The sequence below is a fragment of the Mytilus galloprovincialis genome, chromosome 14 (assembly GCF_965363235.1).
Source record: "Mytilus galloprovincialis chromosome 14, xbMytGall1.hap1.1, whole genome shotgun sequence".
NCBI classification, from domain to species: Eukaryota; Metazoa; Mollusca; class Bivalvia; order Mytilida; family Mytilidae; genus Mytilus; species Mytilus galloprovincialis.
Window position 1 is genome coordinate 70069773 of NC_134851.1, and position 72089 is coordinate 70141861.

The following is a 72089-nucleotide window of genomic DNA, read 5'->3' on the forward strand; positions in this document are numbered from 1 at the left end:
GTTCCATCTTATTCCTCTTGGAGCATCTTCTGTTGTTTTTCTCATCACCCAGTCAATGACAACATTGAAAAGACATCACACAGTTGTATGTGAGAAAGGAATATCACCATGGAGTATTCAGTCATTGTCAGTTGTGTGTGCACCCGAGATATCACCATAATTAGTTGATGAATTGATATCATCAATTTAGGGGGATGAATGAAAAGAGTAATCATCAGTGGTCAAATAATTAGTAATATTATCATTACTGGTGGATGAATTGAAGGAGTCATCAGTAGTTGTATTTCATTAGTGATATCACCATGATTGGGAAAAAAATTGAATGAGTTATAATAATTTGTATGGGAATAAGGGATATCACCATATGTTGGTGAACGAATTGGGGAGTCATAATCAGTGGTGGGTGAATTAAAATTATCACCATTATGGTTGATGATTTGCAGGCATCATCATCAGTGGTTTTTGAATTGAGGGTGTCATCATAGAGGTATGTATAGCAGGTTTTTTTTACCATATTTGGCTAATGAATTAAAGGTGTTATTTTCAGTTGGATGTCAATAAGGCATATCATTATTGTTCGTGGATCAATTGAATGTGTCATTATCAGTTGTTGTGTAAATTATAAAAGTAAAAAATAGTGTTGTGTCCATTTCATGAGCTTCACTTTCAACGTTTGTGCTTTAAAAGTGTTTCACTATCAGTGATGTATGCAGTGAGGGAGTCAACATTACTGATGTGTAATTTTTTTTAAATCAAAAATTTTAAACACATTTTATTAATAATCACCTGTTACATCAGGGAAGCAACTAATGGATCACCCAGTTTACGGGCTCATAGTCGGGGGGAAAAGTCAAATGATGTTTGATATTAATATGAATGTCATCATTAGATTAAATGTAAGTTATATTATCATCAAATTGTATGAATGTAAGTTATCAACATTAGGTGATGCTAGAATTTAAGATGTCAACATCAGTGATGTGCAAACTTTTGTTTTAGTCATCAGTGGTTAATTGAATTGATGGTGTCGCAATCAGTGGTATTCGATTTGAGAGTGTCATCGTGGGTGCTGTTATATATTTAGGGTGTTCACATCAGTGTTGCCTACATTTTGGTTGTTGTCGTCAGTGGTATGTCAATTCAGCATGTTACCTTTAGTGTCGATTGGATTTAGTGTGATTCTATCAGTCGTGTGATATATCACGGTTTCACCCTTCAGAAGTGTTTGTACATGTTGTATGAGGGATACCAACATCAGTGGTGTGAACATTTAAGGCGTTATCATCAGGTGAGTTTTATTTTAATTTGTCATCATCAATGATGTTAGAAATTTAGATGTGTATAAATTAAGGTTGTCACAACATTCGTTGATATAGGCTGTTTGTATCAGTGTTTTTTTTAATTTTTGATTAAATCATCGATGATGTCTAATGTTTAGGTGTCACCATTATTGGTTTTCAATTCATAATGTCACCATAAATGGGGTGTTTATTTACCATGTCACAAACAATGATGTGTCTATCAGTGGTTTGCAAATTTACTATGTCATCATCAATGGTGTGACAACCAGTGGTTGACAGATTACCATGTCATCATAATAATGTGTCCATTAGTGGTTTGCAAATTTATAATGTCATCATCAATGATGTGACCATCAGTGTTTTGTCAATTAACCGTGCCCTTATCAATGATGTGACCATCGGTGGTTTGCAAATTTTTCTTTCCTCATCGATGGTGTTGCCATCAGTGGTTTTCGAATTTACCATGTCATCATCAATATTATGACAATCAGTGTTTTATCATTTAACCATGTCATCATCAATGGTGTGACCATCAGTGGTCTGCGGATTTACCATGTCATCATTAATGGTGTGACCATCAGTGGTTTGCAAATTTACCATATCATCATCACATGTATTTGATTTTAGGGCATCATGATTATGATCTAATAAAATTGAGAATGGAAATGGGGAATGTGTCAAAGAGACAACAACCCGATCATAGAGCAGACAACAGCAGGAGGTCACCAACAGGTCTTTAATGCAGCGAGAAATTCCCGCACCCAGAGACGTCCTTCAGCTGGCCCCTAAACAAATATATATACTAGTTCAGTGATAATAAACGCCATACTAAACTCGAAATTGAACACAGAAAACTAGAATTAAAAATAATACAAAAATAATAAAGGCCAGAGGCTCCTGACTTGGGACAGGCGCAAAATTGCTACAATGTTTAAAGTTGTCTCCATTAGAAGTGCACGAATTTAGGACATCATCATACTCACTTTGCTAGTTTAAGGTGTCACCCTTAATCACGTTAATATGACTGTTTTGTGAATTAATTGATCATGATCATCTGAAGTGTCTGAAGATATGGTCTTACCATCAGTGATGTTTTAATTTAAGATGTCACCATAATTTGAGTGTGATTCTGAACGGTTTCATTAACAGTGGTGTGTGAATTGTATTGGTTCTTGTCGCCATCAGTGGTGTGTGAAGTCAGGATGCTTCAATTGGTGGTGGGTGAATTTAAAAGGTGTCACCGTCAACATGGTCAATAGTGTGTTAATTAAAGGGACTTCATCATCAGTGGTCAACGAATTCAGGGAGTCACCGTCAGTGGTGAGTGAATTAAAGGAATTTCATCATCAGTGGTTAATGAATTCTGGGAGTCACCGTCAGAGGTATAGGGGTTAAGGGTGTCAGCATCAATGGTGTGTGAATTCAGGCTTTCAACATCACTAGTTGTTTGATTGCGGTTGTGATCATTATTGGTGTGAGAATGAAAAGTGTCTCCATCAGTGTTGGGTGAGTTTAGGGTGTCACGATTAGTTTTGTTTGAATATATGATAAAATCATCACAATTTAGGATGTCCTCAGGTAGACATTTGTTTAATTCTAACAGTATTTGTTTTCCGATCAGACTGAGGAGATAATATCTATAATCACCTTGTCACGTGGTTCCTTGTCACAGCCGACTGTTACCAGATAAAGGACTATATCTAGGTGTCCATTTAAAGCAGCTAAAAATAATGGTGTGGATCCATTCTGTAATAAAACAGACATAGAAACTTGTGTCAAACATTGGACAATTTTGTGTATTAATATTAATGATAAATACAGATGGGTGCGGTCCTAACCTTGACAAAGGTTAACTTAGAGTTAACTTGTTGACTGCTTTCTAAGTTAACTTGAGAATTTTTAAGCAGTCAAGCAAGTTAACTTCGTCGTTGGTGGACCAGACCTACGGTCTGCTTTTTTAGGATTGCTGCAGACCTATCAACAAGTCTGCTCCAGACCAGACCTGTGGACAAGTCTGCTTTTGGCCAGTCCTGAGGACAGGTCTGCCCCAGACCAGACCTGTGGACAAGTCTGCTTTTGACCAGTCCTGAGGACAGGTCTGCCTCAGACCAGACCTGTGGACAGGTCTGCTCCTGACCAGACCTGAGGACAGGTCTGCTTCTGACCAGACCTGTGGACAAGTCTGCTATTGACCAGACCTGAGGACAGGTCTGCTTATGACAGATTATCGTTATAAGAGTTTTCATATCAGCCTTGAGCTTTCCGCATGATTAAAATATGTAAACAACATTTCGCATTGTTTTTCCACAGATATTATTTATTATTTACTCGCTAGACTCTACTAGATATTATACAAATGCTCTCTTATATTTGATATACTTGTATTCTTATATAAATAAAAAATGGCTATACGATCACCATGATCACACAGAGTTTGTTTTATTAGAAGGCGGATAGAAAGGTTATCCAACGCATTGGAACAATATTCTTATATCACGGGATATCGGCAACATTGTCTACGTTACTTCGTTCCCCGTTGTTTACCTGTCCCTTCCTAAATTTTACTTTATGCATAAATTTATACTTGCATGGATATTTCATTGATATTCAACTTGTTTGCATTGGATTTACTATTCTATTTCCCGCAAAATATTCTAACAGAAATTGTACAGTGTCCGTAAGCATACGGTGTGGTAAAACTATCAACAATCTCGTCAAATTTGTCAGATTTATCGAGAGATTTGTCATTGCCGATATTTATATGGGACATCCTAAAATTATACTCAATGCGCACTCTAATGAAATAGTTGCCACTTGACGTTTAACTATAAACAAAATCAATCAACCGACATAATAGATTCCAAGAAGAGAACCTCGTATACTTTTTTTTATTAAATCATTGTAAATAGTAAAAATGAATTCAGACATGTCAGTGTTGGTACTTTGATGATGTGGCATAATAGTTTTGTTTTACACGTACACCATCATGAACTCCTATATATGATCTGACTGTTATAATGAATAAATAGATGAAATTCTGACATTCTCAATTGAATCAGAATATTTTTTGCATTAATAGTTTTCCAATATTATTGATTACGTGTACATTTACGGTCCTACTAAAATGTGAACAGGAGCGCCAGGAGAAGACACGAAGGCGCTCGGTACAATGGTATGCACATATGATCAGTTTTGGTCAACTAGTTTTGTTTTCCAAGTCAGCATGAGGTATTAAAACTACTGAAATTTTGTTACGTATCAATATTTTGAATAAAAGGAGGACACGCTGGTATCCTAAATTTATGCGAACAAAAATTTGTTGTTATTAAATTGCAATATTGCTGTCCATTGTCATGATTATATTATACATTGATTCTTGACATAAAAAAATATGGCTGATTAACTATGTGGGTATATAGATTTACAAATTAAAGTGCATATATGGTCAGTTTTGGTGGATGCGGTCAAATAATTTTGTTGTACAAGTCAACTGGAGGTATCAAAACTACTGAAATTTTGTTATGTATCAATATTTTGAATAAAATGAGGACATGCTGGTGTCCTAAATTGATGTGAACAAAAATTTGTTGTTATTATATTGCAATATTGCTGTCCATTGTCATGATTGTATTATACATTGAATCCTGACATAAAAAATATGGCTGATTTACTATGCGGGTATATAGATTTACAAATTAAAGTGCATATATGGTCAGTTTTGGTAATGCGGTCAAATAATTTTGTTGTACAAGTCAGCTGGAGGTATCAAATCTACTGAAATTTTGTTACGTATCAATATTTTGAATAAAATGAGGACATGCTGGTATCCTAAATTGATGTGAACAAAAATTTGTTGTTATTATATTGCAATATTGCTGTCCATTGTCATGATTGTATTATACATTGAATCCTGACATAAAAAATATGGCTGATTTACTATGCGGGTATATAGATTTACAAATTAAAGTGCATATATGGTCAGTTTTGGTAATGCGGTCAAATAATTTTGTTGTACAAGTCAGCTGGAGGTATCAAAACTACTGAAATTTTGTTACGTATCAATATTTTGAATAAAATGAGGACATGCTGGTATCCTAAATTGATGTGAACAAAAATTTGTTGTTATTATATTGCAATTTTGCTGTTCATTGTCATGATTGTATTATACATTGAATCCTGACATAAAAAATATGGCTGATTTACTATGCGGGTATATAGATTTACAAATTAGAGTGCATATATGGTCAGTTTTGGTAATGCGGTCAAATAATTTTGTTGTACAAGTCAGCTGGAGGTATCAAAACTACTGAAATTTTGTTACGTATCAATATTTTGAATAAAATGAGGACATGCTGGTATCTTAAATTTATGCGAACCAAAATTTTTTGTTATTATATTGCAATTTTGCTGTCCATTGTCATGATTGTATTATACATTGAATCCTGACATAAAAAATATGGCTGATTTACTATGCGGGTATATAGATTTACAAATTAAAGTGCATATATGGTCAGTTTTGGTAATGCGGTCAAATAATTTTTTGTACAAGTCAGCTGGAGGTATCAAAACTACTGAAATTTTGTTACGTATCAATATTTTGAATAAAATGAGGACATGCTGGTATCTTAAATTTATGCGAACCAAAATTTTTTGTTATTATATTGCAATTTTGCTGTCCATTGTCATGATTGTATTATACATTGAATCCTGACATAAAAAATATGGCTGATTTACTATGCGGGTATATAGATTTACAAATTAAAGTGCATATATGGTCAGTTTTGGTGGATGCGGTCAAATAATTTTGTTATACAAGTCAACTGGAGGCATCAAAACTACTGAAATTTTGTAACCTATCAGTATTTTGAGTAAAAAGAAGACATGCTTGCACCCTTAATTTAGGCGAACAAAAATTTGTAGTCATTATTTAAATGAATTAAACTATTGCTGATTGTGGCTGCATAGTTCAAGGATGTATAACTAACAAGGACGTATACACCTAACATCAAATATACTTCTTTTCAAAAATATACATAATATGATTGAATTTGATCTCGGAATATATAATATATTCAGTGCCTGTTATCATTGTAACCGAGATCGTTTTTATAATAGATAGATTGTCAGATCACAGATAAATTTGTGTTACGTTCTGTGCGTACTTATTTTAAAAAAATTGTATTTAATCCTGTTCATAAAACGGAAGTATTAATTTTCAAATTACTTTATTTTCGATGTTTATACTACGAAACAAAGATATTAAAAATATTTTTTGTTAAATGAACGAAGAGCGGTCCTGGTTACAAGTTAACTTAGTGTTGAGCAGACCAGTCAAAAGTTAACTTGGGAACAGGTCTGGTTTTGATCGGATTTGTCCAAGCAGAAGTTAACTTTGTGGCAGGACCGGTTTACAAGTTAACTTATGTTAACTTTATGACAGGACTGGTTCCGAAGTTAACTTATGTTAACTTTATGACAGGACTGGTTCGAAGTTAACTTATATCAATAGCGGACCTGTTTCCAAGTTAACTTTTTGGCAGACAAAAAAACAGTCCTAGGACCAAGTCCGCTTTTCAAGTTAACTAGATTTTGGTCCTAGGACTGGTCAGAGCAGTCCTATATTCGGTCACAGGTTAACTTTGACCAGTCCAAATGACTGGTTATCAAGTTAACTTGCTGTACAGGTTAGGAGTGCACCCATCTGTACGTTGTGTACAAATTTTAATGTTGTCCAAGTTGTAAATTGTACTGATATTTTATAAAAGATACTATCTGTATTTTATTAACCACTTAACACAAATGGACGATGCAAGCACACAGTTCTTTGTTTCGCACATTTCTATCATATTTAATAATCTACATGACACAATCTGATATTGAGCATTGACCTGATTGATCCAAAAAAAAAAAACATCACTTGACTATATTTATCCTATTGGAGTTTTGATTTAAGGTGTCACCATCAGTGTTATAATCAGTGTATCAAAAATAGGATGTCATCAATGGTTTTGCATTGTAAGGCAACATCGTTAGAGGTGTTTGAATTCAGGGTGTCATTATCAGTAATGTGTGAATAAGGCATGATATCATCTTTTTTGGTTGATAAATAAAGGAGTCATCATATGTTGTTTGAGAATTACGGAAATCAACATTGTTCTTGTCTGATTTGAGAGTCCACATCAACTACATGTTGAAAATATATATCAGCATTATTTGTGGATGGATGAAAGGAGTCATCATCAGTGTTGTGTGACATAGGGACATAGGGATTTCGTCATTTTTAGTGGATGAATTGAGAGAGTTATCATCAATCCACCATTAACTACATTTGAAAATACCTGTACCTAGTCAGGAGTATGACAGTTATTGTCCATTCGTTTGATATGTTTTGTTATTTGATTTTGCCATGTGTTTATGGACTTTCCGATTGAATTTTCATCAATGTTCAGTTATTTTGTGTGATTTTCCTTTCTCTTGTGTATATATTAAGGGCAAAACATTAGTGTTGTGTGAATTTATTTGTCTTCATTGTCAATGGTTTGTAAAATAAGAAGCGTCAAAATCAGTGGTGTTGTAATTCAAGATGTGATAATCAGTGGTGTGTTTATTCAATGTATTATCATTGGTATTTATTCAAAAACTATGAAAAGTCATTTTATACACATTTTTTTTTTATATAAGAGGTGTTTTAAGAGCCAATCTGCCAGAAAACCATGCAAAACCGTCCGAATGCCACTTTTGCCAAATGAGTTCATATTTGGCACATTGGTGCACCTTAGTAATGTAATTAACCACACAAATTTTTTTTGGAAAATTTTGAACCGATCTTGATTTTTTGGGGGCGCCATTTTTTAACAGCTGAAAATGCTCAAAAACAGCAAAAATAAGCCTTTTTTGGCATATTTCGATGGTTTAAATAAAAAAATATGGCAACATTTATAATTTTTTGATAGTTGTTCCTAGTAATAAATCACTTCAAGTGTAAGAATGCATAGAAATAACAATGCTGTCTATAAAGTGTATGTATAATCTAACTGTTTCAATATGTCTTATTTAGCCTCATGTCCAAAATGGCTGATTTTGGTCATCTTTCAGAGCCAAAATACTCCAAGACCCGTTTATTATTGTAAAACAACATATCTACTTGCAAAGTATAACTATATATACCCAATCAAAAAAAATATTAAGCTCGGCAAATAATGTTGGTGTCTAGTATATGCCACAACAAAATGGGGTAGCCTGCATATTCAAATTTTCTCAAGTTTGCCGTCTAATTTTTAACATCTGACATATGATAGGATCTGGACTTATAGATAAGTATAACAACAAATGGAAAAGAATAAATTATGTTGCATTTAATACATTAAGAAAATAATCATACATAAATACAATTTATTCATTACAAATCTAGAGGCTCCCAGGAGCCGAAATAGCTTGAATTGACAAATTGTGCACCTCAAAACGATAAAAAAAACACATATTTCAAAAGCGATAAATTTAAAATAAGAGGTTAAACAATTCAGAATAAGTTCAGACTGTAAAAATAAGTTTTTCTGACAAAATTTGAAAATCTGCAATTTCAATACATGTGGACACAAACATGATGGTTGTCTCACATATAAAAAAAAATCAGCTCTAAATCTGGAGCCATATGGAAAAATGTCCATATATTATAACTGTGATTTTCAACAATTTTCAAAGTTGTAAACCCTTAATTCTGCCAAAAATTTCACAGCAGAACGAAACTTAAACTTGATCTGTAACTCGTCATGGTTAACTCACATACCAAAAATCAGCCCAATATTCGAAAGCATTTAGAAAAAAGGTTCATATAACTGTGATTTTCAAAAATTTATCAAAGTCCAAAGCCAGAAATTACAGCAAAAATTAGCGTAGCAGGACGAACCTAAGACTTGATCTTTAACTCATCATGAGTAACCCACATACCAAAAATCAGCCAAATATCTGAAAGCGTTTAGACAAAAAGTGTGTATAACTGTGATTTTCAACAATTTATCAAAGTCCATAGCCCGTAATTTCAACCAAAATTAGCGGAGCGGAACAAAACTTAATCTTGATCTGTAACTCATCATGGTCAACTTACATACCAAAAATCAGGCCAATATCTGAAGGCATTAAGAAAAAAACTCTGTATAATGGTTTGTTTCGGAATGACGGAATGATGGAATTATGGAATTACGGAATTTCGGACAAGGGTAAAACTATAGAGCACGCCATAAAAATCCAATAACTAGACGAAAAACAAATCACTTAGTCTATATATACATGTACTAGTGCAAAATTTATAAAGAATTTTGAATGAAATTGGATAGCTGTTAAGATTACTGTCAGGACTGTACCTATGAGGCTCTTAGTAACATCACATCCTGAGAAAAAACAAAATTAATATATATCATATTAAACTTCAAATTTCAATAAAGTTAAATGTGTTTTTTATACTTGAACAGCAAGAACAATAAAATCAAGTGTACATTAACTTTCTTGTAAAAGAAAATCCATAACATTAAAATATTCATAAATGATGAACTATTATTTTTTGAGATATCATCCCATGGAAGATTTAAGTGTTGTTTTAAAGATGCAAAATGTCTGTTGCTTGTTTGGTTGGTTGAAATTGTTTCTGTCAGAAGCATTATCAGTCTTCCAATCTGATGTTGACTGCTGTAAAAGTTCAGTTAGCTGTGAGTCTAGATCTGAAAACCACAAAACATACATATATAGATCAGACTGTTAGCTTTCATATTTTTTCTTTTTTTAAATTTTTGGCCTTTTATGGCTGCATAGATATGCAGTTTTGGTCTTGTGCATTGCTGAAGGAGATATGGCATATGAAGACCTATAGCTTTACTTGTATGTCATTTGTTCTCATTGGCAATCATATCACATTTTATTTCATATTTCTAATGTTCATATACATGTATACCACTGACAGGAAATAAAGATGACAACTTTTTTTTTGGCCATCCTTGGTGGCCATCTTGAAAATGTTTGACATCAGATAGTCATCCATATATTGTACTAATCTTTTCATTAAAGTTTCATTTAAAAAGATAACACCAGTTATGTCAGTAAAGGACAAATTTTGTGGAAGATGAAATAAAAATGCAAGTTTGAACAAAACATTCAAGCATGAAACAGCTCTGAATTTGTAATGGGATTAAATATTTGAAAAAGAATATGGTTTCTAACACAGAATAAATATGGTACATGTATAAAGATATAGTTTAATAGATTCAGCATAAAATCAAATTAAGGTGGCTTGTGGGTACAAAAATTTCAGCAAAAAAATAAACCTTTATTTTTTCATTACAAAATTTATTCATTACACTATTAGTTATTACTTTGATATGGTACAAAAATAAACCTAAAAAGTTGATTCGGTTTGGCCCCAGATGATTTTTAAAATGTTTATATCATTGAAAAGCTCCACATTATCTCCCTTTGGTGCAAAAATGCCATTTTTTGGCATTAAATTTGAAATATTTTTTGTAACTCATCGGTGACCTATATTTTTTATTATTGTTTTCAAGTAAGCTGTACATAAACTAAATAATTGTAAAATTTAAGCGATTTCTGTAATTAGGTTATTTTTTTAATTCGATATTACCTTTATTTCTCCTGTTAGTTCAACAGAAAAAAAGGACATTAACAAAAATGTATGCTTCTTCCAGAGGCAGATTTTGAGCTTAAATGAACGGTGACCCCATTTTTTTATTTCATTTTTCTTTTAAGTATATGATAAAGTTGATTTATAAAAAAATATAGCGAAATTCTATATTAGAAAAAAAAATTGATTTAAACCCAGGAGCCCCCTTAAGATTTCAAATTAAGTTAAATTTTGGACCCTTTGAACTTCAAGACAATGTAAATAAATTTCAAAACATTGCCAAACAAGAATGTGTCCATAGTACACGGATACCCCACTCGCACTATTATTTTCTGTGTTTAGTGGACCGTGAAATTGGGGTAAAAACTCTTATTTGTCATTTGAATTAGAAAGATCATATCATAGGGCACATGTGTACTGAGTGTCAAGTTTATTGGACTTCAACTTCATCAAAAACTACCTTGACTAAAAACTTTAACCTGAAGCGGGACAAACAGACGGAAGGACAGACCGACGACAGACGGAAGGACGAACAGACGCACAGACCAGAAAACATAATGCCCCTCTACTATCGTAGGTGAGGCATTAAAACTAAATACAGGTTGGATTCAGCATCTGTATAAATTCATTGTTAAAATCAAACACAGTTAACATGGTTAAATTGTGGACCCTGACCTGTTTTAACCAACCTGAAAACTAGGACCGAAATCATAAATCTAAGTTAAAGTACATATTTACAAATGCATATTCAGGATATTTGATTATTTCTGTATATCAAAAAAACCCTAAATATAATAGAGTTCAATTTCTGTTAAAATTAAACTAAGTTAAAATTTGGATCCTTTGGACCTTAAATGTAGATAAATTCAAAACCAGACCAAAATTAAAAATCTAAATATTTAACTTTGGCATTTTGTTTACGAAAGAACCTCTAAAATTCAATTTTGGTAGAGATTTTTTTTTTTGGGAACCATTTTTGAAATCATCGTGAAACAATTTAAAATGGGGTCATTGCAACATCTTAAATTTAAATTCATTGTTCAATTTAGCATATTAAAGAACCCAAATAATGTATTTATTTTAATTTGTTCTTGTCCTAAACCATTTGTGTAAACATGCATGAACTATTTGCCACTGGACATAAGAAACCAACAACCAATCAATTAATCTAACAGGTGAATTATCTTCAAAAGTATCAATAAAAATCTCCCCCTTTTTTAAATTTAAAATGGAATGTTCATTAGTCATTGTTAGTTATTGAATGGAAAATATAGGAGCCGCCCTACATAGTACTATTGTTCAATGGGAAAACCAAGTAAACAAAGTCATGTTCAATAAAACTAATGTTTAACATGTATAATTATTATATAGGTGATTACATATACTTTGTATGATTGCCATATTCTACAAACAGTTAAATTAATATATAAGTTAATAATATCTTACCAGTATCTTGTTCTATACATGTATTTATTTTGACCTGGCTATTGTCACTTTCACAAAAAAATCATCAGCATTGCTTGCATCAGTTATAGCCCTACAAACATGACAAATGAAAAGTGTTAAACTATAAAATAATTCTTCAATTTTGTATCACAGGAAATGTAGGGTAGTGTAGCATCACTGTGCATGTATTCTTTTTATTTCTTTTAAAAAGGGCTCTATAAATAATCTACATACATTACATGTACATACATATACATCAATGTACATGTAAGGTCCTAAAATAGAACTTTACAAAAGTTTGCAATGCTTTTGATTTTTTAGTCTCCATGGCCTACATTGTATAATAGATCATTAAATCTTGTTTAATTTTATCTATGAAATGTGTGCATTTCATAAATAAAATTAAACAAGATTATTCTCTAGATAAAGTTGTCTAGTGTTTCATGTACAGTATGTTGTATGTAAAACATGTTTTAGAATGAAGCTTTACCACGAGATAAAAGCTTTCTTAGTAAACAAAGAGCTGAACATGTACAACTTCCATTAAAAACTTAAAATATAAATTAGGGTAAGGTAATAAAAACATATTGTCCTGCTTAATGTTGAACATGTTGAAATAAATTTTGATTATTATCATGCTTATGGTCTATAGTTTTTTTTTTTAAATTAATATACATGTATATTGTACCCTGGTTAATAGCTTAACAATTTAAATTCTGTCCTTAGCTGACAAGGACATAAATATTTTGACCATTCTAACCCTCCCCCTTTCTTTTTTATAATCAAATGGTCCCAAGACTCATGCCATGTACATTTATATATTAAAGGGATATACTGTAAATTCAAAAAAAAAATTGCGTGGATTTATTATTGCGATTTTATAATTTAAGACTTAAATGTGATTTTAACATTTGCGATATTCAGAAATATCCTGTTTGATTCATATAAAAATACTCAAAATGTTAGTTTTAATTATTGCAATTATAATAACCCTTTCGCATTTTACACAATAATAAAAACATTGCGATAATATCTGAATTTACAGTATATTATTTGTTTGCACTTGGCTATAGGAAATAAATAAGATGTCCTAGAAACAGGTCAGGTGTACAAGAATATTCACATGCCCTTTCAACCCCCTCCCCCTTTTTTTAATCTGGCTAATGTATCAAATGTTGGTCCCCTAATTTCAGATTGACTATATAAGGAACTAATGAAAATTGATTGTTAGAAATGTACCTGTTTCTAGTGGAATAACTCGTCCTGTATCTGTGTATACAGCCTGTCACGAAATGGTGAAGATCCTTTGTCAGCTTTGGCTTTGCTGGAAGACGATTGGACGGGATGTTGACATCTTGCTTGACTATAATGTCAATGAATTCAATAAAAGTCCCTGTACTTCAAGCTAATCTAACATGTCTAAGACGAGATGATATAACAACCATAGGAAAATAAACCACTCTTCCTCTTATATAAAATAAGGAGTCCTGTTGGAAATTCTACACCCTAGTTTTCAGTATTTTTCAGACTTCAATACAACGGTAGAGAGAGAGTGTCTTATTTATTTATAATGCGTCAGACAGTTAATTATGGTCATGATTGGCAGATTCCTGCATTGCCATTGGCAGTAATTATTCTTTTTGGGAATGCTATTTTGGTCTTTAGTGCATTCAGATATCTTAAATAGTTTGTAATATGTAGATTCATAATGCTGGGATAGCCCAAATACTCCTCATAGATATTAAAGTCGCAAACTTCGCTGTAATTTTAGTCTGCAAATCCATCACTGGGAGCTGACATGTTTGAGATTTTACCCAAGGGAGATAAGTCAATTAAAAAGCATAAAAGATGGACTCCCTAGTTTCAGACAATTTATTGATTTTTGCACTTGCAGTACAAATACGTCTTATTAAATTTTTTAGACACATTTATTTTACTTTATTAAATGATTTTATGAACCATTTTATTACAATTGTATTTAGAATTTAATTAAAATCAAAATCAAAATGTGTCAATTCGGGACTAAAATCATCATTCTTCCAAGGCATAAATTAACATGTAATAGTCATTTGCCAAGCTTAATATTTTGTTTTAATATAAAAAATACACCATAATTAAAACCAATATAAGTTGCAAACATATTCGGAATGGGTCTTGAAAGTTAGAAGCAAGTAAAAATCTTGTAAACTCATGTATGAAAAATCCATCCTTTGTGTCCGTGCTCCTGGCAATGTGCCAAATTGTTTAAATTTTCATTTGTATTGACCATAACATAGTAAAATGGATGGGTTCCAGCTGACATTACTCTAATATGCTTCTGGGTAATTCTTAAAAGGCATAAACAGTTGTATTTTTCCTTGGTTTTATTATGAATTTACAGAATTATGCAAAAGAGGCTGTTACTAAAAATAGATACGATTCTGGGGGAAATTAAGTGGCCAAATTCTTTTATTTTATGTCAAGGATTAAGATGATGTATAAAAATTTCTAAAGTTGTGATTGTCGATTTGGACGATTTTCTGATTATTGCATGGTTTTCTGGCGGATTGTCTCTTAATTCATTGGTCTTGATTATCTAGGTCGTTTTAGTATCAGGTGTCACTATTAAGGTATTTGAAGTAGTGATATAACGGTCTGGTGTGTGTTATATTAGGTTGTCTTTATCATTGATGTTTGTATTTAAGATATCACCATCATTGTAGTGTGAATTGAAAGTGGCCTGCCATCAGTGCAGTGTGTGAATTTAAAGGGTGTCACCATCAGTCTATTAAATAATGGTGTCACCATCAACGATAGGTGAATTAAGGTAGTCACCATCAGTGGTGTATGAATTCATGATGAAATCATTACTGGTGAAAGAATTTAGGGTATCGCCATCACTGATTTAGGACGAAATAAGATTGTCAGGATTTATAATGTGTGAACCTATGTATGCTTTCATTATTTATATGTTCTAGATAAACAATAAATAAATGCTATTCATTGAGCAAAATCATTATATAAAAAACAATGCTGTTTTAATGTAAAAAAAATATATGTAAGAAGGATGCAGAAGGACAAAAACAAAACCCATTATATGTATTATGATCAAGAATTTTATAATGATATTTGTTTTTAATATTACATCTGAGTTATTGATAATATCAATTTCAAGAAAAATCAGAGGTTTACAAAATATCTTTTTGTTAGAAAAAAAATTAAATCTTTCTCATGTTTATTATCTGATTCAGTTTGACGATTGACATGTTAAAACTATTTATTTTAATTCTAATATTATCTGTTGTCCATTAAACCTGTCTGATTAACAACATGATTTTGTACTGATTCAAAACAAACACATAATATGATTAGACTTAGGTGATAATATCTATAATCACATTGTCACTTGCTTCCATTTCACAGCCGATGGTTACCAGATAACGAATTGAAGGTGATATCTTCAGTGGGGTGTGAAAAGTAAAATCACAAAAATACTGAACTTAGAGGAAGATCAATTGGGAACGTCCATAATCACATGGCAAAATCAAATAACAAAACGCATCAAAAACGAATGGACAAGAACTGTCATATTCCTGACTTAGTACAGGCATTTTCAAATGGTGATACCATTTTTGAATAAGTGGTATCACCATTACAAATGAACATATTGAGTATGACATTATCAGTTGTGTAAATATTTCAATGGTTTGTGAACTTAGAAGTGTTTCATTATCAGTGGTGTGAGTATTAAGGGTGTCATCATTAATTGTATGTGAAATTATTGTATGTCATTATTAGATATGTTAAACATAGGAAGACATCAGTATTGTGTAAATGAAAGTTATCAACATTAGTGGTGCTTGAAGTCTTGATGGCAACATCACTGGTGTGTAATATTTGATTGAATCATCAGGAGTTAAATGTGTATGGTGTCATATTCAGTGGGTATGTTGATGTAGGATGTTACGTACTTTTAGTGTTGATTTGATTTAGCGTGTTGCTATCAGTAGTGTGATATTTCAAAGTTTCACCCTCGAATGATTTAAGGATACCAACATCAGTGGTGTGTAAATTTAAGGCGTCATCTTCAGGTGAGTTTTATTTTAATTTGTCATCATCAATGGTGTTAAAAATTAATTTGTCATCATCAATGGTGTTACAAATTAATTTGACATCATCAATGGTGTTAAAAATTAATTAAATGATATTTATTTGTCATCATCAATGGTGTTAAAAATTAATTTGTCATCATCAATGCTGTTAAAAATTTATTTGTCATCATCAATGGTGTTAAAAATTAATTTGTCATCATCAATGCTGTTAAAAATTAATTTGTCATCATCAATGGTGTTAAAAATTAATTTGTCATCATCAATGTTGTTAAAAATTATTTGTCATCATCAATGGTGTTAACAATTAATTAAAAATTAATTTGTCATCATCAATGGTGTGAAAAATTAATTTGTCATCATCAATGGTGTTAACAATTAATTTGTCATCATCAATGGTGTTAAAAATTAATTTGACATCATCAATGGTGTAAAAAAATAATTTGACATCATCAATGGTGTTAAAAATTAATTTGATGATATTTATTTGTCATCATCAATGGTGTTAAAATTTAATTTGTCATCATCAATGGTGTTAAAAATTAATTTGTCATCATCAATGCTGTTAAAAATTTATTTGTCATCATCAATGGTGTTAAAAATTAATTTGTCATCATCAATGCTGTTAAAAATTAATTTGTCATCATCAATGGTGTTAAAAATTAATTTGTCATCATCAATGTTGTTAAAAATTATTTGTCATCATCAATGGTGTTAACAATTAATTAAAAATTAATTTGTCATCATCAATGGTGTGAAAAATTAATTTGTCATCATCTATGGTGTTAACAATTAATTTGTCATCATCAATGGTGTTAAAAATTAATTTGACATCATCAATGGTGTAAAAAAATAATTTGACATCATCAATGGTGTTAAAAATTAATTTGATGATATTTATTTGTCATCATCAATGGTGTTAAAATTTAATTTGTCATCATCAATGGTGTTAAACATTAATTTGTCATCATCAATGGTGTTAAAAATTAATTTGTCATCATCAATGGTGTTAAAAATTAATTTGACATCATCAATGGTGTAAAAAAATAATTTGACATCATCAATGGTGTTAAAAATTAATTTGATGATATTTATTTGTCATCATCAATGGTGTTAAAATTTAATTTGTCATCATCAATGGTGTTAAACATTAATTTGTCATCATCAATGGTGTTAACAATCAATTTGACATCATCAATGGTGTTAAAAATTAATTTGTCATCATCAATGGTGTTAAAAATTAATTTGTCATCATCAATGGTGTTAAAAATTAATTTGTCATCATCAATGGTGTTAAACATTAATTTGACATCATCAATGGTGTTAACAATTAATTTGTCATCATCAATGGTGTTAAAAATTAATTTGTCATCATCAATGGTGTTAAAAATTAATTTGTCATCATCAATGGTGTTAAAAATTAATTTGTCATCATCAATGGTGTTAAAAATTAATTTGACATCATCAATGGTGTTAACAATCAATTTGTCATCATCAATGGTGTTAAAAATTAATTTGTCATCATCAATGGTGTTGAGTATCTTGAGTATCTAAGGTCTTTGCCTTTGCGATGTCTTTTAGTTTTAGTTTAGTTGAAACATATTTATTTATAGTGGATTGGGAAACAAGTTTTGCAACTTATATTAATCCCTTTCCACTTTGCAGGTGCGAGTGCTGCCTTGTAGCGGCATTAGCCTATTCTTTTTAGAAATCTACAAGGGTTTCTTTAACGTGCAAGAGATATGGCTCTGTCTTAACACGGGTCAGCCATTTATCGTCCCCTTCCGACGGACTATCATCTTTGCGATGTCAAGGCCAGTGGTGTGTTAAATCTGGTTGTCTTTATCATAGATGCTTTCATTTAGGATGTCACCGTTTTGGAGTGTATATTAAAAGGTTGTCACCATCAGTGCAGTGTGAATTTAACACGATTTATTTAAATTCTAACAGTATTTATTGTCCATTAAATCTGTCTGATTAACAACATAATTTTGTATTGATTCAATATTAAAAGAAATATAAGACTGAGGAGCTAATGTCTTTAATCACCTTGGTGTCTCTGACTTCTTTATCACAGCCGACTGTTACCAGATAACGGACGATCTCAAGGTGTCCTTCATGTGCTGCCCACAGTAATGGTGTCAATCCCCACTGTAATATTAACATATAACACACATTAAAAACTTGTGTCATAAACTGGACAATGTAGTGTAATAAATATAAATAAATACATATCACATGAATCAGTGGTTAAATATGATTCAAAGGACCAAAGCCACTTATAATTATACTCTACATGAACAACAAACAAATGCCATTCTATGATCAAAGCGATTTTGAATTGTATAAATTTGTTATAGCATTTGTAATAATGGATCCCTAAAATTGAGTTAATTTAATCAGCTTTTCAATCTATGGTTTTTAAATTGTGAACTTTTCCATCAATAATTCTTTAAATTTATGATGTTTTCCTTAGATGTTTTTTTTATATATTTTTATAGCTTTGCCATCAGTGATATAATATTTCATCTACAATTTTCAAGAGTTAAATAATAACGCTTCGCCATCAGTTGTGTGTGTATTCATACAGCTTCTCCACACGTTGTGTGTTACTTCATAGGCTCTCCCCATCAGTGGTGTGTTAGTTTATATAGGTTTAGTATCAATGATGTGTGAACTAATATACCCTTAATATCACTGATGAATTCGTTAACATTTTGTAAGAATGTCATTTATGTCCAGAAATAAGTAAGCAAAAATTTTTAAATAGCAATAGATCAACACTGTATTAAAAAAATATCAATGTGTGTCCTACTTTAGCTACCTTAATTAAAGTTTGTTACTCATTCTTGAGGAGTCAAAGATGGTAACTTTAATGTTTCTGTCATAAACAATATAACTTATGGGCAATGTCCCTTACAAAGTCTTGATGTTTTTAAGCATCAATGATACAGTAATAATAACAACTTACAGTGACTTTTTTATGTACGTTTCGTCCCCGAGGGTATGACCAGCCCAGTAGTCAACATCTCGGTGTTGAAATGAATATCAATAATGTGGTCATTTTTATAAATTTCCTACAAAATTGTAAATTTTTCGAAAAACTAAGGATTTTCTTATCCAAGGCATACATTACCTTAGCAGTATTTGGCACAACTTTTTGGAATTATGGATCCTCAATGCTCTTCAACGTTGTACTTTGGCTTTATAAATATTTTGATTTGAGCGTCACTGATATGTCCTAGGTAGACGAAACGCGCGTCTGGCGTACTAAATTGTAATTCTGGTACCTTTGATAACTACTATTGATATATTCTAGAGATTCATAATATATTTATTCAAAACAATGTTGTTTTTTTTAAATAACGTTTTAGGATACTATTGTTATCGCAAGTCAACACAATAGAATTGCACAACAAAACTGGGAACAAACGTTCTACTAAAATACACATCTTTTTTGTGATTATTCTTTGCTGATTTCTAAATTCGTGGTTTGATGTTTAAAATATTTGACTATATTTTTTACATTCAAATATAAAATGGTATTCATCTGCAAAAGGGGTAGTATAACAACTTGTACATAGTCTATTATTTCTATCAACATTATAATATCTGCCTGTTCCTATGCTTAATACATGAGCTGTTTATAAATCATTTTTTGTATATTTAAATTACAAGTTTATCTAAAAAAAATTGCAATGCGTGTGTATTATACATGTATCTATACAAATTTGCTTTTGCAAAAATACAAAGTACCATGACTTTTCGAATTGTTTTAACTTTGTTGTAATTGAAGCCAATTGATCAATTTTCTAAAAGTCCGAAATATTTCAATTTATTTCATTTGAAAGCGTTAAAAAAATTAAGAACAAATTTATCACAAAATGTGGCGTCCTTAGGGATCAAAATCGCGTTCTAACAGTGACCACCTTTGCATATTGACGAACATTCTAAAAAAATATTGAACTCGTACTCAACATCACCAGCGTGCGGAAGTACATAAAATATAAATAAAATGATCTTTCTAATTATTGAGCCATCTACCAATTTCAACAGAATTTTTTGTTTTCAAAGTTCTTAATTCTTTAATTCCCCTACTAATCATTGCTAATAGAGACAGCGTAAGTACATGTATGTAAATCGTATTTAACAAAACAAAAATCTCCATATAAACTCATTCTTGTCCAGTAATAAAATTCAGAATGGAAATGTAGAATGTGACAGAGAGACAACAACCCGACCATGAAGCCTATATCATCCACCATATTCCATCAAAACTGCACACGCCATTTTTGATTCTTTTCTGACAAAGTTAAAAAAATCGATAAGTATTGATTTAGATATATTTCAGACAAAAGAAACAAAGTACGCAGTTGTAGTTTCATTTTTCGTCTTTGCAAATCTTTTTTTGTTTCTTTCTGAACATTGCTGATGAAGTTATTGATTTTTTTTATCTTTTTTAAAGGACTCGGACAATTGCCAACCTTAATAAACTCATGATGATGTTTTCCATGCGTATGTACACAAGGACGTAAACTCTGATATGTTTTGCGAAAATTGCAAGGTTGCATCTTAACCTATTATATTTCTTTTATTTGTTAGATATTTTTTCTTTTCATGTTGTATATAAATTAAGCCGTTTTTTGTATTGTTTGGTTTGAATTGTTGTGTCTTTGACCCAACTTCGTAAGGATTTTTTTACCACATGGTAGATTGTGGTTTGCCCTTACGTCGTATCTTTTAATTACCGGACATGACTTATTCCCGATTGTGACTGTTTTTCTGAGTGTGAATTCGCATTACTATAAGACGTGTTACGGCACTTTTCTATCCCAAAGTCATGTATTTAGTTTTGATGTTATATTTGAAAAGCTCATTGGATTTTGTCAAATGTCTTGCCGTCTTTTCTATTATATTCATGGGTTATGGTAAAGAAAATTAATCACCGCCTTCGTTTATTAGATTTGATTTGGTTTAACGTAATATATACGATGTTTTACGTTTGCAGCTAGGTTAAAAACAAACCGGACATAGCTATATAATATAGTTAATTGCTACCTCAGTTTGCTATTAATACGTATTGCAATTTTCATTGTTATTAAATGTAATATCAGTATTTAGTTCAAATATAATCTTAAATCAATCCTAATTCTAATATTTTTGAGAAATAGTTTTAGTCATTCAAATGTGACGCCATTTTTTGTGCATTTTTACCACTTCGTATGGGACGTATTGTAGTCATGTAATGTTATGTTGTCATTTTAATGTTATATTTGACATTGTCATTAAAGCGGGAGGTTCGGCATACTACAAAACCAGGTTCAACCCACAAATTTCTTTATAAAGAATTTCCTGTGCCAAGTCAGGAACATGGCCATTGTTATATTATAGTTCGTTTCTGTGTGTGTTACATTGTAACGTTGTGTTTCCTTTGTGTCGTTTGTCTCTTATATTTGAGTGTGAATTTACATTACTATAAGACGTGTCACGGTACTTTTCTATCCTAAATTCATGTATTTGATTTTGAACTTATATTTGTTTTATTTGTTATTCTTATTGGAATGCTTAGTCCGTTTCTGTGTGTGTTAAATTTTCAGGTTGTGTCGTTGTTCTCCTTTAATATTTAATGCGTTTCCCTCAGTTTTAGTTTGTTACCCCGATTTTGTGTTTTTATTTTCCATCGATTGACGCGTTTTGAACAGCGGTATACTACTGTTGTCTTTGTTTAACACTAGTAATTTTTATAGCTTACTTTTCAAAGTTGCAATTATAATTGCTTACTTCAACAGATTGTTTCTTGGGTGGGTAGATACCGCATTTGACTTTCGTACATGTACCCCATCTTTTTTTCAAAAATATATCTTTTATACAAAATTGAAAACAGTCTTTCAGAACAAGTTTTGATTTGCATATTTGTAAAATGTCATGTCGTTGGTTGACACAGTGGCGGATTTGGGGAGGCATCCGGGGTTTGAACCCCCGTTTGTTTATAAGGACATACCATTGGATGCCATCCCTTTATAATTTGATGAGAACCCCAGCATTGTTTTCCGGGCAGTACACATACATTTGTGTGGTCATATATTTCCTAAATTTGTTTTCTGAATCAATGTAGCCTATGGCATGACCTAATTATGGTAAATCGTGGAAATCAAAGAAAGCTTATTTGTTTTAATATTAGATTTTTAAATTTTCGATATATGACAATAGAGTGCAAAAAGTATTAATTTAATTTTGGATGTAACGCGTCTTCTGATTGACTGACGTTATTTTGTTATCAGCCCATAGACATAATTTAGTCATGTGACCGTGACGTCATCAACCCCTTTGCATGGTTTTCTACGGTTTAAATGGAATTTAGAATTAAATTATAAGAAATGACTGTAATATTTTTTTCTGTCTATTCGAAATAACATAAAAAAATGTGGTGCACACTGTTAAATAACCCGCTACGCGGGTTATTCAGTGTGCACCATATTTTTTATGTTATTTTTTCATAGACAAAAAAAATATTACAGTCATTCCTTAAATAAATTTGTTTTTAAGAAAAAAAAATACTGTAGCAGCTGTAATAATAATCTGATTAAAATACAGATCTCTGATCTCGTTAAACTACATATAAACCTGCATTTTCGTCCTTCATTCTTATTCATATTTATATATTAGGTTTTGATAATTACGTCTAGAATATTAGGAGTTGTTGGTTTTATTTACGTCAAAAATACAGCAAACAACCCCCCCCCCAAAAAAAAAACCCGAAAACCAAACGACATCCAAAGAGCAAAGTAGTTTTTTTTCGCCTTGCAGCTCAAACTAAAAGTCTAATGAACCGTTATATTACAATTATACCACGCACAAAGTTCTATAGTTCCATGCCATAGTAGAGTGAAAATGGCTCACTTTAATTTGCAGGATTAGTTTACGCAGATTTTGAAACTTAGGATAAACAAACTAACATATTCATAAAAATTGAAATCAAATAGGAATCACAGCTTATTAGTGTGGGTGTAAGGGTAACGAATGTTACAACCTACCTGGGAAGTTATATAACATACAAAAGTATGTATTGTATACAGAGTGCGTCTTTCTTACACCACGATAACGCAGAACGAAAAATTGCATAATTTAGGACAGGGGCTTTCAATACTAACGGATTCCCTGTTTAGTACATGTAGGAGATCTTTCAGCAATTTGATAATATGCTTTTAAAATGCAATTTATTTATCGACAACTTTGAAGAACAAAAAGGTATTTAATTTTTATAGAAAACACAGCACTTTTCCTTGTATAACTTTTTCTTATTTAGATAATTATTATAAATTATTGTTTTTTAACATGATACATATAGCCAAATTTTGTATGTTTGCATTTCATATACTTGCAATGTTAGGATTAACATAACAATTAGAAGATATAGGTTAGAAATCACAAAAAAGAATTAAAGGACAAAACGTCATTATATGGATTGTTTTTTTCGGAAAATGTTTTTTTTTTTTGGCAAATATTCAAAACAAAAATCGAAACTTGTACATATTCAATACATTTAAGATTAACATCCAGAGTTACAAATATACCAGCATACATTTTTGATAAAAAATATGCTATGTCAATATCGTATATCTTTTTAACTATACTTAATTTGCGGTTTTGTGATAAGTGTGTGTAGTTTTAACAAATTCGTCAATAGTGTTTAGAAATAAGTTATCAAAAACTACACATACGGAGCTTAGAAAGAAGCTATCATAAAATGGGTTAGAACCTTAAACTACACATACGCAGCTACATTTATAATACCATGACAGGTGTACGTCTGATGTGAAATAGTCATTGAAATAGCCACGTTTATTTAATATTTCAAGGATCATTAATTTTGTTACCTATCGATTATTGGCACGTGCCATCGAAATCAATCTTTATCGACAGAAAATATTAACGCATATACAATAGTTACTGTTAGAGGAAGAAGAAGACGAAGAAGAATTATGTATTATAGTGCAACATGCATAAACAAATACATACATATTTTATATTATATAAGATGTTATTCAAATGAAAGAAAGGATTATCGCGTTTACAAACAGGATATGTATTCGATACTGAACTTAAAATTAGTGATATTGTTTTAACGAAAAGTTCTATGAGGATCTGGAGGGGGTCCTCCGTTTCTGTATTCTGAAATGTTTAACCGGTTTTTCTTTCTATTCGTAATACTGTTTGTGTAATATAATTATTTATTTATTTATCTTCATTAACCTATGTTTCTCTATTCTGTAATTTTTGTTCCATTTTCTCTAGTGTTCATATATATATTTTCATATTTATAGCCAATTATTCTCTTATGTAAAACCCCATCGATATCCTTCTCTTTTCAATGGTATGTTAGTTATAGTTTTAACACTCCACTTCACGGTTTAAGAGCAATTTCAGAAGATAAATGCACACGGAGACATGGTTCCCTGACGCGGCCTTTAAGAGGATAAACGATATAAATTATCTGACATAACAAATATTTATATTTTGCGTTGATCGTTTCTGAAGAAGTTAAATCCAGAAACATGATAATATTGGTGAATAATCAACAAAACCAATTAACAAAAGCTCATCAATATATAACAATTCCCCAATCTCTTCAAAATTGACCAACGGAAATAGAACGTCAACCAATGATTTAATGTTTAATTAATAATAATTTATTCAAAATTAAAGATGTTTTTATTTTATTTGATGTCTAGCATTTAAACTGTACAGTTTTTTTGTAATTAGAATGTTTCATTCACATGAAGAGGCGTTACTCCTAATATTATTCTGACATACTTGTCCCCGAAAAAAAGATGACGTTTCCTATTCTCAAATAATACTGTTTAATTTACTTTTTCGGATTTGACTAAATTTTTTACATTCAAATAGAAAATGGTATTCATCTGCAAAAGGGGTAGTATAACAACTTGTACATAGTCTATTATTTTTCTATCAACATTATCATATCTGCCTGTGGATATCCACGTGCATTTTTGTTAAATAATCTTGCTGTAGTGGCATTACAAATACGTTTATTTATGCACGTAGATAACATAGAAGTTGTGTTGTTAAAAATTTTCATTCCATTCCGTAAAATCATGATTATAAATAGGGTATAGGAACAAGAAAAAAGACCGGAAGTTGTAACATTGAAAGAGTATCATAATTACGGAATAGAAAATAATAGAGAATGCAGTTAAGGATGTACATAGGTGAGATTTGGAAAATTGGTGTCAAATGTTCGGACTCCTTGGTATTTAACCATCAATACCGGGTAACACCTATTTTTCTTTGTATAAAAGACATCAATAGCTCATAAAAGGCCATTTTCCAAAATTTAAGCATTTTTTTAATTTTTGTTCTTTCTATTTGAACCCAAAATAATACCAATGCAAATGTAAGGTAAAAGTTCGAGTCAGCCTTTTCCCGAAATTTTAAAAACTCAAATATTTCGAAAAGGAGGTCCATGACCTAACAATATTTTTAGCTGATTTTGTTCCTGAACTGGTGCTCTGTCAAAATGAAGTTTAAATTTTAATTTCTTGATTTAAAATTTTACCTAAGTACATCCTTAAAGGACTCTTACAAAACTCTTTTATAAGGCCTGACGTAAAGACTTAAATATAACAAAACTGACATATATAACAAACACAGGGCAAAAACAGAGGTTTTGTAAGAAATCTTAGTAAAACCATAGCAGGGAGCAATAATAAAAAGTAGCAGGCCTGGATGAGTATTAATACATCCAAACGCCGTAATATTGAATAAGCTATAAAGATTTAATACTAAGATAAAATAAACATGCGAAGGCTCTCTCACAGGCAAACTAAAAATTGAGTGTTTGAAGTGCGGATGTAATCTTCAATGGTGTTTGAAACGGGTTTGTAACCATTTTTGACTAATGAATTGAAGATGTCATTATTAGTGCGTAGTGAATAAGGAATATCATCATTATCAGTGAATACATTGAATGTGTTATCATCAGTGTTGTGTGAATGTATTGGGCTTGACTCTCAATGGTTTAGGAATTAAAAGTGTTTCACTATCAGTGGTGTATGCATTGAGAGTAACATATTTACTGTGTGTGAAAATATTGGATGTCATCATCATATGTGTTAAATCTTGGATGTCTTACCATCAAAAATGTATGAATTTAAAGTGTCACAATCAGTGGTGATTGATTTTAGAAGGCCACCATCAATGGTGTTATATATTAATTGTGTCAATTTCAGCATTTCTCATATTTCGGTTGTTGTCGATAGTGGTATGTGAAACAGGGTGTCTTATTTAGTGTTGATTGGATTTAGCGTGTTGCTACCAGTGGTGTGATATTTCAAAGTTTAACCCTCAAAAGATTTATGACTTTTAAGGATACCAACATCAGTGGTGTGTACATTTAAGGCGTCATGTTCAGGTGAGTTTATTTTAATTTGTCATCATCAATGGTGTTAGAAATTAAGGTGGTATGGGTGTCTTCCTCCATCTTGGATTGTAAAAAACAGAGAATCAAAGGTCCAGATTTTCTATTAAGTTAGCAAAATGTGATGCAGGAATGCAGATGTTTAATGTACATTTTCATTTAAAAGTACCAATTTATAAGAATATAACTTCTAAATATTGATATTGTTGCAAATGTTAATTATTTTTGGTTGTTTTTATCTTTTTAAAAAATTGGCATTTTAAGGGGAGGTAACTCTACAAAAGTGCATTTTCTGAAGGATTCTGTATGGAATTTTCCTATTTTGTATTTTAGCCGGAAAAAACGTACGGTGACCCTATCTTTTCTTTTGATATTCTCAAAGCAGTGTCTGAAAGCTATCTTTTCCTGAAGTATTTAACAATTCTATCATTTTGTTTAGTTTCTAATCACAAAATGGTGTTTTTTCCTGTATAATCCATACAAAATGTGTCATTTTGTCCCGTCCTGTAGCTTGAGAAAATGCGCGGTGACCTATCATTTTTATTATATTTTTCAACATGTATCAATAGATACAACGTTTTGGCAAAGTATGAACAAATTCTATCATTTTTATTTTAGACTCCCATACCACCTTAAGTTGTCATCAGCGATAGTGTTAGAATTTAATTTGAAATCAGCAATGGGGTAAACGTTAAAGATTTCATCACTGTGATTCGCCATCAGTAGAGTGTTAATTTATAGAACCTCACCATCAGTGATGTTGGATAATACGATGTCTTCATTAGTATTCTTTTAATTCATATAGCTACAATATCAGTGTGTTGATAATCTAAAGAGCTTCACTATCAATAATGTGCTTAAATATAGAGCTTCCTTATCAGTGTTGTGTTAATTTATAGTGTTTCAGTACTTATATACCTTCGGATTTCAAATGTTTGACTATGAGCGTTCCTGATGAAGGTAAATTCAAAAACGCGCTTCGTACGCAAGAAACTATAAAACGTGTCTTTCGATTTTTTTTACATCACTGGGTCGATAACCTCTGCTGGTGGAATTTAAGTACCCGAGGGTATTATCAGCTCACTAGTCAGTTCTTCGATACTGACATGATATAACACACTGTACTATAATTTTCCGTTTATAAATTTTGAAATTATTAAAAAACTAAGGTTTCAACTCCTTCAGGCAAAGTTGCCTTTAAATTAATTCGGCTATTTATTTTAGGTATTTTTGACATATAACTCTTCAACGGTTTCGTTTCTTATTCGTCTTCGGATTTCAAATGTTTCCCAAAGCGTTCCTGATGAAGGTAAATCCGGAAAAGCGCTTAGGACGCAAGAAATTATTAAACGTGTTGTTTTCAATTTTTTATAGAGCTTTCCTACTAATGATGAATGGATTTATAGTTTCATTATCAGTTATGTGTTAATTCTTAGAGCATTGTCAATAGGGGTATTTTTATTTAAAGTGGGGATTTAGTGGTGTGTTTATTTTTAGAGCTTTGTCATCAGTAGTGAGTTAGTTTATCGAGCTTTACTATATATTGGACTTTAAGATGATAATGTTTTTATTGAGGTACTTGTAATTCATTTATTTTCATGGGTATCAGTTTTAATTATAGAGAAAAAAGACATGTCATGGGATATGAAAATTGGTCGTTTGCTGTTTTCTATAAATTAAAAAAAATAAATAAAAGATTCATATACTTATTTCAAAGATTCGCAGTTTGAATAAAACTTTGGTCATTCTAGGTTAAAATGTTCACTTAAAACTTAGATTCAATTGTTTAAGACAATCATTTGTTTGTTGTGCTGTTTATAATGACTTGTTAGAATTCAATAAAGTATTCAAAGTTAATGTACCACTGTTTATACGTGATTTTTTTTCCTAGTGAAGACATATTCGGCAATTAAGTAAGCACTTAATATAAAATGATCAAAAATGAGAAACATTTAAATGATGTTTGCAGCCCAAGCCCGATAGCATAAGCCCATATAGCAATGACAATATGAACCTATCTCGCGGTTTTGTAAGATAATATATTGGAAATAAATAAACGCATCATGTATAGATACCAGGATTAAATTTTTTAATTTACGCCAGACGCGCGTTTCATCTACAAAAGACTCATCTGTGACGCTCGAATAAAAAAAGGGAAAAAAGCCAAACTTGTAAGAAGCTAGTATGGGTTCTTTCTTAAGTTGTATGTCAAAGGAGATGACCCCATTTAACTAAATCGAATGATTTTGCATTAAAAATGCATTAGAAAGTTGAATGATTTATACAGAAAATGTATAAAAGGATTATAAACAAGCACTCGGAGAGAATTTGTTTGCAATACAGTTGGGTGCAGACCAAGCATTACATGTAGACGAGCCGAAAAAGTTAACGCAGCGTTTAGCCGTGTGCACTTTATGTTAACGCCGCCTTAACTATTCGTTAACTTCGAAATTTCAGTAAATATAAAAAGTAAAGTGGGGTTTACTTTCGCATTAACCTCCGCGTTAACGCAAAAAACAGCGCATCTTCTTATTTTGTAAAGAGTAAACGGGCGTTTACTTTCGCTTTTACTTCCGCGTTCAATGAAAAAATGTCTTCTATTTAATTCAAAAGTAAACGCATTAAAATGTCCAATGATAAGGTACATTAAAATTAAAGGACCAACTACTCATTTTCGATTGATATGTTGACAGTTACAGTTATTTAATAATGTTACAACACTTCTTTAATAAATCTAATCAAAATTTCTCACATTCAATTTCGTTTTCTTTTTTAGTTCAATTATGTTCTTGTATTAAATTAATTAAATCATCACAAAAATCAAAGTTTTCACATCTCAGACAGGCTGACTCAGTATGAGTTCTGTTATCTCATTAACCAAAACTGACCATACTTATCAAAAATTAATATATAGCAGCGTAGTAATTCAGTTATATTTTTTATGTCATTATGGATCCTATAATACAATTGGCATGTCCGTCCTATTTTTATTCAAAATATTTCATCGTAAACAAATTTCAGTAGTTTGAACATGTTGAATACTTCAGGCTGACGCTTAGAACAAAATTATTTGTCCGCATCAACCAAAACTGACCATATAAAAACTTTATTATGTAAATCTTTATAGCCGCATAGTAAATGAGCTATATTTTCATGTAAAGATGGATTGTCTAATACAGATGATAGCAATATTGTCACATAATGACTGAAAAATTTTGTTCGCATCAGTTAAGAGTACCAGCATCTCCTCTTTGTATTCAAAATATGTAATCGGTAAACAAATTTTAGTAGTTTTCATACCTTAAACTGACTCGTACATTTGAAAAGAAAAACAGAAGCGTAAATCATGTAAATCCATTTGAATTACGATTAGAAATAATGTATTAAATGCATCGAGCTAGGAATTCGAAGAGACAGTTAAAAATGGGGAACGAAGCAACGTAAACAATGATTTTTATATCCCATCTTATCCAAATATTTTCCCCATGTGTTCGATTACCTTTCTACCCGCCTCGATATTTGTACATGCAATTTTTGAAAAGAAAATATAGGAAATCTGCTAATCAGTAAAGTTATAGGAACTATTTTTTTTTCGAATTAAAATTAAGTGTTTTTGAATTGTTCTGGTTTGAAACACATATACGTAAAATATCGTCGTTTTAATAAAAATAAAAGTTCAAATGAACAAATGAATTTACATAATCAGTTAACTCGAAAAGTAAACGTGCGTTAACTTTCAAGTGCACATAGAAATACATTTATGAAATCTGTAGTAAATGCCCGTTTACTACTGACTAAACGGACACATAGTGAACGCCCGTTTACTCGGGTAGACATTAGAAATTTCCATTTTGACCGCGTTAACGTAATTATAGAAATTGAATAGTATAGAAAATTGAAGTTAACTAACGAAATATGTGCACGCGGCGTTAACTTGCGTTTACTTTATGTAATGATTGGTCTGTATCGAACTGTAAATAGTCTCCTACTGGTGTGAAATTCATTGCCTTTCAAATCTCAGACAGGCTGACTCAGTATGACTCGTAAAAGAAAATTCTGTGATCTCATGAAATGCTAATAGACTGATATTGCATGTATTTTTTTTAAGCCGAATAATCATTATTTTGCAAAAAAAAAAGCACCTTAAGGAGGCTCGCGGGTACAAAAATTTTGTAAAAAATTAAACATTTGTTTTTTCGTTACAAATTTTATTATTACACTATCAGTTATTACTTTATGATATGGTACAAAAATCAACCAATAAAATCAATTCGGTTTTGCCCCAAATGACTTTTACAATGTTTTTATCATTGAAAACGCCCCAAATTATCTCCCTTTGATGCAAAAAACAATTTTTTGGCATTCAAATTGAAATATCTTTTAAACTCATCGGTGACCTATATCTTTTATTATTGTTTTCAAATAAGCTTTACATAAACTAAATAATTGTAAAATTTTAGCGATTTCTGTAATTTAGTTCATTTTCTATTTTGATATTACCTTTATTTCTCCTATTAGTTCAATAGAAAATAGGACATTAACAGAAATGTATGCTTCTTTCGGAGGCAGATTGTGAGCTTAAATGAACGGTGACTCCATTTTTTTATTTCATTTTTCTATTAAGTATATAAAGTTCATTTATGAAAAAATATAGAGAAATCCTATATTAGGGGAAAAAATGATTTAAACCCGCGAGCCCCCTTAACAGAAACAAAATATAAAACTTGTCATGCCTTAACAATAAAGCAAATCGTCGCTGCGCTTCCAAAATGTTGTAAATTACAAATTTTTCAAAAAAGAAAAATCTCACAAATAGGCTTTTGAAATTTGATTCAAATTCATGCTTCTAAAAATGTTGTATATAAACTTGCATTACCCTTAAACTTAATTCATTTTCACAAAAATGTAGAAATGTACTAGTATTTGATTCTCAACGCCATTATACAAGAAATTTAAAGTTTACATGTATACAACATTTTGGAAGCAAACTTTTAATCATACGTTTTTTGATTGAGTTAAGTCTGCCAATTGATATTTTATCTTATGTTTTTTCTTTGTTGTGATGTTATGCTATTGTTTCAGAAAAAGGGAGAAGGTTTGGATCCATTAAAACGTTTAATCCCGCTGCAAATGTTTGCACCTGTCCTAAGTCAGGAATCTGATGTACAGTAGTTGTCGTTTGTTTATGTAATATATACGTGTTTCTCGTTTCTCGTTTTGTTTATATAGATTAGACCGTTGGTTTTCCCGTTTGAATGGTTTTACACTAGTAATTTTGGGGCCCTTTATAGCTTGTTGTTCGGTGTGAGCCAAGGCTCCATGTTGAAGGCCGTACTTTAACCTATAATGGTTTACTTTTTAAATTGTTATTTGTATGGAGAGTTGTCTCATTGGCACTCACACCACATCTTCCTATATCTATTTACAAACAACTGAAATTGGCCATTTTGTAACATGTCTTATTTCAAATGTTTTAATTGGTGTAACTATACATGTATGCTGTTTTGGAATATCAAAGATTTCCTGCCGCCAAGTCTTTTTGTGTCAAAAAGGAAAATTTTAGCCAAAAAAGTCATATACGACATTTTGAAAGCCCAGCGACGAAACATCAAATCAAAATATTTTAGTATGGCGAAAACAATTCTGAAAATCATTTACTTGTGTGAATTTAAGAATTCAAGTACCATAACTCTGTACACACCATTATAATAGAGCAAAATTCGAAGATAATAAAATTGAAAATGGAAATGGAGAATGTGTCAGAGAGACAACCACCCGACCATAGAAAAAAACAACAGCAGAGGGTCACCAATAGGTCTTCAATGTAGCGAGAAATACTATATATCAAATATCACATCAATATCTTCCAAGCGCAAAAAATATAAGTGCAGTTAAATGATCTTACATATATGCAGACCTTCTAAAATTCAAACAGACCATTATTCCGTGCGTTCATCGTGTATCGTGCGTGTACCTATCGTGCGCTCATCATTCATCGTTCCTTGTATTTTCATTCTTAAGCGTGTATCGTGCGTTCGTCAATCGTATATATATAACTGTGTACATCATATAACGTGCATTTGTCAAACGTACATCTCTAATAGTGTAATGTTCATTCATTGTGATTTTTATGTGATAGTCGGTTATAGAGCTCATCAAAGCTTATATTTTATGATCTTTTATTTGTTAGAGTGTATATATGTTCCGACTTTTTACAATTTACATTCATACATATTTACTTGTGAACTCTGACTTATTAACTTCGTCGTGTATAACGTTCATACAGATTTATGCCTTTTTGTGTAAAATTTATTAGCGACACATACATGTAACGATCCTTGCTACATTCTGTCGTTGATGTCGTCGTCGACGGAATTCACAAATAATCACTCTAAAGGTTAACGTTTTTGAAATTATAATAACTTTCTTAAACTATCCTGGATTTGTCCCAAACCTGGACAAAAGCTAGTTTTCTCATTTTATTTGAATTTTTATTCCGAGCTTACTTATTAAACGGTCGACTACACAGTATGGCTTCTTCATTATTAAGGTTCGTATCAATGCCTATAATTGCTTACATCCACTTTATTTTAACTTTTGTGAATATGGAATCCCCTCCCTTTTTTTTCATAATATGATATTTCATATATAAATTAAACATAATGTAACTGATGAATTATAAACTTTATAAATTAGGCATAAATTTTTCCATTTTAATTGTTAAGTAAAAACTATTTCGCTCTCACCCATTATGGAATTTACTGGCCCAATATATGCCGTACATTACTAGGTCACTAGCACACTATGTAACTAATAATACAAAATATCACATCAATATCGTCCAGGCGCAAAGAAATTAAGAACGGTGAACTGATCTTGCATACTGTTTTCGTGTGCAGGTAAATTTTTGTAATTTTACTCACTATATCTCTATATTCCAAGACTGCCCCTTTTTGTATGCATTCTTTCAAATCTTTTAATCTGCCAAAGAAAGCAGCAATACGTAGTTTCTGTAAATAAATCAAAGTCTTGTCATTAACGTCTTGAACACATAGCCATGAGTTGTAATAATGTAAATATAGACAATGCAAATTCCCATAGGAATTACTGTTCGACATAATAGAGGGACGAAACATACGAGAGGGACAGTCAAACAAATAGATTAAAAATAAACTGACAATGAAATGGTTAAAAAATAAAATAACAAACATACAAAGAATAGTTCGGAAGACACAACACAGAACACTGAAGACCAAGCAACACGATTCCCACCAAACACTGGGGCTGGTGCTAGGTGCTCTGGAAGGGTAAACAGATCCAGCTCCACTTGTTGCACCCGTCGTGTTTCTTATGTTATGAGACATCCGTTAAATCGTCTTTACACAGACTGAAAAAAATTATTATTGCTTGCAAGCGATTTGATTAATTACAGCATTATTAATACTAGAGAGTATAAGCCTATTAATTGAACCAAAGACTAATAAACACAGAAATATGGCTTGCTTTTTTAATATTTTGACATTAAAAATGCTGAAATTAAAATAGCAATACTTTAACATGTAAATTATACACAGTGACATACGGTACACATGGTACAGGGCTGAACACATTTCATGGAAATGAGATGTGTTATTACTAATACAACTGCAAAACAAATATCATTTACTTATCTTAAGTAGTTCGATTTAAACAAACTTAAACCTAAATTCAAGTTATTGTGAAACTGCCTATTCTAGAGGTGGCGTGAATCAGATGTGGATACTTAAAAATTCCAAAGATCTTTTAGAGTACATACAATCTAACTCTCTTTCATCTTGTAACAGTATTAAAACATTTGACTTTTCTACTCTTTACACAAGTATTCCACATTCTAAACTAAAAGACAAATTGAAAGAGTTGGTATAACTTTGCTTCATAAAAAAGAATGGCCAACGTAGATACAAGTATCTTGTCTTAGGGAGGGATAAATCATACTTTGTAAAGAATCACTCTGATTCAAACAGAAAATTCTCTGAAACCGATATTATCAAGATGCCTGATTTCTTGATTGACAACATATTTGTATCGTTCGGAGGACGTGTTTTTCAACAGACTGTCGGCATCCCAATGGGAACAAACTTTGCCCCTCTACTTGCCGACTTGTTTCTTTATTATTATGAGGCTGACTTCATGCAAGAACTTCTTAGGAAGAAAGATAAGAAGTTAGCAATATCCTTTAACTCTACTTTCCGCTATATAGATGACGTTCTTTCACTAAACAATTCAAAATTTGGTGACTATGTGGAACGCATCTATCCCATCGAATTGGAGATAAAGGATACTACAGATACAGTTAAGTCGGCTTCATATCTTGACTTACATCTAGAAATTGACAATGAGGGTCGGTTGAAAACAAAACTTTACGACAAAAGAGATGATTTCAGCTTTCCAATTGTGAACTTTCCATTTCTAAGTAGCAACATTCCAGCAGCACCTGCATACGGAGTATATATCTCCCAATTGATACGATATTCCCGTGCTTGCATTTCCTATCATGATTTTCTTGATAGAGGGTTACTGCTCACAAGGAAGCTATTAAACCAATAGTTCCAAATGGTGAAGTTGAAATCATCCCTTCTTAAATTTTACGGACGCCATCACGAGTTGGTTGACCGTTATGGAATAACCGTTTCACAAATGATATCGGATATGTTCTTTACGTCGTATCTACAATCCCCTTCCCTTTCATGAATGTGACCTACCGAATTAGACTATTTACCGGATTTGTAATCACATAAGCAACACGACGGGTGCCACATGTGGAGCAAGATCTGCTTACCCTTCCGGAGCACATAGATCACACCTAGTTTTTTGTGGGGTTCGTGTTGTTTATTCTTTAGTTTTCTATGTTGTGTCAAGTGTACTATTGTTTTTCTGTTTATCTTTTTCATTTTTAGCCATGGCGTTTTCAGTTTGTTTTAGATTTATGAGTTTGACTGTCCCTTTCGTATCTTTCGTCCCTCTTTCAAACTTTAACTTGTAAACTATATAAACGTTTCTCAGGTCTAATGAACCATGATGAGGAGTTGGAGTTATGAAATCTCCATTAAAGTGAGCCTTGTCAATGCCTATATGTTTGCATATTAAATATATCTATTAATCGGTTATATAAATTCTGCCACTTCTTATAGGTTAGACAATACCTGGTCATCTTTATAAAACATTACCAAGTATTGTCTGGCCAATTTATAACATATTCACACTTTCGAGTGACCTTACAAAATGATCTTTTCCCATTGTAATATTCAAACCTAAATAAGAGTTCACTTTTTATAATGAACTAAATGTTAAACATATGTAATCATCCTTTCAGTAAATGGAATGAAAAAGATCGGACGGACATAGTTTGTGAGGACCGAATGGATAAATTGTTTTTCTTCTGCTTTTAAGGTAAAATTTAATACTAATATATCTTGAGATTTTTTTATTTTAAAAAACAATCCCCTTTTTGAAACTTCACTTTTTCTGATAAATATAAAACTCTCTGTATAAATATTTAAATTCAGACCATTCAACATTAAATGCTTACTTTATATTGATAAAATTACAAGTATTTGTGTTTACCCGAATAAAAATCTTTGCTGTATATATCAGTATTCTGGCATTGTTTTCTTGAAAAAAAAACCCTCATATGTCTGGTATATAAATTAAATAAGTATTATTTTTCCTACATCGTTACCCAAATTGTTTTTGTTTATTCTATATATATATATGTTTACCGTCAGAAAATGCATGAAAATTTGCAAAATTCAAAATGTTTTGTTTTAATCTTTGCTCTTTCATCTTTAATCGGTAGGCTCTTTTCCCCAATGTAAAATGCCTCAGGGGATTGTACACTTCGTTAGTGCAGTTATTAAGAGTTCACTTTCATAATTAACTGACAATGAAAAGTCATTCAGCATTTCATAGTGCATGGAGGACCATGTACTATGAAAATTAGAGGGAAAAAAACTGACTTTTCATTGGACGAGAAGGGGTGAGTATGTTCTAATTCTAATTCTAGAATGACGTCCATTAAACGCTTTGAGTACACACCCGTGGTAAAATATGAATATATTTCCTGTGCTGTTCCGATCGTACTCCCTCATATTATGTTTTTTTTTTATAAATGAGCTTCCCGACGTCATAGAACGATAACGTAAGAATATAAGCATTTTACGGGAAAATACACGCTTCTGAAACCGAAAATCATCACAACAAGGAAACGTAAACAAACAGTACTAAAATGTGGAATAAGTCATTTATTTTTAAACATATAAGACATATAAGTAAATCATCATTTAAATGCATCCAAAACGATCTAAATATGTTATTGTAAATAGTTAAAGCATGCCACTAATTCAGTTAGCGCCGTTCTTTTACATCAGTTTTATAGTGCGTTTATCTATTGAAACGGCAAATATTTGCCTCCACCTAGAGCACTTCGATCCAAAATAATTGTCGTATTTGTCCTATTAGAATCGAAATAATTCATGGGGGCTTGAATATATCTAGATTTTACCACCGATTGTCCCTTCATGCCGATATTTTACCCCTCGCAATCGCTCAGGGTAAAATATTTGTCATAAAGGGCCAACCCGTGGTAAAATCACGATATATTCAAGCCCCCATGAATTATTTCTTAAGTATTCTGGTTCATAGCACTGAACACTATTTATATTATTGACATAAAATTAATTGTTCATCTTAGACTGAGCCAATAACTATTTTCATATTATCGACTTATGACTATGAAGATTTAATTTCTGTGGTAGATCATTCTAGTACTTATTCAAGCTGAAGATTGTTGAAGTTAGCTTACGATTGTTGAAGTGGGGTAGAAAATTAAGTGTTGAAAGTTTTCTATTCACGACAAAGTCTTAGGAAAACAGTTAACTTTCCAAAACAAACGCAAAGATTATATGGTTAACTCTACTTTTTTTTGTTTGATATGCATGACCAGGTACCAAAATGTTTGACCAATGAGTACGTTACCTGTTGGAAAATTATTAAATCTGAAGTTAAAATTGGTATTATGTAAATATTTCATTATCATTGATCTATCAAAAACGGTTCTATTTAAACTGATCCATCACAATCTAATACATGAAAACTAAGCAAACGTTTCAAAGTCAATAGACCATGACTGACGGGAAAAAGCCAAAAGATTTCCATTCAAATGAGATGTGTTAATATTTATATAACTTCAGACCAACTATCATTGACCTACAACTAATTCTTCACCATAAACCATATATAATCATGAACTAATACATGGTTAAGCACCGCCATCGACGGTGTATATCAAAAACAACGACTACCCAGACAGAGTGAAATTGCTGTCTGTAACCAAATATTTTCCTGTAAAAAATCAGTACAGACAACAAAAAAATATACATTAATTTGCTTGTATTTTTGACAAAGTATTTCACAAATTGAAATTTAATTCATTAATAAATCATACCTATATTCCTTTAGTTTTTATGCCAAAATAAAACATACATATTTTTTTTTCGTGCAGAAAAGACAACAGTAAGTCAAATGCAAATCGTACTTCTCACGAGAAAATTCTTACCTCATTCAAACTTTCCATGATGTCCTGCAAATAAAAAAAATACATTCAGGAGTCATGAGATAATGGTTGGGTGAATAGAGGCATTGTGGTTTTGGGTGTTCCTGAATCACCTGAACCCAATTCAACTTTATATGAACCACTGACCTCGTTCAGTATTTATGTTCTATTCACCATAAAAATAATTAGGCCACACTGAGTTTATTTATTGTAAAATTTTTTCGTAAATGCAATGCTGGATTGGAACACACAAAATAGAAAATGTAAGCCCATGACAACTGTTCTTATTAGGTCCCAAGATAGAGTTCGGTATTTCTATATGTTCGTTTTTAACAACCAGTTCTGATTTGGTCCTTTGTTTTCTCTGTGTGTAACAATATTGAGTAAAATGTTTAAACCGATGCACTTGTCAGGAGCCTGTTGTTCAGATGTTGTCGTTTGTTGGGTTGGCTCATAAGCATTTCTCGTTTCCCGTTTTTAATATAGATGAAATTAGTTATCAAAGGTATCAAGATTATAATTTAGTACGCCAGACGCGCGTTTCGTCTTCATAAGACTCATCAGTGACGCCCATATCAAAACATTTATAAAGCATAACAAGTACAAAGTTGAAGAGCATTGAGGATACAAAATTCAGAAACCGTTGGTTTCCATGTTTATGTCGTTACACCAGTCATTTGGGGTACTTACTATATAGCTTATTGATCTGTGTAAGCCAACACTCTGCTTTGAAGGCAACACTTTGGCCTATAATGGTTCACTTTTGTACATTGCAAATATTCAGACGTAGATAGACAGTTGTCTCATTGGCACTCATACTATATCTTATTTTAGATTAAAATTTTATAGGCTATATTAGGCTGATATTTCTTTGTTTTATCTATAGTTACTGCGACGAGGTTAAATAGGCCCACTGTTACCTTTTCTATTCATAATTAAACCCCATCAGGCTTGTAAAACCGCGTATTTCTATTCACAAATAGACAAAAAAAAAAGAAATCAGAAAAAATATTTAAAAATATTTCAACAAAGAATCAACATAGCAAGTTCAACAGATATAACCAACATATACCTATTTATTGAAAGCTATTACGGAAGTGATATAGACAAAGCAAGACTTTAAATGAATGATGATTATCGGTAATTCGTATATTTTCCCTTTGATTTTACTGCCTAATATTTTCGAGTATCAACAAAATATCACTGAAAGTATAAGGCAATACAGTGTGTGACGTCATAATTACCGATAAACAAAATAATAGGTAGTTTCGTTTTTGATACAGACTATATCATGTGGAATACCTCAACTCGCCCTAACGGGCTCGTCTAGATATTCCACATGATATAGTCAGTATCAAAAACGAAACTACCTATTATTCTATCTTTATGTATCGATTCTTGTAGCCACAATCTGTCCTAAGTCTGCGATTATGTCATCACTAATTTTACTTGACTTGAAAATCACGACAGGGTGTGTGTATGCTTCCATAGCACGATTTTAAGCTGAATATTTGAGTTTGCATAATAACTGCATCAATTGACCTTGCATGCTAGCTGTTTAACCATGAAGGCAGTATTACCTTGTAGGAAAAAGTTTCACTCAATCGCCTGCATATTATTAGTTTATGTGTTTCCTAAAAGCAGTATCTTGGTAACAGGAATGTACACTTTTATAGTTCCAACAACTTTTACTTTCCAGTGAAACATGTGAAATCTTCGGCAATCTGAAAAATAAGTTGATTATATAAAAAAAACAATTGTAGACATAAACAAACCTTTTAAATGTATGTAAGGCATAAAATTCAATCCAATCAAGTCTCTAATGTAAATCTTGTCTTGCTGAATATTTTTTGCAGTTTCGAATTTTTAATTATTACTATTTTCGAAATAAATTGGCAACAAAAAACTGTCAGATTGACAGCAAACCTGATTTTTCTGCCTGAAAATGATATTTGCAAATCTGGATCTCAAAAAGTAAAATAAATAAATATTGACATATGCAAAGGCCTAGATAAATCTAAGTATAACAATTCGCTTTTTCAAGATTAACAACTCAACAATGATAAAAGTTAAATTCGTGAAATCGAACTTGACTTTCATTCAGTCACAGGAAACAACATATGTAATTTGAAAAGATTTCCACAAATCGTTTTCAATCAATGCATGAACACTGATAAGAAGCTGCAACCACATCCGACCGTACCCCCCCCCCCCCCCCGGCTGCCTGCCCCTCCCCTCCAGCATCCGTACATCACCACGTTATTAACTAGTATTATCATTCAGAAATCCACTCGAGGATGAAAAATAAAATGAAAAATTCGTTGTTAATAACCAATATAAAACATGTTAAACTCATATAAAAAGCCGAAAGACAGTTTTTATTTAAAAGATTTTATGTAGATCTAATAATTTCTACAATTTTTGTCTCTGTCAGAAATGCCCGATCTGTAGTGGTTTTCTTGAAATAGTAAATATTGTATTTTACCCTAATGTTCTATACTAAACACTGTTTTGCATGTTTGTTAGCAAACGGGGTCATCATTTTAAAACGCGATATACCATTGTCGATGTTTGGTTAAACTTTTCCTGGTAGTTTTAGAGGAAACGATATTGGTAAAAGAAGGGAGACTAATGATATACAGCAAACACGCAGACCTACCTTAATGGCCAAGTGAGCTAAACTTGTAAGAAGGAAAATTTCGAATCCTATGTCTTGCCTGTGAGTAAAATAAGTAATCTTGATGTAACAAATCAGTGTATTCAAACCTTTATCGGGACATATTGAGATTGCATAATTGTCATTAGTTGCTTCTCGAAAAAGTACAAGCTATTTCATGTTGTGCTCAGGTGAAACATACTCCTTAGTTAAATGAAAACCCTGAGCCGCCATCAATTAACTCTTGTCAAACTTATTTACTGAGGTTTATAGCATTTTATTACACACTAACATGAATCTCTGAAGGAATTATTTTAATGACAGTGTGAAACAATTTTACAGAATAGTGATTGTTTTTCAAATTGCATCAACAGGATCAAATCAATTAAAAGAAAATACCAGTCAGCTCTGAGCAGAGAGTGCAGCAATCTATCAGTTCTTATTTAACTTTATTCATTGAAGTATATATAACATATTATTCCAGCACTTACCTATTCCAAGGAAGCACTTCAAACGTACACGATAGTAGGGGGTCTTTTCCAATGGCACTTACAGGGCTGAATTATTTTAATCTGAAACAAACATTTGATTGAATGAAAAAAGTTGAAGGGCACACTCATTCCCTTCTTTGACTTCACACACATAATTCATATAATAAGCATTTATCATCAAGTCGATATTTTTTTCATTTTGATTTATTCTTTTTTTTTGTTCTCAAAGCTCTTCAACTTCGTACTTTATGTGGCCTTTTTAACTTTTTTGGATTCGAGCGTCACTGATGAGTCATTCGTTTTAATTCATTTGTTGAGTTTGATCTTAAAAGGAGGAAGTGTGCTTGATCATTTCAATCAGTTTAATTGAGGTCTGGAGCTGGCATGTCATTAACTGGTAGTAGTCCTTTGAAAATGTATTGATCATTTAACAGATACCTGTATTGTATTTGAAGCTTGACCTTCGTGAAATATAGATTTTACTGTCGAAACTTGAATTTAACTAATAACACTTCATTATCTGGCTGCGATTATATGGTAGAAATTGTTATAAAAACTGAAACACAATAAATAACAGAAGATATATCCTTATCAGTACGAGTATTCTAGACTCGATCGATGCATTAGGATCGAGTCGGATACTATACGTTACATAGTGTGTTAGTGACCTAATACGATAAATACGGGGTCAGTAAATTCGAGTTTGAACCCCATATAGAATTTACTGACCCCGTATTTATCGTATTAGGTCACTAAGACACTATATCACGAACAATTAATGTCAACAATAACAAAATTAAAAACTTTCAATACTTAAGGAATGACTGTAATATTTGTTCTGTCTATGTCTACGTAGCGGGTTATTTAACAGTGTGAACCACATTTTGTATGTATTTCGAATAGACAGAAAAAAATATTACAGTCATTTTTTATAATTTAATTCTAAATTCCATCTAAACCGTAGAAAACCATGAAAAACCGTTGATGACGTCACGGTCAAATGACTTAATTATGTCTATGGGCTGATAACAAAATAACGTCAGCCAATCAGAAGACGCGTTACATCCAAAATTTAATTATATTTAAATAATAAAACAGTGCCAAAGTCGTATTTCCAAACTACTTACTGTTTATTAAAATAAGCCCCGCCTCCTTACTAACCTAATATGGAATATACAGGTCTCCACGAGGACGCTATTAACCATATTCCTAGAAATGCATAGGTGGTAAGATAAATACTGCTGGATGAGCTCTTACTGTAGAACCTGAATTATTAGAAAATGTCTGTACCAAGTCAGGAATATGACAGTTGTTATACAACCCTTTGACGTGTTTAATCTTTTGAAGGCTTTTCAAATGGCTTCAACAGAATAAAATTGATATAACTTGAAACAAATATTTGATTGAGTATTAACACAGTTTGAACTACATATTCTGCCTCATACTTGTTTGATTGCAGACATATTATAATGCGCATTAAATTTCTTGTGTAACCTCACCAAAATCGAAGCACCAGAGCGGAACATATAAAAAGGGAAATGTTACAGAGTCCATTATTTTGTTATGATGCTAGTTTATATATTTTTATAATAGGATTACACCATATAAAGAAGACAGGGAATTGAAATTTATAAATTCAGAAAGGCTATTGATTTTACATTACTTTACCAAGATAGGAATATGACAGTCTTTTTCCATTCGTTTGAAGGGTTTGAAGGGTTTTAAGGGTTTGAGCTTTTGAAATTATATTTGCTGCTTCTACACATATCAGGAATCATGTAGAAGAGTAAGAGCACATATATAGATTCAACAGATAGTGCATAGATCTGTAGATTCTCTTAAAGTTTATGCATTGAAATATTTAACCTATTATTACAACATGTACAACATTTACCTAAATCAATCAAAAACATCTTGACGTTACAGTGTGAAACAATGATACAGGATGGTAGGAGGACCTTAGCAATGGCATCAACAGGAATACATTAATTTTACCTGGTATAAATAATATATGATTGAATTATATATAATTTAGATTAGGTTACAATTTGACTATAACATTTGTAAGTGCTTGAATAACTTACGGCTGGTTACATATGCTATCAAACAGTACACCAGATACACTTTACCCTGAATTTTAGAAATATAATATCAAAGATAAATAGGTTTCTGAAATAGATACATTTTGTCATTACTTTTCAAGCCAGAGTTATGCAATTTAAATATTGGACACTTTCTACTGTATCTGCATTTACTAAATCACATAGTTCTTGTTTTACCTATAAAACAGTCCATGTGGAAAGCCATACATCGATAGCCCATGGCTCGACAGAAATACATCAGATTGCATTATGTGTTTGGTTTAAATTTGTTGTGTTGCCAATTTACCTAACTTGTATTCTTTTTATCTTTCAGAGTGACAAAAACACATAAGAGCAGATTGATGGAAAAAGACATTTAAATGCATTCTGAAGATAATGTTTATGACTACAATGATCAACTTCAATTTTCGTGTGAAAGCAATTTATATGTATTTGGATAAGCTGATATGATGCACTTTTTTTTGTAAAGGTATTACTTAGTCTCGTTATGTGCTGATAGTGATTTTATTTTACAGTTGAAATGTTAAATGCAACCAAGAAAGTTATATATTATATTATATAGTTCTGGTTAATAAACACGTCAGGTATAAACTTTGAATTATAACGGTTCGCAAGATACGTAGCAGACATAATCTGTACTATAGGAAATGAGGTTGTCAACTGAAACCAAAGTTTTTTTACTTTGATCTTTGACCTAGGAAATTGTACTTACATTACGACACACCCGCTGGAGTTTATTATTATTCATGCCAAGTCTTAAGTTTGAAATTATAATTATTCTCTAGATATAGAGGTGACAGAGTTTGTTATGGATGGACTCTACAAAAGTCTAAAAGTCTGAAAAGACCAATTTTTGTCTTAATTTACATGAATTTTTACTCGACATTCTCCAAAAATATGACTTTTTTCTTAATTTGTCTTGACAAATTTTCATTTATATTAAATGTGTATGAAATTTACTTGACATATTCTCAACATTCTGAGTATTGTCTTAAAATTTCTTGACATTTGAATACTGTCTTGAAATTTCTCGACACATTCTCAAAATTCTTATTTTTTCTCAGTGTGGCTTGACATATTCTGAACATTTTGAATTGTTTCTTAAATTTTCTTGACTTGAGTTTTAAAAATCATGACAAATATTCATGAGATAACTTTAATCTTTATTTCTTTTCATATGATATATTGTTCCAACAAAAATAAAAGTTAGGTATGTAAAATAATTGAAAATTTGGGTATATAAATATTTTAACAAAAATTAATATAATGGCTTTTGCAATATTAACAATGCAAATGTGGGTATGTTGATAAATACAATTTAAATGTGTATTTTAAAAAAAAAATATTTACAAATATTGATTCTAAAATCTTATAAATAATTACTAAATGATTAAAACCAATGATACTGTAGACGTATTTCATTCTACATTTATAATACTCAATGTTTATATGGTAAATAATTATAGTACCAACATATGGTATTTATAAATAATATACTTCTAAGGATTTGTATAGTCGTACTATACAGATGGGTGCACTCCTAATCTGTACAGCAAGTTAACTTGATAACCAGTCATTTGGACTGGTCAAAGTTAACCTGTGACCGAATATAGGACTGCTCTGACCAGTCCTAGGACCAAAATCTAGTTAACTTGAAAAGCGGACTTGGTCCTAGGACTGTTTTTTTGTCTGCCAAAAAGTTAACTTGGAAACAGGTCCGCTATTGATATAAGTTAACTTCGAACCAGTCCTGTCATAAAGTTAACATAAGTTAACTTCGGAACCAGTCCTGTCATAAAGTTAACATAAGTTAACTTGTAAACCGGTCCTGCCACAAAGTTAACTTCTGCTTGGACAAATCCGATCAAAACCAGACCTGTTCCCAAGTTAACTTTTGACTGGTCTGCTCAACACTAAGTTAACTTGTAACCAGGACCGCTCTTCGTTGATTTAACAAAAAATATTTTTAATATCTTTGTTTCGTAGTATAAACATCGAAAATAAAGTAATTTGAAAATTAATACTTCCGTTTTATGAACAGGATTAAATACAATTTTTTGAAAATAAGTACGCACAGATCGTAACACAAATTTATCTGTGATCTGACAATCTATCTATTATAAAAACGATCTCGGTTACAATTATTTTATTCAAAATATTGATATGTAACAAAATTTCAGTAGTTTTGATACCTCCAGCTGACTTGTACAACAAAACTATTTGACCGCATTACCAAAACTGACCATATATGCACTTTAATTTGTAAATCTATATACCCGCATAGTAAATCAGCCATATTTTTTATGTCAGGATTCAATGTATAATACAATCATGACAATGGACAGCAAAATTGCAATATAATAACAAAAAATTTTGGTTCGCATAAATTTAAGATACCAGCGATGTCCTCATTTTATTCAAAATATTGATACGTAACAAAATTTCAGTAGTTTTGATACCTCCAGCTGACTTGTACAACAAAATTATTTGACCGCATTACCAAAACTGACCATATATGCACTTTAATTTGTAAATCTATATACCCGCATAGTAAATCAGCCCTATTTTTTATGTCAGGATTCAATGTATAATACAATCATGACAATGGACAGCAATATTGCAATATAATAACAACAAATTTTTGTTCACATCAATTTAGGATACCAGCATGTCCTCATTTTATTCAAAATATTGATACGTAACAAAATTTCAGTAGATTTGATACCTCCAGTTGACTTGTACAACAAAATTATTTGACCGCATCCACCAAAACTGACCATATGTGCACTTTAATTTGTAAATCTATATACTCGCATAGTTAATCAGCCATATTTTTTATGCCAGAATTAATGTATAATACAATCATGACAATGGACAGCAATATTGCAATATAATAACAACAAATTTTTGTTCACATCAATTTAGGATACCAGCATGTCCTCATTTTATTCAAAATATTGATACGTAACAAAATTTCAGTAGATTTGATACCTCCAGCTGACTTGTACAACAAAATTATTTGACCGCATTACCAAAACTGACCATATGTGCACTTTAATTTGTAAATCTATATACCCGCATTGTAAATCAGCCATATTTTTTATGTCAGGATTCAATGTATAATAGAATAATGACAATGGACAGCAAAATTGCAATATAATAACAAAAAATTTTGGTTCGCATAAATTTAAGATACCAGCATGTCCTCACTTTATTCAAAATATTGATACGTAACAAAATTTCAGTAGTTTTGATACCTCCAGCTGACTTGTACAACAAAATTATTTGACCGCATTACCAAAACTGACCATATATGCACTTTAATTTGTAAATCTATATACCCGCATAGTAAATCAGCCATATTTTTTATGTCAGGATTCAATGTATAATACAATCATGACAATGGACAGCAATATTGCAATATAATAACAACAAATTTTTGTTCACATCAATTTAGGATACCAGCATGTCCTCATTTTATTCAAAATATTGATACGTAACAAAATTTCAGTAGATTTGATACCTCCAGTTGACTTGTACAACAAAATTATTTGACCGCATCCACCAAAACTGACCATATGTGCACTTTAATTTGTAAATCTATATACTCGCATAGTTAATCAGCCATATTTTTTATGCCAGAATCAATGTATAATACAATCATGACAATGGACAGCAATATTGCAATATAATAACAACAAATTTTTGTTCACATCAATTTAGGATACCAGCATGTCCTCATTTTATTCAAAATATTGATACGTAACAAAATATCAGTAGATTTGATACCTCCAGCTGACTTTACAACAAAATTATTTGACCGCATTACCAAAACTGACCATATGTGCACTTTAATTTGTAAATCTATATACCCGCATTGTAAATCAGCCCTATTTTTTATGTCAGGATTCAATGTATAATACAATCATGACAATGGACAGCAAAATTGCAATATAATAACAAAAAATTTTGGTTCGCATAAATTTAAGATACCAGCATGTCCTCATTTTATTCAAAATATTGATACGTAACAAAATTTCAGTAGTTTTGATACCTCCAGTTGACTTGTACAACAAAATTATTTGACCGCATCCACCAAAACTGACCATATATGCACTTTAATTTGTAAATCTATATACCCACATAGTTAATCAGCCATATTTTTTTTATGCCAGAATCAATGTATAATACAATCATGACAATGGACAGCAATATTGCAATATAATAACAACAAATTTTTGTTAACATAAATTTAGGATACCAGCATGTCCTCATTTTATTCAAAATATTGATAAGTAACAAAATTTCAGTAGTTTTGATACCTCCAGCTGACTTGTACAACAAAATTGTTTGACCACATCCACCAAAACTGACCATATGTGAACTTTTATTGGAAATCTATATACCCGCATAGTAAATCAGCCATATTTTTTATGTCGGGATTCAATGTATAATACAATCATGACAATGGACAGCAATATTGCAATATAATAACAACAAATTTTTGTTCACATAAATTTAGAATTCCAGCATGTCCTCATTTTATTCAAAATATTGATACGTAACAAAATTTCAGAAGTTTTGATACCTCCTGCTGACTTGTACAACATAATTATTTGACTGCATCCACCAAAAATGACCATATGTTCACTTTAATTTGAAAATCTATATACCTGCATAGTAAATCAGCCATTTTTTTATGTCAGGATTTAATGTATAATACAATCATGACAAGGGACAGCAATATTGCAATATAATAACAAAAAATTTTGGTTCGCATCAATTTAGAATACCAGCATGTCCTCATTTTATTCAAAATATTGATATGTAACAAAATTTCAGTAGTTTTGATACCTCCAGCTGACTTGCACAACAAAATTATTTGACCGCATTACCAAAACTGACCATATGTGCACTTTAATTTGTAAATCTATATACCCGCATTGTAAATCAGCCATATTTTTTATGTCAGGATTCAATGTATAATACAATAATGACAATGGACAGCAAAATTGCAATATAATAACAAAAAATTTTGGTTCGCATAAATTTAAGATACCAGCATGTCCTCACTTTATTCAAAATATTGATACGTAACAAAATTTCAGTAGTTTTGATACCTCCAGCTGACTTGTACAACAAAATTATTTGACCGCATTACCAAAACTGACCATATATGCACTTTAATTTGTAAATCTATATACCCGCATAGTAAATCAGCCTTATTTTTTATGTCAGGATTCAATGTATAATACAATCATGACAATGGACAGCAATATTGCAATATAATAACAACAAATTTTTGTTTGCATAAATTTAGGATACCAGCATGTCCTCATTTTATTCAAAATATTGATACGTAACAAAATTTCAGTAGTTTTGATACCTCCAGCTGACTTGTACAACAAAATTATTTGACCGCATTACCAAAACTGACCATATGTGTATTTAATTTGTAAATCTATATACACCATGACGTACGCCCATAGTATTAATCAGCCATATTTTTTATGTCAGGAATCAATGTATAATATAATCATGACAATGGACAGCAATATTGCAATTTAATAACAACAAATTTTTGTTCGCATAAATTTAGGATACAGCGTGTCCTCCTTTTATTCAAAATATTGATACGTAACAAAATTTCAGTAGTTTTAATACCTCATGCTGACTTGGAAAACAAAACTAGTTGACCAAAACTGATCATATGTGCACTTTTATTTACAAATCTATATACCCGCATACCATTGTACCGAGCGCCTTCATGTCTTCTCCTGGCGCTCCTGTTCACATTTTAGTAGGACCGTAAATGTACACGTAATCAATAATATTGGAAAACTATTATTGCAAAAAAAATTCTGATTAAATTGAGAATGTCAGAATTGCATCTATTTATTCATTATAACAGTCAGATCATATATAGGAGTTCATGATGGTGTACGTGTAAAACAAAACTATTATGCCACATCATCAAAGTACCAACACTGACATGTCTGAATTCATTTTTACTATTTACAATGATTTAATAAAAAAAAGTATACGAGGTTCTCTTCTTGGAATCTATTATGTCGTTTGATTGATTTTGTTTATAGTTAAACGTCAAGTGGCAACTATTTCATTAGAGTGCGCATTGAGTATAATTTTAGGATGTCCCATATAAATATCGGCAATGACAAATCTCTCGATAAATCTGACAAATTTGACGAGATTGTTGATAGTTTTACCACACCGTATGATTACGGACACTGTACAATTTCTGTTAGAATATTTTGCGGGAAATAGAATAGTAAATCCAATGCAAACAAGTTGAATATCAATGAAATATCCATGCAAGTATAAATTTATGCATAAAGTAAAATTTAGGAAGGGACAGGTAAACAACGGGGAACGAAGTAACGTAGACAATGTTGCCGATATCCCGTGATATAAGAATATTGTTCCAATGCGTTGGATAACCTTTCTATCCGCCTTCTAATAAAACAAACTCTGTGTGATCATGGTGATCGTATAGCCATTTTTTTATTTATATAAGAATACAAGTATATCAAATAAAAGAGAGCATTTGTATAATATCTAGTAGAGTCTAGCGAGTAAATAATAAATAATATCTGTGGAAAAACAATGCGAAATGTTGTTTACATATTTTAATCATGCGGAAAGCTCAAGGCTGATATGAAAACTCTTATAACGATAATCTGTCATAAGCAGACCTGTCCTCAGGTCTGGTCAATAGCAGACTTGTCCACAGGTCTGGTCAGAAGCAGACCTGTCCTCAGGTCTGGTCAGGAGCAGACCTGTCCACAGGTCTGGTCTGAGGAAGACCTGTCCTCAGGACTGGTCAAAAGCAGACTTGTCCACAGGTCTGGTCTGGGGCAGACCTGTCCTCAGGACTGGTCAAAAGCAGACTTGTCCACAGGTCTGGTCTGGAGCAGACTTGTCGATAGGTCTGCAGCAGTCCTAAAAATGCAGACCGTAGGTCTGGTCCACCAACGACGAAGTTAACTTGCTTGACTGCTTAAAAATTCTCAAGTTAACTTAGAAAGCAGTCAACAAGTTAACTCTAAGTTAACCTTTGTCAAGGTTAGGACCGCACCCATCTGTACATGTCCTTGATTTTACAGAAGAAAATTTTTGTAATGTCACCTGTTGGAATATATATTAAGTATTACATGTGAACAGTATGTTCCCAATAAAATTAAGATATTAATTCCACACAGGGTACACGCAACTGTCATATAGAAAAAAAAAACGTGCTTTAGCTGTAATCAGCCATGAAACTTATTAGTTGACCACCCAAGCCACTACAATATAAAAAGGTTTGTTGATAGATTAAAATGAAAATCATCATTTTAATTAAAATAAATTAATAAAATGGATTTTCGTCATCACAATTATGAAGTTAATTATTTTAACATAAAGACAAATTGAATGATATCCCCAAGATTAAAAGAAAATTATTATCTACTCCGGGAATAATAAAAAAGAACTGTATTTATAATGGATCCCATCAATGGTCAATGAATTCTATAGAAATCATTGGTCTTATGAAATGGATCTCAAACAGACATGCATAATATAGATCTTTACATTTTTTTCTTTTTTTCTTTTCATGGGGGGGAGTTATCACAAATATTTAGTTTTGATAAAAAAAAATGAAATTCAAAACTCAAGATGGAAACAATTTATTTGACCTTAACGAAAGTCCATCCTCTGGTAAGCCACACAACCGTACAAGATGAATTGTGGGATCCAAAAAAGACACATGGTCACATTTAAAAACTGCATCAAGTAAATATAGTAAAGCAAATTTGACTAACAGTTTTGCGAACGGCAAATAAAGGCAACAGTAGTATACCGCTGTTCAAAACTCATAAATTCATGGACAAAAATCAAAATAGGGGTAACAAACTAAAACCGAGGGAAACGCATTAAATATAAGAGGAAAACAACGACACAACACTAAAATTTAATACACACAGAAACGGACTAAGCATCAGACAAAATCCCACGAGAACAATAAATATAACATCAAAACCAAATACATGAATTAGGGATAGAAAATCTAAATGCTGTTTGTCAGTAACTTTGATAACTATTAATAAGTATTGCAATATGCATTGTGTTTAAATGCAATATCAGTATTTAGTTCTATTTTAATCTTTAATGAATCCTAATTCTATCTTATTTTTGAGATATAGTTTTTCATATCATGCATATGTGACGTCATTTTTCTGCTGTTTCAGAAATTTCATATATTCAAATGTGACGTAATTTTTTATGCCTTTTCACCATCGTATGTAACGTCATTTTCATAATTTACTGCATTGAGGCCTGGACTGAGTCGGGTGTGTCTATTGTGTGTTGGTCTTTCATTATGTATTCATGTTTGTTTTATGTAATGAGTTAATACTTCAGTTTCATTATGTATATCTGTTATATTCATTTGATAAAATTTACTGTTTGTAATAGCATTAATTGTTCTAAATAATAAGGATGTTCTTATCCCAAGCATAAAAACTTAGCCGTATTTGACACAACCATTCTAAACTTTTGATCTCCACTGCTGTACAACTTAGCACTTTTTTTCGCTTTCGATCTTTTATATTTGGGCGTCACTGGTGAGTCTTTTGTGGACGAGGCGCGTTTTTGGCGTATTAAATTTTAAATCTGATGCTTTTTGTTATTCATTAATCATGTGTTTCTTTGTCTAATACGTTCTCCTATTTATTTGTATTGCAGTCCTGTAATATTATGTTGTCATTTTAATGTTATATTTAACATTGTCATTAAAGTGCGAGGTTTGGCATGCCACAAAACCAGGTTCAACCCATCATTTTTTCCTTTAAAAATGTCCTGTACCAAGTCAGGAATATGGCCATTGTTATATTATAGATCGTGTCTGTGTGTGTTACAATTTAACGTTGCGTCGTTTGTTTTCTCTTATTTTTGAGTGTAAATTGACATTGCGATAAGACGTGTCACGGTACTTGTCTATCCCTAATTCATGTTTTTGATTTTGATGTTATATTTGTTATTCTCGTGGGATTTTGTCTGATGCTTGGTCCGTTTCTGTGTGTGTTACATTGTAGTGTTGTGTCGTTGTTCTCCTATATTAATGCGTTTCCCTCAGTTTTAGTTTGTTACCCCGATTTTGTTTTTTGTCCATGGATTTATGAGTTTGAACAGCGGTATACTACTGTTGCCTTTATTTGACATATATTCCAAGTGAAACAATTAATTAACTACATGGGGGTTATTCGAAGTATTTCCACTTCATTTTCACCCACAGGGTTTCTTACTATACAAAATTTATCCTTGATTTTTCAAAGTGTAGTTTAGCTATAATAAAAAGGAGTCTATCACAGCAATAGAAAGTCATAAACAGTGCAGCATGAGTTTGTACACATTTCAGGCGAAATTTATACTGTTGAGATAGTGTCAAGACATATATAAGACTGCCAAGAATGTGTCGAGATATATTCAGACAGCTTTAAGATGGTCAAGAATGGGTCAAGACATATTCAGACATTATTAAGAATGTCAAGAATATGTCAAGACTGATCGAGACACATTTAAGACAGTCAAGAATTGGTCGAGACTAATCCTGACTCTTATCAGATGATACAGGAAGTGTCGAGAAATTTTTAGACAATGTTCATTCTGGCAAGACACATGTCAAGAAAAATCAAGAACCTTAATAGACAAATAAATACTATGTTAAGAATTAAAAAAAAATAATCAGACAAATAAAGAATATCGAGTAAAAATTCATGCAAATTCAGACAAAAACTGGTCTTTTCAGACTTTTTTACTTTTGTAGTGACTGATCAATAAAGGGGCTCTAATTAAAATTAATATTAAACTGCACACTATTCCCTTTGTTTAGAATTTCAGAAAAATAATAAGAAGCATTTGACTCCTTGTCAAAAACTTATAAGAGAACGACACATAAACAAAGGAAATATTGAGGAGTCAATTTGTTTCTCCACTTATCATAACGTATTTAGGAGAAAGAGAAAATACCGATCTGATGCAAGTAGTGAGATAAAATTGAGAATGGAAATGGGGAATGTGTCAAAGAGACAACAACCCGACCAAATGAAAAACAACAGCAGAAGGTCACCAACAGGTCTTCAATGTAGCGAGAAATTCCCGCACCCGGAGGCGTCCTTCAGCTCGCCCCTAAACAAATATATACTAGTTCAGTGATAATGAACGCCATACTAATTTCCAAATTGTACACAAGAAACTAAAATTAAAATAATACAAGACTAACAAAGGCCAGAGGCTCCTGACTTGGGACAGAGCACATATCTATTAATTCTTAAAATTCTTCTCAATTTAAGTATATGACAACATTTACCTAAATCAACGGAAATGACCTTTAAATGACAGTGTGGAACAGTGGTACAGTATGGTAGCAAGATTTGTCAAATGAAAGCATCAGGAACCAATCAACCATACCTTAAACAAATGTTTGAATGAAAAAAAATGAACAGAACACTTCCAGTCTCGTTTGTTTTCAGACAAGTTATAATAAGCATTGAACGCCTTGTAGTAACCTTGCAAAAATAAAAGCAAGATATTGGTTTATATTTTTGTCATTTATGCTAGTTTTCAACATTTACTTATTAAAAAGAATTACACCATGTACAGAGGACATGGCACTATATATTGATCAATGTCAGAAACTACTATTGATTTTACAAAACTTAAAACAAAAGTTAGGAATATGAGAGTTGTTTTGCATTCTTTTGATAGGTTTGAATTTTTAAATTTGTATTTGCTGTTCTCCACAAAAGCAAACGGCATTTAGAAGTAAGAACAACTATTGGTTAACTGTAAGCAAATAGTGCAACCATCTATCAAATATAATTGAACTTAATCATTGAAGTAAAACGCATATCATTATAACACTTACCTAAATCAATGAAGGATGTCTCTAAATGACGGTGTAGACTTATGTCAGAGGTTGGTAGGAAGACTTTTTCATTTGAAGTTATTTCTGTTTATCTTTGTTTCCAAATCCCTTAGTAATAATGTATTACTGTATATATGTGTGAACGTCATATACATGATTTTTTGTAATAAAACGTAACTGCTACATCGCTGTATTATGTGTATCAGAAAATATGTAGATCGATAAAATAACTTGAATATTTAAAAGAAGCACTCCTTTAAAACTTGACAGCAAATACATTTGTTTTTATAAATTTAAAGAGCTTATATTATCATTATAGTAGTGAAATCATTCAACCGATGTGCTTTGTATGACATTTAATATTAAGACAGAGTATCACATGTCTACCTATAATACACAACAGTGAGTTGCTATGTTATCCACCTTAAAATAGAATTCACTAAAGAAGTGACTGACAAAAGAAGTTAATCAGTCATTTAAACTTCTGAGGACAGTTTATAGGACGATTTTTTTTTTTATAAAAGTAGACCTTATATAAAGTATCGGTGAAATATTACATATTTATCTTTACTACATCGTACCTTTGCATGACTTTATATTTATATTTATATAAAAGAAATAGTGACGTCAAAATTAAAATAAGCATTAAAACATGAGTTAAACAAAATTAAATAAGAATGACGTGCACAATAAAAAAAAAAACACCAGTAAAAAAAATCAAGAAGACAAACATCCGCAGTTTAAATACCATATATACAACACAATTGTAAGTCACACCCTGAACTACGAAAGGAGAGAGCTGCATCGACAAATAGCCGAACTGCAGAAACGAGACAGCTGAACAGACAACAAGCCAAAGAATGTTAAGATACATCAAGATAATAATGAATGTCAACGATGATACATTTGATCAAGGTCATGTACTGGTTATATATCAATTATCTTTCACCCTATTGTTCAGCAGGAAATATAAACAACTACACAACGATGATATAAATCACACATAATGTTGATTAATATAGAAGTAAGGAAACACATGATACAAATAAAAGTACAAATAACGAAGACATTGTCGTAGCTTGATGTTAGAGTAACTTACCGATGTCTGCAATGAATATCTTCACTTTGGAAATTAATTTACTAAGATATTCCTCTCCAAAAATAAAGTAATCTTCCTCACAACGCTTTAAATGTACAGTGTGTACAAAGAAGTCATTCTGTCACACAAACACGGATACACTTCAGTAAATCTAAAAAACCTCAATATTTAACAATGTTTAAATCAGGTGGTATATGATACTTGTGATATTTATACAAAGATTGTTTTTACACCGACAGAAATACATTTTACCCCTTCATCGACTGCAGTAATTCATGTTTTCATCGCTTTCTATAATTTTATAAACAGCGTTGTTTGTTGTGTTGTGTACAAATTAGAAATGTATTTGTCGATTTAACGCGATTTGTTATAAAATTTGTTTCACTAATTAATTTTAGACTATGAGAAGGAAAATCTTATCTTTTTTTCCCAGAATCTCGGAAACGATGTGCACTTTTATGTTCATTGTATGTAAAGTCGTCATATATGGTCACCTTTTTTGTGACAAATTAGATTGGAAAAACAAATATACGTGATTTGTCATAAAAAAGATTAACATTCCAGGGAAGTTATTACTTTGACATTTGTCTGATTGAACTTAAGAAAAGGATAAAAAAAAAAAGAAAAAAAAATGTGAGTACAGAGAAATCAGTATTACTTAGTAAATTGTTCTTTTAAAGTCAAAAAGATTTATTTTGAAATTGTTAGAGCGTGCATTACATACAATTATGTTTTATAAAAAAAAACTATCGATGTACAAAGCAGACAGACAGGCCATTGATTACACTTGTTTCATTGCAGGCAGGTCATTGATCGAGGTTGTTGAATTACAAACTGGCTATTGGTTACACTTGTGTCATTACAGGTAGGTCATTGACTGTAGTTTTCCATTACAGAGAGGCTACTGGTTACTATTGTTTTGTGGCAGGCAGGTGATTGATTGTAAGTGTTCAATTACAGACAGGCTACTAGTTACACTTGTCCCATGGTAGGCATACCATTGATTATAGTAATTCTATTAAAGAGAGGACATTGGTTACTATTGTTCCATTGCAGGCGGGTTATTGATTGGTGTTGGTATATTACAGAGAGGCAATTGTTAACTGTTGTTCCATGGCAGGCGTTCATTAATTGTAGTTGTTCTATTATAGAGAGGACATTGGTTACTATTGTTCCATGGCAAGCGGTTTATTGATTTAGTTTTGCAATTACAGGCAGGCCATTGTTTACATTGGTTACTTTATTGACAAGCCTTACACTTGTTCCATAGGAAGCAAGTCAGTGTTTGTAGAACTTTTCATAACAGACATATAGGTTCTACTTGTTCCATGACAGGCATGTCATATATTGTAGATGTTCCATTATGGACAGGCCATATTGTTTACACTTGTCCCATAGCAGACAGGTCATTAATTGTAGATGTCTATTACAGACAGGTCATTGGTCACACTTGTTGCATTGCTGGCATGTCATTGTTTGTAGTTGTTCCATTACATAAATGCCATTGGTTACTATTGTTCCGTGGCTGGCAGGTTATTGCTTGTAGTTGTTTCATTGCAGACAAGTAATTAGCTAAACTTGTTACATGACAGATATTGATTGAAGTTGTTCAATTACAGACAGGCCATTGGTTACATTTGTTTTTATTGTAGGCAGGTCATAGGTTGTAGTTGTTCCATTAAAGACAGGCCATTGGTTACACGTGTACCATAGCAGACAGGTCATTGATTGCAGTTGTTCTATCACAGAGAGGCAATTTGTTAATATTGTTCCTTGTCAAGCGAGTCATTAATTGTATTTGTTCTATTACAGAGATTGTCATTGGTTACTATTGTTCCATGGCAGGCGGATCATTGTTTTTTTTCATTTTTTTTAGTTTTATATTTACAGGCAGGCCATTGGTTACATTTTATCCATAATTGACAGGCCTTACACTTGTTCCATGGGAGGCAGGGCTTTGATTGTAGTACTTTACATTACAAACAGGCCATAGGTTCTACTTGTTCCATGACAGGGCAGGCATGTCATTGATTGTAGCTGTTCAATTACAGACAGAACATTGGTTACTATTGTTTCGTGGCTAGCAGGTCATATATTGTAGTTGTTTATTTATGGACAGGCCATTGGGTACCCTTGTACCATGGCAGGCAGGTCATATATTGTAGTTGTTTATTAATGGACAGGCCATTGCTTACCCTTGTTCCATGGCAGGCAGGTCATATATTGTAGTTGTTTATTTATGGACATGCCATTGGTTACCTTTGTACCATGGCAGGCAGGTCATATATTGAAGTTGTTCATTTATGGACAGGCCACTGGTTACCCTTGTACCATAGTAAGCATGTCATTGATTATAGTTTTTCAATTAAAGACAGGTCATTAGTTACTATTGTTCCGTAGCAGGTAGGTCATTGATTGTAGTTTTTCAATTACGGACAGGCCATTTTTTACAATTGTTCTGTGGCAGGTAGGTTATATATTGAAGTTGATTCATTACGGATAGGTTTTTGGTTACACTTGTACCATGGCAGGCATGTCATTGATTGTAGTTTTTTCATTACAGATAGGCCATTTGTTACAATTGTTCCGTGACAGACGGGTAATTGATTGTAGTTGTTGCATTACAGACAGGCCATTTGTTACAATTGTTCCGTGGCAGACGGGTAATTGATTGTAGTTGTTGCTTTACAGACAGGCCATTTGTTACAATTGTTCCGTGGCAGACGGGTAATTGATTGTAGTTGTTTCATTACGGACAAGTCATTTGTTACAATTGTTCAGATCAGGCAGGTCATTGATTGTAGTTGTTTCATTACAGACAGGCCATTTGTTACAATTGGTCCGTGGCAGACTGGTAATTGATTGTAGTTGTTCCATTACAGACAGGCCATTTATTACGATTGTTCCATTGCAGACAGGTAATTTATTGCAGTTGTTTCATTACGGACAGGCCATTTGTTACAATTGATCCATTGCAGACAGGTGATTGATTGTAGTTGTTTAATGACAGACAGGCCATTTGTTACAATTGTTCCATTGCAGACAGGTCATTGATTTTAATGTTGAATGACAGACAGACCATTTGTTACAATTGTTCCGTGGCAGGCAGGTGATTTATTGTAAGTGTTCCATTACAGACAGGCAACTAGTTACACTTGTCCCATGGTAGGCATGCCATTGATTGTAGTTGTTTTATTACAGAGAGGACATTGGTTACTATTGTTCCATGGCAGGCGGGTTATTGATTGATGTTGGTATATTACAGAGAGGCAAGTGTTCACTGTTGTTCCATGGCAGGCGGGTCATTAAATGTAGTAGTTCTATTACAGAGAGGCTATTAAATACTATTGTTCCATAACAATCGGTGTATTGATTGTGGTTTTGCAATTACAGACAGGCCATTGTTTACATTGGTTACTTTATTGACAAGCCTTACACTTGTTCCATAGGAAGCAGGTAATTAATTGTAGAACTTTACATAACAGACATGCCATAGGTTCTACTTGTTCCATGACAGGCATGTCATATATTGTAGTTGTTCAATTATGGACAGGCCATTTAGTTATCTTTGTATCATAGCAGGCAGGTGATTGATTGTAGATGTTCCATTACGGACAGGCCATATTGGTTACACTTGTTCCATGGGAGACAGGCCTTTGATTGTAGTACTATACATTACAAACAGGTCATAGGTTCTACTTGTTCCATGACATGGCAGACATATCATTGTAGCTTTTCAATTACAGACGGGTCATTAGTTACTATTGTTCCGTAGCAGGTAGGTCATTGATTGTAGTTTTTCAATTACGGACAGGCCATTTGTTACAATTGTTCCGTGGCAGACGGGTAATTGATCGAAGTTATTCTATTACAGACAGACCTTTGGTTACACTTGTCCCATAGCAGGCATGTCATTGATTGTAGTTGTTTCATTACAGATAGGCCATTTGTTACAATTGGTCCGTGGCAGACGGGTAATTGATTGTAGTTGTTTTATTACAGACAGGCCATTTGTTACACTTGTCCCATAGCAGGCATGTCATTGATTGTAGTTGTTTCATTACAGCTAGGCCATTTGTTATAAGTGTTCCGTGGCAGACGGGTAATTGATTGTAGTTGTTTTATTACAGACAGGCAATTTGTTACACTTGTCCCATAGCAAGCATGTCATTGATTGTAGTTGTTTCATTACAGATAGGCCATTTGTTACAATTATTCCGTGGCAGAGGGGTAATTGACCGAAGTTATTCTATTACAGACATACCTTTGGTTACACTTGTCCCATAGCAGGCATGTCATTCATTGTAGTTGTTTCATTACAGATAGGCCATTTGTTACAATTGTTCCGTGGCAGACGGGTAATTGATTGTAGTTGTTTTATTACAGACAGGCAATTTGTTACACTTGTCCCATAGCAGGCATGTCATTGATTGTAGTTGTTTCATTACAGATAGGCCATTTGTTACAATTGGTCCGTGGCAGACGGGTAATTGACCGAAGTTATTCTATTACAGACATACCTTTGGTTACACTTGTCCCATAGCAGGCATGTCATTCATTGTAGTTGTTTCATTACAGATAGGCCATTTGTTACAATTGTTCCGTGGCAGACGGGTAATTGATTGTAGTTGTTTTATTACAGACAGGCAATTTGTTACACTTGTCCCATAGCAGGCATGTCATTGATTGTAGTTGTTTCATTACAAATAGGCCATTTGTTACAATTGTTCCGTGGCAGACGGGTAATTGACCGAAGTTATTCTATTACAGACATACCTTTGGTTACACTTGTCCCATAGCAGGCATGTCATTCATTGTAGTTGTTTCATTACAGATAGGCCATTTGTTACAATTGTTCCGTGGCAGACGGGTAATTGATTGTAGTTGTTTTATTACAGACAGGCAATTTGTTACACTTGTCCCATAGCAGGCATGTCATTGATTGTAGTTGTTTCATTACAGATAGGCCATTTGTTACAATTGTTCCGTGGCCGACGGGTAATTGATTGTAGTTGTTTCATTACAGATAGGCCATTTGTTACAATTATTCCATTGCAGACAGGTAATTGATTGTAGTTTTTTCATTACAGATAGGCCATTTGTTACAATTGTTCCGTGGCAGACGGGTAATTGATTGTAGTTGTTTCATTACAGATAGGCCATTTGTTACAATTGTTTCATTGCAGACAGATAATTAATTGTAGTTGTTTCATTACAGATAGGCCATTTGTTACAATTGTTCCATTGCAGACAGGTAATTGATTGTAGTTGTTTAATGATAGACCGGCAATTTGTTACAATTATACCATTGCAGACAGGTAATTTGATTGTAGTTGTTGCATTACAGATAGGCCATTTGTTACAATTGTTCCTTGGCCGACGGGTAATTGATTGTAGTTGTTTCATTACAGATAGGCCATTTGTTACAATTGTTTCATTGCAGACAGGTAATTGATTGTAGTTGTTTCATTACAGATAGGCCATTTGTTACAATTGTTTCATTGCAGACAGGTAATTGATTGTAGTTGTTTCATTACAGATAGGCCATTTGTTACAATTGTTCCATTGCAGACAGGTAATTGATTGTAGTTGTTTAATGATAGACCGGCAATTTGTTACAATTGTTTCATTGCAGACAGGTCATTGATTGTAATGTTGAATGACAGACAGGCCATTTGTTACAATTGTTCCGTGGCAGACGGGTAATTGATCGAAGTTATTCTATTACAGACAGACCTTTGGTTACACTTGTCCCATAGCAGGCATGTCATTGATTGTAGTTGTTTCATTACAGATAGGCCATTTGTTACAATTGTTCCATTGCAGACAGGTAATTGATTGTAGTTGTTTCATTACAGATAGCCCATTTGTTACAATTGTTCCGTGGCCGACGGGTAATTGATTGTAGTTGTTTCATTATAGATAGGCCATTTGTTACAATTGTTTCAGTGCAGACAGGTAATTTATTGTAGTTGTTTTATTACATTACAGATAGGCCAATTGTTACAATTGTTCCATTGCAGACAGGTAATTGATTGTAGTTGTTTAATGATAGACCGGCAATTTGTTACAATTGTTTCATTGCAGACAGGTCATTGATTGTAATGTTGAATGACAGACAGGCCATTTGTTACAATTGTTCCGTGGCAGGCAGGTAATTGATTTTGGTTGTTCAATGACAGGCAGGCCATTTGTTTCAATTGTTCCATTGTAGACAGGTAATTGATTGTGGTTGTTCAATGACAGGCAGGCCATTTGTTTCAATTGTTCCATTGCAGACAGGTAATTGATTGTGGTTGTTCAATAACAGACAGACCATTTGGTACAATTGTTCCATTGCAGGCAGGTCATTCATTGTAGTTTTTACGTTAAAGACAGACCATAGGTTTTACTTGTTCCATGGCATGTCTGTAAACTGGAAATTTATAAAATGAATACATTATTGATTTTCTTGTCAACACCGAAGTGTTGACTTTTGGGCTGTAATACCATGGGTGGCATCGACCCAGTGGTGTAGATAGTTATCAAAGATACTAGGATTATTATTTAGTACGCCAGACGCGCGTTTCGTCTACATAAGACTCATCAGTGACGCTCAGGTAAAAATATGAATAAGGCAAAACAAGTACACAGTTGAATTTGACTGTTTATTTCAGGTAGTTGTGACATATATAGCTCTTCAACGATTTTCGATACTTATCCATCTTAGGATTTCAAATGTTTGGCTTTGAGCATTTTGATGAAGGAAAATCATGAAAAGCGCTTCAGACGCATTGAATTATTTAACGTGTTGTTTTCCATTTTTTAAGAGCATTGAGTATCCACATGAGGTTTTGATGTAATCAACGTATCTAGTATATTTAATGACACCGACATTCAAAACTGTATACTTCCCTATTTTGATAACACAGAACCACCTATTATTTGATATACATTCAAAAGAAAGAAAGAAAACAAACAGAAGTTTTATTTTTAATTCTACGTCAGTAACATCAGCTGTCATTGTAGAAAATGATTCTCCTCTGATTGGGACTATGGCCATGTTATTTTGGGGACATCAATGTCGTCCAAGACAGGGATGTTCCAAACTTTTTGAAAAAGGACCAAAATATCGTCCTCTGTCTAAAATAGATTGGAAAGAGTAAATTCAGATCATGAAAGAGGATCTTTAATAATATATGGTAAAAATTGGTGTAAACGAAAAAAACATATTTAGATTCTTATACATACATAAATAAATGTATGAATGTTGTCGATATTCGAATATTACATTTTGAAAAATGATTTAAAAAATAAATAAGAGATTACACAATAAACCTATTTGTAGAATAAAACACACTTAACTTACTCGCAATGCGTTGAGTGTTTACATCGGTCGACAAAGCAGTCTACAATGTGGTACTGGAACGCCGTAAATACTATACGAACTATCTCAAGAATGAAGTTTTAAATATTGGTCATTCAAATATGTTGGCTCCAAATAGAGTCATATAGTAAACTATCATAACAACATCACAGATCAATGCCTCTTTTTGAAGATATGAAGGTCTTTATTATGTATTGGTTGCCTTAACTTCCGACAAAAACAGTAAAATATCGTTTCATCTCAGCCTCTAGTAAGTTTATCGACAGGTTGTAGGCATTTCAATGGGCACCAATTGCGCCCCCGTAATATCAGACTCGTTCTTGTACTGTTAAAAGTTGCAGTGTATGACCAAACTCAATAAAGACCTGTCTAAACTGCATTTAGTTGATAAATTAAATAAAACTTACCGTTATATTGCTGATACTTTAAGTTAGATAATCTATACTTTTCTAAAAATTGATCCAGAAGGGTCTTCATTAAGATAAATTAAAAATAAATGGAAATGACTGTCCTACCTAGATATTTAAATATGTCAGTTTTTAACGGAAAAATATACGCTGAAATTTATGACAAAAGGGGCAATTTTTCGTTCCTTATTGTTATTTATCCTTTTTTGACGGTGATGTTCAATTGGCTCAATTTCAAAGAGGTTATATATAACAAGTTTGCCCGCGTCTGCTGTGAAGTTTTGAATTTCAATGAACGTAATATTATGGCATATTAATAAGTCAGGTATATCGTTACCACAAACTACTTTAAACCTGTAGATTTGAATTTCAAGTTTGCTTGTTGTTTTTTTGATTACTTAAAACTTATTTTTATCGGGTCAGTATATCCTTATTTTCAAGAGATCTTGTTTACCGATCCCAGAAATTTACATTCAATACGGGAAACTTATCTTATCAAGCTATAAAACGTTTAATAAGAAAATGCAGGAAAATGAAAGTAGTTCACCATTTGTTTGATATGTTTTAGCTTTTGGTTTTGTCATTTGCTTAGGAACTTTCCGTTTTGAATTTTTCCTCAGAGTTTTGTTTACAAGTTTACTTTTTACTGTCGAGGATATTGCAATTGTTATCCAATAGTCCGTTCTTATGTATGTTTTTTCTTGTTGCAGATCAGAGTTTCTGATATCCCGTTGTTTTACTCTTTGAGTGAATGTGTTTTCCGCAATCTCAATTTGTAATCCGGATTCGCTTTCGCCTTGTAGATATTCCACTGATATAATCAACAGCGGAAATGTTGATTAGAAATTACATTCTTTTACATCTTTATTGTCCACTGGGTTACACTACGTTACAAAAGACATTTGTTTCACTGCCTTATAATTTCTTAATTTAATCTTTGAAAGATATCATCAAGGGACATGAAATGTAATATTACATTTTCTCGAAAATACAGTATTGTCAATGTGATTTAATTTGTGCTATAGCTCTATCCGTTTTTTTAAAACCTGTACATTTATTTTAAAACTTGTTGACAACGTACAATTCCTTCAAATAAAGGAATCAATGCTTTCAGCAAAGGCAATATTCTTCATCGATAATATTTAGAATTCAGAATAATTCACAGAAAATAAAAATAAAAATTTAACGTCATACAACCAACGGTAGATCAATGAAAAACTGACGTTTACAAAACAAAACTCGATGAAAAGTGTTAAAATTAAGTATTTTTTTTTTTTTGGGGTAGTTGCATTGGAACAAAATATGCCAGTTGTTGTTAGTGTGTGCTTTACTTTTTCGATATAGTATCCAGATAGCAAAAGTGTCTTCGTTTGTTCGTGTTACACAAGGTTAACCCAATCAGGTTAAGTGTCATTACCTAGTCAAGTTATCTGGACCATTTGTTATTTGTTGTTACCTTGATTAGTTGATTTATTGGTATTTAACGCCACTTTTAGGACAATTTAACAAGTTCTTGGCTATCATCTTTTATTGGTTGATGTCAGGTGAGAGTCACCTACCTTCGACAAGAAAATTTACAATTTTAGTGCTTTCATTTATGACTGAAGTCGAGCGCACCTACCACGATTCGAACACACAACCTGAGTCTTCACAGGTTAGTAACACAGCAGTTAAGAATTCTTAGACCACCGATGCCCAATGTTATCTTGAAATATAAAATCAAGCATAAAACCTTTTATATGTTATTTTATTTTTTACTTGATGGAAGTAGTAAAATGATAAAATAAATCAATTGCATATTTTCTATTTAGTTGCTGTTCAAAGGCACTGTCTCTTCTACTTTTTCTTCAAAAGTAAATCCAATACACTCTGGTCCTGGCGTTTGGTGTATACCATAGTGTCATTAACAGAAAATGCTGGCTGACCATCAAGTCGGACTGCATATTTTAGTGGACAACCAACAGTGCAAGGATCCATCCTAAAAAAAAAAAATGTTCTTGATAGGAACAACGATTATCCTTTTTTTTTTATATTACAGCTATTTTCCTTAAGCATCTAGATGAAGACTTTGGTTATTTTGATTGCTTTGTTTGTATATTGTGTAGTTATTTGGGAAAATGTCCAATTGAATTCAAATATTATATATACAGGTTTAATTATGTCATATATATTGTTTGGAGATGTCAATCTTAATTACAAAGTTTGAATAAACAATTATACAAACAAAGCAAGCAAGCCTACCACAGTTTTACTCTACATGCATTAGGAAAATAGCTGTAATCATTTAAACATCAGTAACATTATCAATTGCTTTATTTACCTACAAACAAACGACTTTATAAATGTGTTTGTCTTTGATAATGACGAACAGAGCTGCATATTCGAAAGCTAAGCATGTATAGAATCAGAAACAGTCGAAGAGCTTAATAACCTAAATTGATAGATAGTTTATTCTCATAGAACCATGCAAGTACAAAGGTTACCGTAACATAACAGACAAATCCATCTTAGTTCATTTTTTTTCAGAGGGAGTGATATACTTAGTTTATATATAATTCATAAATCCATCCACTCATTCCTTATCTTGTTTTACAGGATATGGCCATTGTTTATGCCCGCGTCACACTGTCCCGATTTTTACGCCGATGGCAACACGATTATGAAAATTTTCAAAATCGGGACTGATCGTATCCAGATCGGGCTATTCGTAGTGCCATCTTTAACCATCGTAGAACCATCGGCCACTTTTTCTAGCCTTCGGGGACAACTTCGGGAAGGGTTCTAAATTTTTTAACATGTTAAAAAATCCCCGAAGGTGCGTCCGATGTTGAGGGTTCGTATTGAGTTCGTATCACCATCCTCACCATCGTAATGTCACCGGGAATGCATCTTTGAACATCGTATTGCATTCGTGTTTCCATCGTTTCCATCGGGCAGTTTTGACATTACGATGTCTACACGAATGAATCACGAAGTTACCCGAAGGTCTTACGATGACAACACGAATTCGTGAAGACCTCGTAATCCCGTCGTGTTGCCATCGAATAAAAGTACGGAGGCGAAAAGATGGAACTACGACGGCAATAAATCCAGCTAAATGTAAGTTAATTTTCGCGCTAAAATACATTTAAAGTGTCATGCGCGATATGCACTGGTCAGTCTAATACGACAGTTACTTTAAACATATTTTATTTCAAAAAATCATGTACATGACATACACATATAAATACAGTGATACAATGTTACAAAAGGATTCGGAAACAAGGTTTCCCTTATATTAATCCGTCTCCCTGTAGAAAAAAGATAAAGGGAAATAACTGCAAATAAAACAATTGATCTTTTTTTTTTGTCAAATCTTTCCTATATATATATGTACCGGCGGCGGAGTGTGTTTACAGGCTAGGACTTTGTCAAGACTGTCTCACCCAATTACGATCCTAATCATGCATGAAGGACGCCATATATCAAAACGCTTTGAATCTACCAAAAATTGTTGCACTTGTTTAAACACGAGTAGATTTTCCTCTTGATTGAGGTTATTGCAGCCAAATAGGAGTGTTTCTATATTGTATGGGAACGGATTTTTTTCTATCGTACGTTTTCGGACAAGGGAGTAATTATTACACTCGAGAAGAAAATGCTTACTGCTCTCGATTCTACCACAGGTACAGTTTTTACTTTCTACAAGATTTCTCTTAAATAAATGTTCGTTCAGATTACTACAATCCATCCGAAGTCTGGCATGAAATATTTGTCCTTTCCTGTTTCCATAAAAATAATAATTTTGTATTTTACTTACATTTTGATTAAGGTAACGTTTAAGTGTAAACTTAGATGGACTTAGTCTGATATCGTCCGGAATAGCATTCCAGGATCGAATAACTGAGGGAAGAAAAAGATTTCTGGTAAAATGCAGTTCTACACTTTATATGTTGCGTGTCATTCGTTCGTCTTGTGTCATAATTATGAATATTAAACAATTGTTGAGGGATAATATCGCTTAAATAATACGACAGTTAAGAAAGACGTTCACAAAACATGGAGCTCATATCATATGATTCTATGACAACAAGAAAGGCGACAGCGTTGTTTCTATTAATTCAAATGGAACAAGAAGAGCAGCTATTACAGGCTCAGGATTTACTTCTACAAGTAAAATATTATTTTTTGTCAATTTTTCATATCAAGTAACATAATGAAAATCATAAACGCGCCTCGTACACCAACACTGCAGGTACACGTATATAGGGAAACCAACTTTTTCTTCATTATTCTGATTTTTTATGTATCGTCTGAGTTTAGACATCGTATGGCCATCGCGCTATCATCGTAATCCATCGTGTAGCCTTCGTAATCCATCGTGTAGCCTTCGTGATCCATCGTGTAGGCTTCGGCTGAGAGATGAAGCTTAAATACCCGTCTTCGGTTAACCTTCGTATGTCCATCTTTTGCTATCGTATATAATTTCGGCACCATCGTATAGACTTCGTTAATCATCGTACTTGCTTCGGTCACTTTTTGGTATTTTAACGAGATCGGGATCAACTTCGTACGAACTTACAATTTTCGCATTCGGGTGTCCACCGTATATAAAAATCGGGACAGTGTGACGCGGGCATTAAAGTTATATGAAACGAGTGAGTGGTGAAAAAATTATGTTTATCCAATTCTTGAACCAATGCATAGCTTTATAATATAGTTAATTGCTGCCTTAGTTTGCTATTAATAAATATTGAAATGTGCATTGTTATTAAGTGCAATATCAGTATTTAGTTCAAATGTAATCTTGGGTCAGTCCTAGTTCTATCTTATTCATTCAAATGACGTCATTTTTCAATTTTTGATGATCTGTTTTACAAATTCAAATGACGTCATCATTTTTTGTCATTTTTTACAATTTCAAATATGATGTCACTTGGCGTTGAGGTTTAAACATATTCGGATGTGTCTACACATTGTGTTGAAAATTTCTGGTTATGTAATGTATTTCAGTTGTTTCCTAATTTAATTTTATAAATTTACTGTTTGCAAAAGTATAAATTATTCTAAATGATAAGGATGTTCTAGTAACTAACAGTCATCCCTGGCCGTTTTTGGCACAACTTTTTGATCTTTTGGTCCTCGATGCTGTTCGACTTTGTGCTTGTTTCGGCTTTCAAACTTTTGTATCTGGGCATCACTAGTAGATCTTGTGTGGATAAAATGCACTTCTGGCGTATCAAAATGTTCAACTTGTTGCCTTTTGTTGGCTGTTGTTCGTGTGTTTCTTTGTCAATTGTATTCTCCATTTTTATTTATATTGTAGTCCTGTAGTGTTGAGTTGTCATCTTAATGATATATTTCACATGGCTATAAAAGGCGAGGTTTGGCATGCCACAAAACCAGGTTCAACCCTCCATTTTGTTCTTTAAAAATGTCCTGTACCAAGTAAGGAATATGGCCATTGTTATATTATAGTTCGTTTCTGTATGTGTTACATTTTAACGTTGCGTCGTTTGTTTTCTCTTATTTTTGAGTGTAAATTCACATTGGGATAAGACGTGTCACGGTACTTGTCTATCCCAAATTCATGTATTTGGTTTTGATGTCATATTTGTTATTCTCGTGGGATTTTGTCTGTTGCTTGGTCCGTTTTTGTGTGTGTTACATTGTAGTGTTGTGTCATTGTTCTCCTCTTATATTTAATGCGTTTCCCTCAGTTTTAGTTTGTTACCCCGATTTTGTTTTTTGTCCATGGATTTATGAGTTTGAACATCGGTATACTACTGTTTTTATCATTTTTTACGCAAATATATCGTATAATCGTCAATTTTATTTTTTCTGACTGTTGTGATTTAACAATTATGGCTGCTCATTAAAGGCCGTGTTTTGAGGCCGAAGTTTATCGATTGTCACGTTATAGTAAAAAAATAACAAAAAGCATGGGTATTGAGCACGTGTTTAACATGTACAATTAGATAATATTTAAATGACAGATCCATGCGTATTGCGATCACCGGATTTTCACGAGGAGGGTTACGCTCAGGTCACTATGCATATGTAAAATATTTCGGCGAATTGCTTCCTGGAAGCAAGCAATTAAAAATAAGTAAACTTCTTTTAAATCTGGACAAATCAAAGAATTTTCCTCAGAAGAAAGTATATGTACATAAGTTGTATAATGAATACTATCCATTTAGTTATAAAAAAACATATGCATCATTTTTTTAAATTTGAGGTTTCTTATGACTTTAAACAAATATTTATAAAAAAAACATATATTTCTTCTCTGTTTAAGAAAATTGAGACAAAACTTATTTTTAAAGTTCAAACAATGTTTTATTTTCAACTGACTTATAAGCTATGAGAGAAAAGATCATCAAGGCATGGGTGCTGTATGTATATCAGGAACCGTATAACACGTAACATTAGTCAAAACCCAAGAAGTACATACAGGAACGACGCAAAGGTTCCGTGGAACATCAACACCAACTAAATAATCACACATAGATGTAGGTTGCAATGCAATTTCCAATGGGAACACCGTTTACGACTGAAACTGTTCCACTTTTACTATGAGGTTTTAGAATGGAAAGTTTTTTGCACTTCTTATTCATACCAAGGGCAAACTATAGTGCTATGTGGTTTATTTGCAGCTTCTAAGAGTTCAAACTTATACTAAAATTCTTCACAACCACGACTTTAGGGTTCCCATAGATTTCAATAACACCAACATGCATATGCTTATTTACTTGTATCATTCCGAAGTTTTGTCTATACGATATCAAACATAGGGATCATATCTGGGAACCAGTACGTAAACATAATTTATTATCTATATTACATGTCTCCCCACCAGAGGCGTGGTTTGAGAAACACCTGTATTTACAAAGTGCAACCTATAAGAAGATGTGGTATGAGTGCGAATGAGACAACTCTCCATCCAAGCCACAATTTGTAAAAGTAAACCATTATAGGTAAAAGTATGGTCTTCAACACGGAGCCGTAGCTCACACCGAACAACAAGCTATAAAGGGCCCTAAAGATGACTAGTGTAAAACCATTCGAACGGGAAAACCGACGGTCTAATCTATAAAAACGAGAAACACTTATGAACCACATCAACAAACGACACACACTTAACATCAGATTCCAGACTAAGGAAAGGTGCAAAAAAAATGCAGCGGGTTTAAACGTTTTAATAGGTACCAACCTTCACCCTTATCTGAAACAATAATGTAACCCCACAACATAGAAACAATAAAGTAACCCCACAACATAGAAACAATAAAGTAACCCCACAACATAGAAAGACAGATATTACATTATATTACGTTTTATGACCATTACATTTGAATAGTTGTCCCTAGCGAAGAATTAATCAAAAATATGTCATTTCCACAAAGACATATATATAAACATGATACAGGCAACAGTAGTATTCCGCTGTTCTAAAGTCATAAATCGATTGAGAGAAAACAATTCCACATTACAAACCGAGGACATCAAATCAACTATAATATAAATATAATCAACGAAACAATAGAAACACTGAAGTGCAACAGAATACAAACAACAATTCAACGAACAACAAGACGACAACTGACTTGGTACTGGACATTTAAGGTAAACGAAAATGGAGAAAAGGGGGGGGGATGTTGAACCTAAAGTGTGTCTAGCCAAACCTAGCGCTTTATGGCAATATTAAATATATAAAAAAAAATGAAAAAATAAGTAAAATCACATAAACAATGATAAATACTGAACTTCGAGGAAAAATTGAAAACGGAAAGTCCTTTATCAAATGGCAAAATCAAATGATAAAATCCATCAAACGAATGGACAGCAACTGTCATATTCCTGACTTGGTACAGGCATTTTGAATGTAGAAAATGGTTGATTGATTTTATAGCCCGAAACCTCTCACTTGTATGACAGTCACAAACAATAACAAACTCATCTGCTGGTAATGTGATGCCAACGGTCAATTTTGCATCATCACAGGATGCAAATTCATTTAATATTATATCTCAGCATTATCCTTTACAGCATGCAGCGCATACCGGAATGACCGGAATGAATTTGTACCCTCTCCTCCTACATCGTTCAGCACCCCACCCGAATGGATGTCCCACCTGATAAATAAAATTGACAATCTTAATTTGAGAATGAATTCGGTTGATGAAATAAAGTCATCAGTTATAAGCATTGACTCTAAGTTAACAAAAATGGGATCAGTTATTGATGGTCTTGTGAAACGAGTTGAGGACGTTGAAAATAGTCAGCAGTTTATATCTGCAGGGTTCGAACAAAATAAATCTGTCATGGCTGTCATTGCCGATGATATAAATTCATTGCGTGTTGTTAACAGGAGTATGGTTGATCAGCTTGAACAACTACAATGTTAAAACTTGCGGGACAATTTGATGCTTTATCTCTATAAATCCGAGAACCAATTGAAATAGCATCTGCCTTTAGGATAGGAAAGAAATTCGTGAGCAAGTCGACTCGGACTGTGCGTAAGCCGCGCCCCATAATTGTAAAACGCCAACAAAGGGACACTGTACATCAAAA

The 72089-nt window shown here is 32.3% G+C and overlaps 1 protein-coding gene and 2 long non-coding RNA genes across 3 annotated transcripts; all 3 read right to left on the reverse strand.

The window, feature by feature from the left end:
* Positions 1 to 8128: 8128 nt before the first annotated feature.
* Positions 8129 to 14145, reverse strand: LOC143058708 (uncharacterized). The gene is made up of 3 exons (XR_012973201.1): positions 13615 to 14145; positions 12376 to 12466; positions 8129 to 10015 (listed from the first exon to the last, which is right to left on the reverse strand). It is a non-coding gene; the product is annotated as an uncharacterized LOC143058708 (long non-coding RNA).
* Positions 14146 to 18470: 4325 nt separating this feature from the next.
* Positions 18471 to 38525, reverse strand: LOC143058170 (myotrophin homolog). Its single transcript, XM_076231634.1, has 3 exons — positions 38495 to 38525; positions 33825 to 33911; positions 18471 to 18614 (listed from the first exon to the last, which is right to left on the reverse strand). The coding sequence occupies exons 1-3, from the start codon at positions 38510 to 38512 to the stop codon at positions 18471 to 18473; spliced, it is 249 nt and encodes an 82-aa protein (XP_076087749.1). The 5' UTR covers positions 38513 to 38525.
* A 3112-nt stretch (positions 38526 to 41637) lies between these two features.
* LOC143058454 (uncharacterized) lies at positions 41638 to 55881 on the reverse strand. Its single transcript, XR_012973068.1, has 3 exons — positions 55764 to 55881; positions 43533 to 43633; positions 41638 to 41719 (listed from the first exon to the last, which is right to left on the reverse strand). It is a non-coding gene; the product is annotated as an uncharacterized LOC143058454 (long non-coding RNA).
* Between the last annotated feature and the right edge of the window lie 16208 nt (positions 55882 to 72089).

What these genes read in the sequence shown, in the direction of transcription:
- LOC143058170 (XM_076231634.1), bottom strand. An exon ending in TCTTGGAATATAGAGATATA is followed by an intron (nt 18,615 to 33,824) that starts GTGAGTAAAATT and finishes TTAATATTACAG; the next exon opens with TGGGGATTGACACCATTACT.